A 72,089-nucleotide genomic window follows, 5' to 3' on the forward strand; every position below is an offset into this window, starting at 1 on the left:
AACATGTTCCCAGGGTTTTGCTTACCTCTTCTAGCCTTTGAAAGTACCTGCAAACATTTGGCATACACTCACACAGACAAACACACTTACACATACAATCCTTTTGTTAACAAAGGTCCCCAAAGAAGCAAAAAGAAAGAAAAATAACATCCATTGTGCAGCTTTCATACTTGAGAGTGTGTGAAGATTCCTTTAAAGACTGAATAAAAGAATGAAGGCTCCCACTCACACGGTATCATTCATTCATTGGTCTTTTGGTCCTACTGAGGATGCACTACAGGGGGTTGAAGAGACACAGCCACAGTTTCTGACATAGTAGATGTCACATAAATGAAAATGGAGGAAAGCCAGTAAAGAAGAAACAAGAAAATATAAGAAAGTAATATTGTGGGGAAACAAAGAGCACATTTTGTTCTTGATTGGAGTGAATTTAGGTCTTTAAATGTACACATCAGGGGAATCATGTGAGCATGGGTGGATGTGGGGTTGTTGTTGCTCCGATGCTGTGCATCTCTTCTTAGAAAATGCCTCCTATTTGCCCTGGATCTTACTGATTAAGCTGGTTAGCCCCAGAACACCACGTGTTTCCATCTCCCAAGGACCTGGATTACAATCTTATACTACAAGGCCTAGCTTTAAAATGTGGTTTTTAGCCGGGCAGTGGTGGCACACACCTTTAATCCCAGCACGTGGGAGGCAGAGGTAGGTGGATCTCTGTGAGTTCGAGGCCAGCCTGGGCTACAGAGTGAGTTCCAGGACAGGCTCCAAAGCTACACAGAGAAAGCCTGTCTCAAAAAACCAATAAATAAATAAATAAACAAATAGACAAAATAAAAATAAATAAATAAATAAAATGTGGTTTCTGAGGATGAAATTCAGATCCTCGTGAAGCCAATAGATCATTTTCTTCTTTTAGCCTTGGTTCCACCTGTTTCTTTTATTCTCTTATTACCCCACCTTGATGCTAATATTATCATATAGTGATTCACAATTGTGCCAACAGTTTCATATCATGCCTACATATCTCTAAAAATGCTCTGCTTCCAAAGATAAATCTATATTCTTGGACATGGTCAGATCTGGGTACAAACAAGCAATTTTTGAAGGGCATGAGAAATGGAGAAAAACACCTTAGTGTTATACATAAGGAAACATTAAAGGAAACAGAATTAATATCATGATTTCTCCTCTTTTATCTCCACATTCATAGAGATCCAAGCACTAGTTAGGGACATCTTCCAAACATTCCCAAATCACCTTCTTTTCAAGCAAAGCTAACAGAAAAAATTAAATAAATAAATAAATAAGACATGGCACTCTAAATGCTGTCCCTTCCCATGCTGATAAGCAGCTTATTTAGCTCAGTGTGTGGCCACCTTAAGAGCCTGGAGGAGAGAGCCTGCTGCTGGGAATTATCTCCAGGGATGAAGAGGGTTCACCTGGATGAGTGAATCACTGAGATGATGGGAAGAGAAAAGCAAACAGAAATAGGAAGCCTTTGAAAGGACAAGAATCCCTGTTGGGTAGGGTGAGGAGGCTGTGGCCTGGAGATGCAAGGGGTGTATGTAGGCTTTCAGTAGCATGGAAATTAGAGACATGGAACTTGAAAAGTGTAAGAAGAGAATTGATTTAATTCAACCCCCATTACTTCATAGATGAGAAAAACATGCTAGAAGAGGAGGGAATGGAGAAGATTGGAAAACTGAAAGTCTCTCTACAGTGACTGTTTTAACATCTGAATCACAGATCAAAGCCCCCATGGCTATAGATTATAGGTGCTCTTTCTTTTCTTTGGAATGAGAAAACTGGGTTTCTGAAAAAGAAGCATCTTGCTAAAGTTTATGGAAGAAATTAGTTTGAAAGTAAAACCTAGGGCCAGGAGTTAGGATTCTTTATTTTGTCTCTTTTAACGACAGGAAGCCACAGGACAGATTAGCCTCTACTTGACTCTCATAAGAGTCCTCTCCTCTGTGAGAACAAGAATGAGTAAATTATCCAAAGTTAGAGCACACATGTCTTTGAGAATAAGAAAAATAGGGGTGAAAAAGTGTGAAATGATATTAGAAAAAATGAAATTTTAAGTTGAAAAATATGTGATTATGTTGAAGGAGTCAGTGCCCTAAAGGGTAAAGTAACTACTAAGCTTTTGAAAGTTTAATTCACCTAAAGAAAAGAGCAAGAGCACATTGCTCTGCAAGAATAGAGTCTCACTTTTTAGCCAAGGCTAGTCCAGATCACCAGCATCCAAATATCCCATAGAGTTTATTAACAACAACAACAACAACAACAAAATAATAGGAACCAAAAAAACCATTGGTCATTGATATCTCTCAATAACAATGGTCTCAATTTCCAATAAAAAATCACACTAACAGAATGGAATGCAAAAACAGGATCTATCCTTCTGCTGCATGCAAAAAGTATACCTCAACATCAAAAGTAGACATTACCTCGGGGTACAAGCTTAGAAAAGATATTCCAAGCAAATGGACCTAAGACAAAAGCTTGTGTAGCTGTTTTAATATTTAACAAAATAGACTTCAAACCTAAACTAATAAAAAGAGATGGGGAAGGACACTACACATTCATGAAAAGAAAAATCCACCAAGATGACATTTCAATTATTAATATCTATGCCCCAAACACAATAATACCCATTTTTGTACAGCTTAAATCATATACCAACCCTCACATATTGATAGTGAGAGACAGAGACTTCGATACTCAACTCATATCAATTGACAGGTCATCCAGAGATAAACTAAACAGAGAAATACTGGACCTAACAGATGTCATAAAACAAATGGAATTAACGGATATTTACAGAAAATTTCACCCAAACACAAAAGAATATACCCTCTTCTCAATGCCTATGGAGATTTCTCCAAAACTGACCACATACTTAGACACAAAGAAAATCTTAATATATATAAGAAAAGTGAAATAAACCCCAGCATCCTATGAGACCATCATATAGTAAAGGTGGATTTAAACAACAGAAGCAAAAGTAAGCTTATGAACTCATGGAAACTGAACAACTCTCAGGTGAATGACTACTGAGTCAAGACAGAAATAAAGGAATTAAAGGCTATTTAGAATTTAATGAAAATGAATGCACAGCATACCCAAACTTGTGGGGCAAAGAGCAAAGTTCATAGCAGTAAGTGCCTACATAAAACTAAAGGAGATCAAGCGGATAAAATTAGAAAGAAAGAAGTCAAAGTATTTTTATTTGCAGATAATATGAGAGTATACATAAGCAACCCCAAAAATTGCACCCGGGAACTACAAGAGCTGATATACACTTTCAGCAAAGTGGCTAGATACAAGATTAACTAAAAAAAATAATTAGCCTTCCTATTTTACAAAGGAAAAACAGACAAAGAAATCAGGGAAACAACATCTTTCACCATAGCCTCAAATAATATAAATTATCTTGAGGTAACTTTAACCAAGCAACTGAAAGAGTTATATGATAAAAATTTGAAATCTTTGAGAATTAGTTCAAGATGTCAGAAGGTGGAAAGATCTCCACCATGCTCATGGATCAGTAGGATTACCATAGTAAAAATGGTCATCCTACCAACACCAGATTAAATGCAATTCCTATCAAAATTCCAACAATTTTTTTACAGACCTTGAAAGGATATTTCTCAACCTCATATGAAAAACAAAAAACAAAAACAAAAAACAAAAACCCAGAATAGCTAAAACAATCCTGAACAATAAATTCTGGAGTATCACCATCCCTGATTTCAAGTTCTACTATGGAGTTATAGTAACAAAAAACATACGGTATTGGTATAAAAATGGACAAATATATCAATGAATTCTAAATGAAGACCCAGACATAAATCTACACACCTATGGATATCTGATTTTTGATAAGACACCAGAAATACAGTCTAGAAAAAAGACAGTGTCTTCAACAAATAGTGCAAGTCAAACTGGATATCTGCATGTTGAAAAATGCAGAGAGATCCATATTTATCATCCTGCACAAAACTCAAGTTCACGTAGATCAAAAACCTCAATATAAAACCAAATGCAGTGAATCTGATAGAAGAGAAAGTGGAGAATGGCCTTGATCACATTGACTGAGGAGACTATTTTCTACAGAACACAGATAGCACAGACACTAAGATTAACAATTAATAAATGGGATCTGGTAAAACTGAAAAGCTTTTATAAAGCATAAGACACAGTCAATAGGGCAAATGGCAGCCTACAGAAGGGGCAACAATTTTAACCAACTCCACATCCAATAGAAGACTAATAGCCAAAATATATAAAGAACTTCAGAAACTAGATCTCCAAAAACCAAATTATGCAATTAAAAAATGGGGTATAGATATAAACAGAGAATTCTCAATAGAGGTCTTAAATGCTTGAGAAACACTTAAAGAAATGCACAACATCCTTAGCCATCAGGGAAATGCAAATCAAAACTACTTTGAGATTCCATCTTATACCTGTCACAATGGCTAAATCAATAACACAAGTGATTGCTCATGCTGGAGAAGTTGTTGATCAAGGGGTACATTCCTCCCTTGTTGGTGGGAATGTAAATTTATATAACCACTATGGAAATCAATATGACAGTTACTCAGAAAATTAAGAATTGATCTCCCTCAAGACCCAGCTATACCACTCTTGGGCATATACCCAAGGACACAAGAACACACGTCCTACTATGTTCATTGTAGCTTTATTCATAATAGCCAACAAGCTACATCAAGAACACATGCCCTACTATGTTCATTGTAGCTTTATTTATAATAGCCAAAACTAAATACAGCCTAGTTGTACCTCAACTGAAGAATGGATAAAGAAAATGTGGTATATTTGCACAATGGAGTATTAATCAGTTGTTTAATAAATTACATCATGAAACTTGCAGGCAAATGGATGGAACTAGAAAAAAATCATCCTGAATGAGGTAACCCAGACCAAGAAAGAGAAATAATGATATGTATTAACTTACAAGTAGATATTAGCTGTTAGATAAATGATGATCAAGCTATGATCCATAAACTCAGAGAGGTTAGGTAAAGAAGAACGTTCTGGGGGCTGGGGATATTTGACTCTCCCTGGGAAGGGGAAATGGGTTTTGCAGATGAACTGAGGGTGGATGAAGAAAGAGCAGAAGGTAAGGTGGTGGGGATGAGATGGAAGGACGCAGTACAGGTAGAGACAGCTGGAATTGGGAGCCATTTGGGAGGGTGCTGTGGAAACCTAGTGCAGTGGAAACTTCTTAGTCTATGAGGGTGATCATAGTGAGGACTTCCAGTAATGGGGATAAGAAGTCTCAACTGGCCATCTCTTGTCACCAGGCAAGGCTTCCAGTGGTGGGACTAAGTTGCATTTGGTAGAGTTGTTGGTCAAAGATATTTCATAGGCTGATGCTAGGACAGAGGATTTCCCTCCACAAATTGACAGCAGGGCCCCATTCCCAATGACAACATCAGTACATCTAATTGAACATGGAGAAGTTAAGCTGCTGCCTGCATGGTTCATTCACTCCAGAGTTCTAGTATGTTTGGTATGGGAAGATACTCTGCAAGCTACCAAAAGAGAAACCTGGGCACCAACCCAGCCACAAAACCTTTGACTAATATTTTGTCCTGCCTACAAGATGTATTAGGGCAATGGTGTTACAGAACTTGTGGGAGTGGCCAAAGTCTGATTTAACTTGAGGCACACTCCAGGAGAGAGTGCCCATGCCTGATACTGCTTGGATGGTCAGAAACCAGAAAACAGAACCAAACCTAGGGCAGAACCAAACATGACTGGTCTAAAAAACAACAACAAAAAAAAAAAAATGATTCTTAATGGTATTTTGCTATGCTCATAGATCAGTACCTTGCCCAGTTGTCATCAGAGAGGCTTCCTCAGGCATCAGGTGGGAGCAGATGTAGAGAACCAGAGGCAGACATTATGCAGAGAAAGTGTCTAAATTGCAGGTCACCACCAGGTGCCTCCCCTCCAGGAATCCCCTAGAAGAGGGGGCAGAAAGATTATAGGAGTCAGACAGGATAGAGGACACCAAGAGAACATGGCCTACTGAATCAACTAAGCAGGGTGCATAGGGACTCACAGAGAGTGAGGGACATGTGCAGGGTATGCATGGGTCTGAACCAGGTCTTCTACATGTATGTTGTGCCTGTTAGCTTGGTGTTTTTTGTCGTACTCTTAACTGTGGGAGTGGGTTGTCTCTGACTCTTTTGCCTGCTCTTGGAACTCTTTTCCTCTTATTGGGTTAACTTGTCCAGCTTTGGTGTGAGGGTTTTTGGCTTGTCTTACTAATTTTGTTTTGTTGTGTTTGGTTATTGTCTCTTGGAAGCCTGCTCTTTTCTGGTGGAAAATGGAGGGGGAATGGATACAGGAAGGAGAGGTAAGACAGCAACTAGGAAGAGTTAAAGGAAGCAAACGGTGATTAGGATGTATTGTGAAAGAAGAGTCTATTTTCAGTTTTGTTTTGTTATTTTTAAATGGAAACATGTTTATTTTGATTCATTGCTTGAGGATATAGTCAGTGCAGTTGAACATGGTGACAAGAGCATGAGGATGCTTGCTACCCTGTGTCTGTAGTCAGGAAGCATAGATGAATGAATACTGGTATTCACCTAACTTTCTGTTTTTCATTCAGGCTGGGACTGTGGCTTGTGGAATGCTCCTGTTCTGATTTAGTAATGGTCTTCCTCTCTTCAGACTGTTATAGACACATCAAGAGATATGTTTCCATAAATCCTAAATCTATACATGTTAACAATATTAACCATCAAAACATTATATAATATTCTTCATCATGGCATAGGGCAATCATATATCATCCTTTAAATGTATTAAAGTTTTGGATATTTTGTCAGAAACTGGAATTTCTTAATTAAAATATCCAGTCTTTTACAAAGAGCCTTGCAATAAAAGAGCTTGTCTCATTTCTACAACATCCAGGCCAATAAAATCTACAAAAACATTCAACTTCTTAGATTCTGAAACACGTTTGCCTCTTGGGTTAACCACTTCTATGTTTAGGCATAAGGTCATCCAGGCTGAGTGCCATAGCACTCTGAAAACAGTCACTTAGACCAAGTGTAGTAGGTCTGGACATTCAATTCATTTGAGCAGTTTTATCAGCATGATAGCCCCATAACCTGGAATACATACAGTAATGATGTGAAAATGCAAAATATAGGACCCCTAGCCCTAGAAAGCCAGCTTCTTTGAAATGTCCTACTGTACAAGTAGACATTATGCTATTGGAGGTTGTATCCTGGCATTTCTCACACCTGGTACTCTCCACTTCAGCTTTGGTTTCCTTCTCAAACCTTCATGGATGTCATGTCAGCAGCTACTTGCAACACCGCCAACTCTGGCACATAGTGCAGCGCCTTCCAGGCTTTCTTTTGAAATCTTGGTGGAAAACCTGTTTATTCCACAACTCTTGTATTCCTTGTGCCTGCAAAATAAACGTCGTATGACTGATGTTAAAGTTATGCTTTTGGCTAGAGCAGCATCTCAGCCTTTTGAAACCACAGCTATTGCAGCTGCTAAGTACTTTAATGGCTGAACAGAGAACAACATATAACACATGGGTTTATAGCAGCCTATGACTGTGTCTGGCTCATGAAACAGGTTATCAGTTCCTACTCTTGAAGACAGGCTGCATTATATAGGACATCACAGGGCTTGCTAAGGAGGCTGGTATTCTTAAGACAGGAGAAAGGCAATAAGTGTAGATAGAAATTCAAGACCAGATTTACATTTGACAAAGCAACATAAGAAATGGATTGGGGTTGAAGAGGAAGGAGAAAGTTTGAGCTGACAGCCAATTAGAAATTTTCTATCATTGCAATGGATGTGATATTTGCACAGGGGCGATATTGATGAGGATGCTTGGAGATATTTAAGGGCAAAATTAACATAACTGATGTCTAGATTGAGGCTTTAAGAGGGAAAGTTCAGCAGAACACTCAATGTATCTACTTATCTAATGACAGATTGACATCTTATCATGGTACAAGTGAGTACCCTGTCCCCAGCAACAGTCAAACATAGTACAGATTTCTGATTGACATGTAGTCCATAGACAGCAACAACTGGAGATGGGAGCAGATAAAGTCTCCCAGCCCTGAAGGTCCATGATCCTTATGTTTCTGTGATTGTCTTTATCACTAGAAAGAGCAAATGATTTGTTTAGTCAATAAAGAATATAGACAAACTTCACCCCTCAATACAAATTACCTTCATTTTGCAGGCAGCTATCTACTTTTTACAGGGCAGGCATCCATTACCTCTCTGAGGGGCTTAAGGAAGGTTGAAACTTAAAACAAATGGGAGACTGTGTCTTTTTCCAACACGTTTTTGGCAATTGTCTGACAGTTTCACACATTTTTTTTTGTGTTGAATTTCAGTTATTTTCACCCTTATCACTCTCTCTCACCCCTGCTCCCACTTCTCCTTAACAAACCCCTTTTCTACTTTAACGTCTTCTTTTTGTGAATGGTTCACTGAGTTTATCCAGCTGCTTTTCCAAAGCATAGGAGAGAAGTTATGCAGTGGAACAAGGAAAGCCTATTTGCGGCCGCAACACCAAAGGAAATGATCCCCTCCCCAACGAAAGTTAATTGTCAGTAGTTAATCTGGGAGGCATAGGGCCTCATGGACACCTCTCTCATCCATGATAAAATGTCTGTGGGCCCAATCTTGTGTAGATAACCATAGCTATAGTAATAACCTAAGTGCAATGGTCCCATCATGTCTGGAGGACATCTTTATGCTGCAAATCTCCGCATCCTTTGGTTCTTAACTTGCTTCCTTTGAAAATAAGATTCCTCTACCTTATTTCAAATATATTTTCATTCTGACTTTGACTTAGTGACTGATTACTTCTATACTCTTTTTGTCTCTTCGATACTCCTGTGCACATTGTACATCTACCTTAGAAAACATTTCCCCTTTTGTAGCACTTCCCCGACTACACTCAGCTCATTGCAGTAATAATAAACCCACTAGTAATAACAGAACCATTCCCTTAGTGTGACTTGTGTGGCAGGTACTGGGCATGGCTCTTTGGGAGCCATGCTCCATTATGCCTCTATAAGAGTCCAATAGATGCCAAGGCTACACCTATGGAACTGGGTGGAGATGGGCACTAACTATGATTTTCAGTCTCTTGTGTCTCCAAACAAAGAACGGGACCCAGGGCACGTATATGTAATAGAAACAAAGACCATTTATTTAAAAAAGAAGAGAAACTTGCTTATTTTAGGCCATGCATATTGAAATTGGGCTTTCAAAACACAGTTTTCAAATTCTCCATCTCATACTGAAAGGGAGTTTTGTATATATATTTCGAGGAGGGAGCTGGTTAGTATCCCAGAACTTGTAACGAGGGCTTTTTTTTTTTTTATCAATACCTCCCTGGCTCAGAGTGGCCTAAAAGATTTTCAGGGTCCCTAGACTCCAGCCGCCAATGCGTCTCCCGGCCAGCAGAGGGCAGCTGCAGGAAGCTGTCCAAGGACAACCTCCACCCCCATTAGAGCTAATTAAGCCGCGCGAGACAAGTGGCAAGTGCTTTTCTGCAGCGTGAAAGCAAACAGAAATACTTCTGAGCTAAGAGAGGCGGGGGATCCATTGGGAGAGACAATTATCAGCTTCCAAGAAACCAGCTGGATGGCTGGATGGAGCCTCGGTGGCTGCAAGCAGAGCCCAGTCCCAGGGGAACCAGTCCTAGGGGCTTCTCAAGAGCCCCTGCTCTTGCAGCAGGCCCAGGAAGCAGAGAAAGTCTGGGCCAGAGATCAAGATGCTGTGGAGCCAGTTGAGAGCCTAGAGCCAAAAGGGCAGACTGTTTGGAGCAAAAAACCCAACACGGGCCCACCAAGAAATGCATAGGACCTCAACAAAGCTTGTGCACTCTAAACGCTGAAAACTTAATATTTTGAACTAACATTTTGTGTGGAAACCCAGACAATTCCAAGCAAATCATATGCCTGGCTATTTGTTCACTGCCACTGAATGTACACAAAGGGAACATTCACATGCTAACACACACACACACACACACACACACCACCACCACCACCACCAACAACAACAACAACAACAACAACAAAACAAATGAAAACATACACACACACACACACACACACACACACACACACACACACACACACACACCAAACAAACGAACAAGAAATAAAAGGCTCATCCACCAATTCACATGCATCCTGAGGTTGCAGACCCTGCTGGTTTTAGTTCAGAAGACACGAATTCCTGTCACATTTGCAGCATAACTCTGTGCAACCCTGATCAAGCTAAGAAAACATTTCGAGTCTCAGTTTCTTTGTGTGTAAGATGGAAGAGCCAGCCCAGTATGGTTTCTTACAGTCTTACAATTTGGAAATGTAAGTCCCCAGTTGGAAATTGGGTAACCTAGGTGAACACATCAAGTTTCAAGGGACCCGCAGAGAGTTCCCCATTTCTGTACCAAGCTTCAAACCTTAGGGGGCACAGCCCAGGCCACATTCTTGTGCCCAGATCACATTAGCATCACTAAGGGTCTCCAGACCTATCTGACAGGCTGAAACCCATAACAATACACCTGCTACTTTCTCCCTGTGAACACAATCATAATGAATATGAGGACTCTTTATTCTGTCCTCCTTTTTACACTTAACTAGTACAGAACATAAAAACTTCACAGACATATTTTTAAATGGCTGTAGACTGTTTTCTGTCATGTGCATCTGCACACTTTTAGTTTTCTATTTGGAAGTCCCCCACAAACATTCTATCTACTATAAATAATTCTCAGGGGGAAAAAATCTTAGTGTCGTATTTTCTCTATTTTTTTGATTCTTATTTTATCAAAAATTCTAAAATTAAATTACTAAAATTAAATCATATTTTAAGATCCCTTGCGTACAATGCCAAAATGTTTTCCAAAGCAATTCCCCTGGTCCATATGTCTGCCAGGAACACATGAGTTTTGACATCATTGCATGTTCACAGCTTTGGTTTAAACTTGGGGTTTGCCAACTCAGTAGGCAAAAACGTTATCTAGTGGCTTTAATAAGCCTTTCTTTGATTATTAGAGAGTGAACCATTTTTTCTTGTGCTTGTTAACTAGTTATATGTATTTCATCTTTGGGGAATTGTCTGCTTATACCCTCTGTTCATTTGTCTGCTGGGGTCTTAGTGAATTTAATTGATTTTCATGGGCTCATTACATAATAAGATAGTAATCCTTTGTTATGTTCGCTATAGTTTTCTGGTTTGCTTTATGCTTTTTCCTTTGTGACTTCTATCAGTTCTAAGCAGCCACCCATCCCCCAGAGACCTGATAAATATTCATTTCTAATTTCTCATTTTTTTTTTCATCTCTGGGTTAGAAAAAAAAATCTTGTAAGCTCAAGAGTCCACAAGATTATTGCATACGCGTGGTTCTGGATTTAAAGATGAGCACTCCCAATACTGCGTTATGTTCCATGATACAGACCCCTGATGTGCTTTAGGTTTCTTTTGTACTTTCCCTCATCCTTTAGACTGTAACTTCCATGAAGGTAAAGTCAAGATCTGTCTCATTCCACCTGTACACCAGGACCTAAGCACAATGCCAGTCATATAGGATGGGTAAGTGCTAAATATCTACTCTCCAAATATCTCCCTGATGAAACCCCAGGAAAAATACTCAAATTTTAGGCCCGCATTCAAGAATGCAGAATGAATGGTCAGATGTATGAGGCCACTTGGGACATCAGAGAGGGTATGGCCAGAAGATGCGATAGCCATTGCACAGCTGAACCCATGGATGATCCTGATATGTAGAAAACGATGCTAAGAGCACAGGGTGGTGTACCCATGATAGGTATGTGCTGGATATGGAAATTAGACTTGACTGCTGAAGCTCTCTAAAATCATTCTGACATTTCAGCCACAAAATTTCTATTCTCCACTGTGTAGCCAAGGTGATCTTTTCCAAAGGTAAAATCTGAGCATATCATTCTGCCCTACACTCTGAATATGTTTCCCTAGCAAGTAGGATATCATTGAGATTCATGATAGTCTCCAGGGCCTTTCATTGCTCATCTCCCAATCTTCCTGCCAGTCTCCTCTTGCTTATATACTAACTCTTCTTGTTGGGCAATAATACCCAGTTGGGTTAATTCAGTCCCCTTGCAGAACTGTGACTGGCAGGCACGGTAGATGATGGTTAAATTTGCCTGTTCATATTAAGTAAGTAAACTCATGAGCAGCTGGAATCATGGAGATAATATATGAGCAGGATCAAGCATGTGTTTCAGAAAAATAATTCAACAGGCTCACTACAGGATCCATCTAGCCAGAGAAAAGGAACAATGTGGGCATAGAAATGAATGAGATATGAAGCTCTTCTGAGAGGAGGATTTGATCCAGAGAATCCAAAGCTGGAAGAGTGATTTATTTGCACTTTGGTACTGGAAGGGGAAGAAAATAAAAGTTCAGGCATCTAAACAAAAAATAGCAAGAAGGGAATGTAGCTCTCACTCTACATCAAGCATGCTTCTTCTGGCAGCAGACAGAGACTATTATAGATATTCACAACTGATCAAGATGAAGAGGACAACTTACTGTGAGGTGCCTGCCCCCAGTTGATACATCCATAACACAAACTCTATCCTAAAGCTTAGAAACATCACAGATGAGGAAGTGGAGAGATTGTAAGAACCAGAGGCCCAAGACATCCCCTGCATAATTGTGTCTTCCACATTGACAAGAAAACTGTACCCATGAAATCTCAAAAATATGGTTGCTTAAATAAGGCCCACACAATGACAACCCTGTCCAAGTAAAGGATAGGGAAATCTCATAAGGACCCAACTCTACATAAAGAACTATAGAAAATTAATGGCTCCTGAGAGAGAAGAATCAATCATCTATAAGGACAAGCCTTCTAATAGCTTACCCAATCCCAAGCAGTCATCCCTAAACACACACATGCTAGCAACACTCAGTGGACACAGCAGATTTGGTGTGTGTGTGTGTGTGTGTGTGTGTGTGTGTGTGTGTTTGTATGTGTAATAGTAATTCTTAAAGAAGAAAAGGTCATGGATTTGAGTGGATGTGAGAGGGATATGGGAAGAGTTTGGGAAAGAGGAAGGGATAGAAATTTTGTAAATATAATACTGATGTAAAAATAATAACAAGCATTATATTTATGTAGTGCTATGGCTTCCAAAGACTTAGACAGGATCCCACAATAATCTCACCACAATCATTCCAAGAAAGACGGGAGAAATAATTTCCATTTTCCAGATGAGAAAACTAAGGCTCTGGAGTTAGCCTAGCATCTCACAGCTTGTGAGCAGAGAATGCAACTGGGAACTGTGGTTTCCACCTAACATCTGCAGATAAATGTTCTGTGTCCCCATTTCCAACTGCAGATGCCCTGCAGACTATTGCAGTGGGTGAAATCATGCCTTATGGTTAATGATCCAGATGAATAATTTTATATGACCTTTGGTCTGGAAAAGAGAATTACAGTATCTTGTTCTTCCTTAAGAGAGTTAAAATATCCAGGCCAGAGAAGAGGTAGTTTGCCGCCACATTAACTGTAAATGCCATTTGCTTGCAATTATATCTCCACATCTGAGTTTTTCTTCCTTCCCTCATGGCTGAAATTACAAGAAACTGAAGCAAAAGAAGGAAGAGATAAACAATTGTCAGAAAGAGACAAGGAATGACACATCTTTTCAAGTGGGCAGACAGCCTGGAAGACCTAGATGTCCTTATTCCCTCCTTCAGAGAAGAACATCTTCATTGAGGTAGCAATTAAAGGCATATGGCTCTGCAGGAGGCAGGGCAGGACTAGGGGAATAGTTTCTGGATCCATGAGTTCCAGAAGTGGAGGGAAGGGCCTGGAATCCGTTACAACTCTCGATAATGGAATAGCTCCCAACCTTCTCACTTGGTACATCCTAAGCTTACCCATTGTTTAAATGTCAGCTGCTTCTTATAATTTAAAAAAGATATATGTATCTGGCATGTTTCTTTGATTTAGAGAAAGAAGCAGAAAACAATGGGGCACCTAGACCTGCAGCTGTCATTGAGCCTGAGAACAAAGTACAATGAAGTCATTGCACAGAAAATGATCCCATCTGGAAGATTCCAAAAGGTACATTATCAGCCATTCACAATGTCAGCTCAATATAGCTGAAAAGGAAAGGTCCATTTTAAAAGCCATCTCTAGTCACAGCATATGTCTATAATGTATATTTGCACTAAAGCTAAGTGTTGTCCAAGAAAATATTAGCTATATCAATAGAATTTTTACCCAAATATAAGTCCCATATCACACCATTCCTGACAATCTACCAAAAAATGGACATGTTTTAGAGTCATCAGTCAACCTATTTTTCTTTCTTCTTTCTCTCACTTCTTTCTTCTTCCCTTCAATTATTTATTTCACTTTTTAATTTCTGTTCTTTTTCCAATCCTCACCCTTACTATCAACTGAAATCCATATTTTATATAGTTTCCCATGTTAATGAAAACTGAGTTCTTCTTCTGACACTCAGTCCAAGACATACTGTCTAAAATTATTATAATAATATTTAAAAGTTTACTTGGATTGTTCAGTCTACATTTGCACTTATGTATAGACATCAATTTGAAGTAAGAGAGAGTCCATATGTATGAATGCCACAGGTGTGTGTGTGTGTGTGTACATGCATGTAATTAAAGACTCATGGAAGGAAAAGGAAGAGAGGTGGACAGAGAGCACAAATCATATTCATTTATTTATTGATTAAACTAATGAAAAAATATAGAAATGTTTATTGCAAGCTCACTGTAAGCTACGTCCTATGGTGGCCCTACTCCCCAAAGTACCCAATGTTTCAAGTAGGGAAAGGCAATCAGGAAAACCCATAACAAAGGTCATATGAGGACTTCAATGGTAACACATAGGATAATCATTGACTTTAGGATCATCTCTCATGGCATTGAAACTACCCTAGGTAAAGACTACAAATAATGGTAAATCTACAAATAAAAGGAAGGGTATATATAGTTCAGGAAGCCAAAATGGCTAGGATCTACAAAATGGACATATGGTACCGAAGTTGAAAACAGCCGTGGTAAATGGTAAAAGATAGGAAAGGATACATTTGTTTATTTGTGTGTACTTATATCTTTAAATGGAAAACAAAAGTATAGACTACTGAAAAACTACAAGGAGACATTGTCTTCTGGTTCTGCTAGAAGTGAAAACCCTTGGATGTAGCTCGGGGTTCTTAGACTACAATGGTTGTTGTGTCTGCAAAAAGAGGGAAGCTAAAGTCAGAGAAAGAGTTTTTAAAATATAGTTTTCTTGAAATGATTGCATGAGGATGGACTACAGGACAGTTGCCCATGAAGAGATACTTTGTCACTTGCATACATTTGAAGGAGAGAAGGCACTGAAGGAAACACAAGTACAATCTTGTGTTGAGGTTTCAGAGGGAGGGATTGGTGCCAACAAGACAGGCAGGTTTAGAATTAGCTAGCTTAATCAGTTCCTTGTGCTGCAAGGCACATGAACTGCCCCTGTGATCTACTGTAGAACCTAAAATACTGGACTCGGGCTGGGGTACATAGCTCAATGTAGTTTATCATGGAGGAGGTTCAGTGCTTAAGTTGCAGCAACAACAAAAATAAGAATAATGAAAAAGCTGATCTGACAAAAAGGAGTAGAATTGTGCTAATAAAAAGGAAGGAAAGTTGGAAGAAGGAATCAGAACAAGAAATACAAAATAATAATTAAACTACTCTAAGTTAAAGAGATATAATGCTTAGCATAGTAACAATAGACCTGAAAATTGCTGATAAAACAGATAGCTGGCCTCACTGAGTGATAATTGTGTGATATAATGCTTGTGAGCTATATATCATCATTTGCAAAGGAACATCATGTTGTGCCTGATAAATATAATTTCACTCAACTGTCAACTCAAAAATATAAATAGCTAATAGACACATATCAATAAAATTCCTGGGAATTTGGGGCCTCAGTTTCCTACTCCATTAGATACAATAAATATCATGCACATTAAAGCATGATAATTGGGATTGAACCAGAAAATTCAAAGTTTAATTGGTAGTAAGGATTAAGTAAATGAAAATATGATCATTGTTTTAATGATGCCAAAGGAAATAAGCATATCTTATTGATCTGACATCAGTCAGATATCTCTGTCTCCAAACTGTAGGAAAAAAGAAAGGGTTTTCTAGTGGTGATGAGTTACCTGTTTGAGGGAGTCTTTGAGGAGATTGAGTCCAGTGAACAGAGATATTAACAATCAGCCTAATTAATTAAATGAGGGACTGGGCTACAGTATTTCCCAAGATGTTCTGGCTTTGAGGATCCAAGTATTGTGGGTCCCACAATAGTAAACCTAGTTGATCATAAGACTTTTTGAAGTTAAGATTTCATCATTACCCAGTTTTGATACATTGGAGCCATTAAACAAGCTTAGATGCATATAGATTTCCTGCAAGGAAGCTAGAGATAGAAAAAGGACACGGCTGAATGTAGAGTTAATCTGGGGCCCAGGTTTTCCCTTTACAAGGCTGCCAGATCTCTAATAACTCAGGTTGAGGAACTTTGCTAAAATATTAACAGTTCACAAGCAACTGCTGTTTCTCAACTTAATTAGAACCTGACTTGCAGAAGTGCACTTTTCCAAAGAGGTTTGTTAGCCAAATGCCACCCCATCCCCAATTCTGCAATTCAGGAAAGATGAATGGATCCAATATGTAGATATTTGGTTGATGCCCTGGGAGTAAAGATAGATAGATTGAGCTAGATGGGAACACAAATCACTTTCCAGCTTGGGAACAGTCATCAGCAACTCTGATCATCTCTGGGTATACACTCACATGAGGGCCTTAGGGAAGTATTCAGAATGCCATATCCTACCAATCATGCTACCTGACATTCAGCAAGTCCTTAGATTTCTTTATTCTGAGGAACTCCTCAGCTTAGAAGGGCATTATTCCCACAAAGACCTTGACCATTAGCACAGAGAGACATAAAGTACTCTTATGGTTTCATCATAGGAAGTGATTACTAGGTCACACTTTCCTGACCTCTGTGTTCACCATCAAGCAAAGTATGACAGGGAGACTCAAAAGATTAAACACACACACACACACACACACACACACATACACACACACACACACACACACACACACACACATATATATATATATATATATATAATTTATCTTTCAGCTGGTTTTGATTACTTATTTACACTTTTGGCTTCCCAAGAGCAAACAATCTTAGTTCAGTTCCATATGTTTGACAATCATTCAAAGTTCATCATATTCCTGGTTCTATGAACTAGCCCTCATCTTCTCTTGACTTATTTTTGTTTATTTTTTTTGAATTGGCATACAATAATTTCACATATTTAGAGTCCAATGTGATACTTAAATAATGGATTCAGTGTATAAGTATCATATCAGGGTCATTAGCATTTTATGTCCTAATGCTGCTTTATCATTTCTTTATGTTTGTCTTCACACTGCTCTTCCATTTCTTTATAAACTTCCACAAATTATTGTTGACTACAGTCACCCTCCTGTGCTTGCTTTAGGACATTCAAACTTATTTCTCCTCTTTGGTTTTGCTTTAGTACCCATCGTGTAGCAACTTTCCTTATCTGTACTTTCCCATCCATTCTTGCTCTATGAATTGTTATTATACACTCTTCTGTGCATTGCTCACTTGTGAACATGATTCATTTTGTCTACTCATCTCTCAACATTTTGTGCTCCAATCCAGAAGACAATTCCTCAGATCCATTTGGCTATTGTAAAGTGCATTGTGCCTAGTTATACCATTCTGGACATTATATGGTAACAGCATCACTATGTGTCAAGGCTATAGTAAATAGTTTAGATGTTAATACCAGCTTATGGTGGAAGCTTGCATGTTACAATAAGAAAACCAAGAAAGCCTATGGCTCTATGTTTAAAGTCAATATTTGAGTGTATGACTGTTTTCCAACTAATATCCAAATTTACTTCTTTCAGACATCAAATGTGTTATTGTTGTAAGTTTGAAACACTGTAGAGTTTACTCAGACAGCTTTCATCTTAGACTCATCTTGTGCTCAGGGAGATGCTATACATCTAGTTTTTTTCTTTCTTTCTGATTTTATCAGCTTGGTGCTTTTCATCATGTTCCTCCTCTGTCTGCTCCATTCTTTTTTTTTTTTTTGTCTTGTTTTTATTAAGAGATTTCCTATTCATTTTACATACCAACCACAGATTTCCTTGTCCTCCCTCCTCCTGCCTCCTAGGCTTCCCATCCAACTCATCCCCCCATTCCCACCTCCTCCAAGGCAAGGTCTCTTAAGGGGAGTCAGCAGAGCCTGGTACATTCAGTTGAGGCAGGTCCAAGTATCTCCTCCCTGTATCAAGGATGCACAAAGTGTCCCATCATAGGCACTAGGCTCCAAAAAGCTGGCCCATGCACTGGGGACAGGTCCCAACTTCACTGCCTGGGCCCCCCTTATACAGTTCAAGCTAAACAACTAGCCAAACTTGCCCTAGCTAGCAGGGTCTCAATGGGGGAGACCCACCTGCGGGAGAGAATGAAAGGGAAGGGGAGACACGAAAGAAGACAGCAAGACAGTGTTCTGATCAAGCTGCAAATTTTATTCTCCTCAGCAAGGCTTAGCTTATATAGCATGGGAGGGGGCAGGAAGGATGCTGCGGGCCGCAGGAATATCATAAGAACTCAGCTAGTTATGGCAAAGTCACTACCTGGAGGAATCAGGGAATTCCTCCAGAGGAAGCCAAATCCCAAGGAGTTTTTGGTGTTACTTGGCTTGTTATATATCAGCTGTCTTCTGTTATGAAAATCATGTGTGCCTTCATAGTTTTCCCAATTGATTTTTCCCTAAGAAGGGCTAACAATGTGGACTGATCACTCTCTAGACATACACATTCCAGGCATTTGGAGAACAGCCTCAGGAAAGGCTTTCTCTGGAATCAGATATCTCCCCTAGCCACTTTCAAGGACTAAAGGAGACATCACCCAGGTGGTCACCCAATTTCCGAGGATTAACAGTGATAACAACCCACAGGCGAGTCTCCTGACTTAAGGTAAATTCCACAAGGGGACACCGCCTAGGTCAGGTAGACATTAAGTAATAGCTTTACACAATTTAGCTCAGATCCCTCCTTTCTTACAGCCTTACTAACTTTATAGACCTCTAACTACTTACCTAACCACTTCTAGGAATATTTAGATAACCTTCTGTGCTAACAGCTATGCTCAGCCAGAACTCCCAGTTCAAGCCTCCCTGTAATTATCATTATTGGTAGCATCCAGCCAGGTCCATCACCGGATGGAGGAAAGTACCTTATCAGAGATACCTCTGTACTCTCTAAGAACAGGCTACCTGTTTGAGAAGGCCTGGTGGATGTGCTAATTAAACTTAACTTCCTCCTTTCCCAAATCTTACCTCCAATTCCAGATCTCCCTTTAACTATCACCAGGGGCATCTAGCTGTACACAGGTTGCCTAGAGACTGAGCACACTTTCCCCCACCCTGCAGAAAAACGGCAGACAGCTTGGACAGATAGGAGCCACAGGAAAAAAGAAGACAGTTTTATTTTTTCCCATTGACCTAGCAACTTATAGATTTTTAACATCCTTTACCAAACACATTTAAGATTATAGTTGTGCACATAAGATCCCTCTTCTTAGATATTACCCATATTTAGCCTTTAGTTAATTCATTAGTCACTTCCCCTTTGGGTCACAAATGGTAATTAACAACTAGTGCCCCTCTTTGTAATTCTTATCAACCCTCCATTTGATCCTGATAGCGGACAATCACTGCCTGAGGAAGTTCAGGCTGAGTGTCCTGGGTGGAGGGGAGGATTGTGATTTTGGGGAGATATATAACTGTAAAGCAGAGGACAGAGAAGAGAGAAGAGAATGGAAGAACTAGATGGGTAAGAACTTGAGAGGAACGAACTGAGATGGGGAAGAACTAGATTGAAGAGCTAAAAGAGAGGACTAGAGGAACGAGATGGAAGATGAGGAAGAGCCAGATGAGAGAGAAGGAGACGGGAGAGGAGCTGATAGGGGAAAGAACTAGATAGATGAGAACCTAGAAGGGACAGAACTAGATGAAGGAATTAAGATAGAACATAGAGGGCACAGTAGATAAATATAGAGAGAAATCAGGCAAGAAAGGAGCTAGACATGAGAACAGAACTGAAGCTGTGTATAAAGGACGTTATGCCAGAGGAATTAAAGCAAGTGGACTATAGAACTCGGTGTGCTGAGATTATATTTCCTGATAATAGTCCTCGCCGTTAGTAGTTCTCTCTCCTGAGCCCCTGGGATGTATAATATTAAGGCTGGTCCTTCTAATATTATACAAGAGAAGGAGGGAAGGGGTACACGACGTGCTGTACATGCAGGTGAAGGGGCGGGGGGGGCGTGCAAGTCCTGAGGCTGCTAGGTGATAAAGTCACTGGTCAGGGCCCATTGTTCTGTTGCTATGCTACCTGACCTACCTGACCTGTTCTTTATGTTTTGGGGCATCTGGTTTAGGGCCTGTGGCTTTTTCTCTGGCCTAGCTAGTACTTTTCCATGGTTCATGTTTGGTCCCTGACAAAACTAGTAGAAACACATGAACTGTGGGCCAATAGCTGAGGAGCCCCCATGGTACTGGACTAGGTAGGCCCTCTGGATAATACATCTACATCTTTTTTTTTTAAGTTTAGTAAATTTATTAAATTGTACAAAACAGTTACAAGCAATACTGTATTATATTTTACAATACGTTAATTCCTTAAGAATTTCATATAATGTATTTTGATCATACTTACCCACTATTCTTTCCACAGTACCTCTCAGATTATCTTTTTTTAATTTTTTTTTATTTTACAATACCATTCAGTTCTACATAACAGCCACAGATTCCCTTGTTCTCCCCCCTTCCTACCCCCTCCCCTTCCCCCCAGCCCACCCTCCATTCCCACCTCCTCCAGAGCAAGGCCTCCCCTGAGGACTCAGATCGACCTGATAGACTCAGTCCAGGCAGGTCCAGTCCCCTCCTACATCTAGATCTTATAACCATAATATCTGGACTATATGATGTATATCATGTTCACAATACATGATAATATGCTTTTAAGTTAGATTTTTAATTAAAGTATAGGAGTTTAGACATTTTGTAAAATTTCATTTGTATATTTCCTACTTATTGTTATGCAGATTTAGATTTTTTTTTTTCATTTTCTCATCTGGAGTTTAAGAAACATCTATATACCTGGTCGAGACATCTCTCTTTTTGACCAATTCACACATGCACTTACCAAGCACTAATTCAAGGCTAGAGACCTATATGATATCCAAGTGGATTTCTCTGTTCATTTGACTACTAATAAAATCAACAATGATTATAGCCCAAAGAATTCCAAACTAAGATCACCTTCAGATTCAGCCGGCCTATCTAGGACCACTTGAATCAGAACTCAGGAGAAGGATGCATGTAGAGACAACCTTGTGTGGCTCTGTACTCTCCCAGGTTGTTTTAGTTTGCTTTTGCTTCAATGTCCAAAAGGGACATAAGGAGAAAGTCAACCAAATCATGTCCTAAAATTGAGCCATATCATACCTGGGGTCTCCTATCTAATAACCCCATAATGGGGGAAAATTAGATTACTTCAATACACAACTTACAAATACATAGATTAGTAAGGGCTGAGAATAATTTCGTAATAATTGGTGAAGCTCAGGATTAATATTTCAAAATGTACCACTCAGAATTTAGTGTTTAAAATTGAAATTATTAAGTTCTTAATACTGGCTACTACTTCTGTATTACCAAGGAAAACACAGAAACCTAAAAATGTCCATGACTTCCCAAGTTCATTCAGAGTAAGGAGCAGCGTCCAAATTACATACATATCTTATTCTTTTGTATGTATCCTTATGCTTCTTAAATTTAGATTTGTCTTTGAAAATAAATGTGACTTGTTCAATTACCATATATCAGATGGCCTTTCTTATACAATTTTACTTTTGTTGACATAAAAATGGATTTTTAATCATGGAGCACATTCCTGCTAATAATAGGATGGAGAGAAGCACTTCTACCACATTCCAAAGGATGAAACATTGGAATCAAATTCAAATATTTTATAAGAAAACCCACAGAAGCAATGAAAAGTTTAAAAAAACCTCAGAGACTAGCAAAAAATTAGTTTGGATAGATTTCTATGAAATAAATTGCTTTTCTGTTCAGCTAGAGATCAGTTGTATACATGCATGTATATAAAAATATTAATTATATTTCATACCTTTTAAAAGAATATCTGTAGCAGAAGTTACAATGAAAGTCATGGTGTTGAAATTCAGACCCTTTACATGATGAAGAGAAATGAAATTAGCAAACTCTTAGTTAAAAATACTCTATTATAACAATGATAGTCATAATATCTATTGAATCTTTACTGTACATGAGAAAATCAGCTAAGATGTTTTCACATGACCCCTTGTTCAATCACCATGCAACACACAGGAAGCAAGCCTGCATGCCATTTAACTGAAGCGGGGAAAGTTTTCATATTGAAAGTTGTATGAGATAGCAGTTTGGGACTATGTGTATTTTGACTTGAGATTCAAATTACCATACATATTCAAGGAATAATTAAGTGTAATAACCAAGAAATAATAGAGGCTTAATAAGCATCCCTATTCTTGTGGTGCCTATTTAAGACTATAATATGCAATGGTCTATATTTGTGCCTTGCTTCTCTCATCATCAAAATTATGAAAAAAGATTATTGATAGAAAAATTATTTTTACAAGGCACAGTCTAAGTATACTAAGTCACAAATTAAGGCCACATTTTCATATATGATATTCCAATTGCATTGAATGAGTCTATCTCAAAGAGATATACTCTCATTTTGAATCTTGGCATTCTGTATACACAATTATAAAGTTATCTCCAGAATATTCATTGTATCAGCATATCTTGGCATGAAATTGCACTTAGTTTTCTTTTTCCAGCTTAAAAACATAATTGTAATCTACTCTGGTTGGGACACATTATTTTTTGTTGCTGAAGTCCATTAACCATTAGAGGGAAAGCTCAGGTAATACATATTAAACACTTAGTAAGTTTCAAACACTTGAAAGACATTAACCACTTTTCATCCCATTACAACACTGCAAGAAAGGTAATAATCTTCTGTGTTTGTCAGTAAAGGGGTGGTAATACAATTCTAAAAGGCTAAATAACTTGTCCAAGATCATATACCTGGAGAGTACCAGTATAATGCTCAAAATACCAAAGTCCATCCTTGCTGTGGAACAATCTTTGTACATTATAAGTATATATTACTCTTATTGTCTAATAAAGAGCTGATTGGCCTATAGCTGTGCAGGAAGAGATTGGGTGGGACAGCCAGACAGAGAGGATGTTGGGAAGAAGAAGAGAGGAATCTAAGTGTCACAAGAGATGCAGCAGAAGCAGGAGATGAACATGCTGTGCTGAAAGAAGTTACTGCCACATGGCAGAGGGTAAATAAGTAATATGGGTTCATTTAAGTTATAAGAACCAGGTAAAAAACAAGCCTAAGCTATCAATTGAAGTTTCCTAATTAATAAGGAACTCCTGCGTGGTCAATTGGGAGTCAGCAAGAGGAACAGAAAAATCTGCCTACAAATGTTGCTCAATGTCTAGCCACATATATTCACATAAGGACTGAGTAAACTTAAAAAAAGATTCTAAACACACAAAAACAGAGCCAAACACAGCTTCCTAGTCTCATATGTCTTCCCTGCAGGCTGCAGTACAGAGACTCGTATGGGGAGCCGCTTTCATGCTTGAATCGCCAGTGTGCCATGAAATAGGCCATGTGGTGGGTTCAAGGTTTTGCTCATGCAGACCAAAAAGATTACAGATACTTAGTAAAGCAGGTTCAGAGGGGGAAAAAAACTCTAGATAAGTTACAGTGTGTTTAACAATGTATTTAGGCTTAAGAAAAATCTTGGTTATAGACAACCATAAAAAATAGTTGAAAAATAATAAAGTCTTTAAAGACAAAGTAAAGTAATAAAAAATAAGCTACCTAAGGATGAAAAATACACAGGAAGTCTGGATCCTATATTTTTATCTTGTTAACTTTGAATTTTTAAATGTTAATGTGAAAAAACAGTAGGTACTGAGAGACATTGGGTTATTGAAACTGCTAAAATAAACCAACCTGTATATATTAAAATATATTAACTTCAAAAATGGAAGTTGGACAATATTTTGCATTGGGAGAGAGGTTATGCTTTTGTTTCCACAGGAAATGAAAGGCTGTGGATTTCTTCCAGATTAATAGAGACCAGATTTGGCCTGGGGAGACCTCCTGAGTATCTTGTCTCAGACAAGGGGGAGGAAGTAAAAAATAACTACAGAACAGATGACATGTAAGTTGATCCCTTGACATGAGTACAGCTCTGAGATGAGATGAGACATGATCATTCTTTCTGGCAACAGAGTCTTCATGATATTATTACATGCCACCCTTTCATATGGCATGGATAGAGATTTATATTACAGTTTTATTATACAGTCCAAACAGTCATAAAGTTGACAGATGCCTTTTACTTGCTCAAACATACAAAAAAAAAATCTTTAACTGACGTGTACCCATCACACATTACATACCTGTATCAGTGCAGATAATGTATGTTATGTTTGAAAGTTTATGTTTTTCAGGGCAAGAGAATCATACACAAATGAAAATGGATGGCACAGGTAATCTATCCTCTCAGAATGCCTTTGTTGCAATTTTCTCATAGTTCTGCATGCATAGTTCTTCAAGACTGCTGCTGGCTGAGATCCTCCAGCCTCACAGACTACTCCAGCCAGGACTTTAGATAAGCCTTGCTTTTTCCCACTGGACAGAGACTGAACAATAAAAAATACAGCCAACTCTACCGGAACTTGACCATTATCTGAATTTTCATAGGATCCCCCAAAGATGCCAGTACCTACACACAGAGAGACAACAGAAGTATTCTAGAAAAGAGGACAGCCACATTCCTAAGAGATGGGGTGGGTGACTTTTGGTCATTTGATAGGTTATAGATATTTGTCATAATTTAGAGGAGTTGTTTACAAATTCTTACTGGTCATGGTCAAGAAAAAAGGTAAACACAGGATCTCTCTCTGAAGGAAAAAAAGGGGTGTATATAGTGTAGAAATATTGAGATAAACAACCACTGGTCTGCTGTGGGATGTTAAATATGCTTTGAATGTGTTGCTCTGGTTGGTTAATAAATAAAGTGTTGATTGGCCTGTAGTCAGGCAGGAAGTATAGGTGGGAAAGCTGAGTGAGAGACTCTGCCAGCCACTGCCATGAAAAGCAGGACGTAAAGTACCAGTAAGCCATGAGCCACATAGCAAAGTATAGATTTATAGAAATGGGTCAATTTAAGATAAAAAAAAAAAAAACTAGATAGGAAGAAGCCTGAGCCACACGGCCATACAGTTTAAAAGTAATATAAGTCTCTGTGTGTTCGCTTGGGTCCGAGTGGCTGTGGGACTGGCAGGTGAGAGAGATTTGTCCTGACCATGGGTCAGGCAGGACCAGGAACACTTCAGCTACACTAGTCTGAAATATTTTACATTAGTATGGATTTTTATATATCAATACAAATTTAAGGTTACTTTTTTATACTGTATATGTGTTTCTATTCTTTTTTAAGGTATTGTACCTGTGTAGCTCATTTAAAAAAAACAACATTATGTAAAGCTTTAGTCTTTAAAGGCTATTTATGATAATAGACCCAGGTTAATAGTCATCTACAATTTTCAACTTGTCATGTTAGGTATATTTTCAAAGTCATACAGAGATATATTTTAGCTAGATAGGTGATTTTCAAACACTGCAAAGACCTATAGAATATGGCATTTATAATTAATAATAAGTCTCTATGTCATGATTTGGGAACTGGTTGGTGGGAAAGAAAAGTCTGCCTGCACACCCTCATTCATAATGCTGCCATCTTCCTCCCAAAGGTGAGCCCAAAGCACAGTGAAACCCTGTAGTGTATTCAAGACCATACCATGAGTCCATGTTGAGTTTTGGTTGAAAGCTAAATTTGAGTCCTCATGGATTGGGGACTCTGCACTATTGATATTTGTTTTCATAAGTGTCTTTGATGAGTTTTAATTAAATGAAGGTATCCTAAACACATTTCTTTTTGAAATAAAAATACCACAGGAGAGTGTCAATAACACATTTTTCTCAACATCATTTCTGAAATATGATTTGTTGACCCACCTCTGGGAACATATGATTCAGGGAACAATGTGTATGATATTAAGTATGGATCTCTTAGGAACTAATTTATGTAGGCATTGGGAAATGCCTAGAAGGTCTGCAAATAAATCAGGGCACATTCGTGTAGTTACCATCCTAGTTATTGAAGCTAACATGCCCTCCCTCTGTGTTTCTTTCTTTTCTGCTCTTTCACAAAAAGATATGATAAGCTGATCAGTTCCTGAATAGCCAAGAAGTAAAGAAGAATGAGAGGAATGAGTTCCCCTTCCAGCCAGCACAATTTTGTGTTTGCATTGGCTATGTTCCTTCCAAAAGTAACTTCTTCCCTCTTTCTCATCTCACACTTGTCTAAGTTCCATTAATTTCCTTCCATAGACACGCCTAATAATTCTTGAAACTTATTTTCTGCACCAGACCAATAGCCAGAATAACACTGGAAATACCAAGTTAGATTTTTTTTTAGTCTCTTGGTTAAAAACATCTCCATTCCTCTTTGTGCTCAGCATAAACTATTCTTTCATTTGGTCCTTTGTGCTCTGAATATTTCAATCTTACACTTCTACTGTACACTTCTTTCCAAAAGTTGTCCTTGTTTTATCACGCCTGAGACTAGAATGAGATCAGAGAGGCACTTGTCTTGGGAGCACAATGGAAGGGAATGCCAAAACATTCAGTAATCAAGACAAATAGCATACTAATTTAATACTTTAAAAGAACACAATCAATTCAAGTAAGCCCATGATGAGTAAAACATCAAAAGTTTATATAAAATTTTCTGTGCCAAGTCATATTGGAGCCTGAGGCAAAAGAAAAAATCAGTAATACTGATTCTGTTTTTATTTAAACTTCTAATATTTTATTCATCATGGATTTTTGGCATTGATTTTGATTTTTTAAATATTAGCATTAAATATCAGCCCCAGTCCTGACTGTTATATCTATGATATGAAAGTATCAGATTACTAACAACATAGAGGCATGTAGAAAAAGGAAACATTTAAAAATCTAAAATTCTTCTTGTTCACGAGAAAGAAAGACTTACAATTTGGAAGATGATATATTTGGCATTGTGGTGCACGCCAGAAAGCCCTGGAGATGAGAGGATGATACAAGATGATCATGAGTCTGAGATGAGTCTAGAGGACATAGAGAGTTTGAGGTAACATTAAGCAACATAGTAAAGTTTTGTATCAAAAAAGTTATTTAATAAGTAGCAAAGAGATAGATGATAGCTTCATAATAGATAAATAATAATATAAAGTCAGATGATAGATAGAGATATATGATGAAGAACAGATGGTAGATATAAAGAGATATATAAGTGGTAGATAGGTGGTAGGTAGATAGATAGTACATAGATAACATTATATATATATATACATATATACATATAAATAGTAGATAGGAATAGATTATAGATAAAGAAAGGAGGAACGAAAGAGGAGAGAGAGAGAGAGGGAGAGAGACAAGAGAAAAGGAAGGAAGGAATGAAGGAAGGAAGGAAGGCAGGTTGATTTGGATGATGTTGATGGGGGAATTTAGGCTATTACACAGTTCTAGAAATATACCTGGCCTATGCTTTCTATCATTTCATGTCAAAATTACAAGAGCACACACACACACACACACACACACACACACACACACACACACACACACATATATATATGATATTTATGATGATGATTAATTATTAAATGTAAAACAGGAACCAGTGGGGAATTGGGACCAAGTTCTTCTGAATCTATGTGTAAACAATTTATTTATCCATCCATTTAGTCATTAAATCATTAAGTAATGAGCATCCAAATAAAGAATTTCTTGGAAAAATAAATGATATTCTGTTCATTTTTATTTTAGGTAAGTAGGGGATGCAAAAGTGGATGGGAAAAGTTTTACTAGATCACACCCCTAGGTGACACACAGGATGTACTTATCCTACAAACTTGATGTTATTCTTGATTAGAAAACTAGTTTACCAGGCATCCTGTGCCTATATTTCTTGAATATAACCCCAGCTCTAACTATGAGAATTTCATACATGAGTATTGTATTTACATTATTTCACTCATCCCTTTCTCCCTTCAATTTATCTCATGTTCACTGTACTCCCTCTCAAATTAATGACATTTTCTTTTATTATTTTACACACACACACACACACACACACACACACACACACACACACACACACTCACACACACACCACCTACTGATTCCATAGTTTTGCTCATATGTACGTATGTTTAGGGTTGGCTAACTTGAACTAGATAATCTATCATGGGGCTTGTTCCTGAAGAAAGCTGACTCTATATCTCTTAGGAGACATTGATTGCCTGTAGTTCTTTGTCCAGGCTTGAAAAGCTTTCCACATCCACTTTCACATGTCAATTATTATTGTCATCATGCAGATTCTGCTAAGGTAGCCATATTGTGGAGATTTCATGGCTTCTCTGCCATGTCTAGAAGACACCATCTTGAAGCAGGAATCCTTGTCCCCTTTCTCTTGATTGTTTTTCCACAGTGTTCCTTGAGCCTCAGATTTATGTGTCACATTGTATATTGTAGCTGTATCATCTCTGGTTGAGCCCCCTCAATGTCCCCCACATCACTAAGTCATGAGGATACAGTGAATGTGCACTACATCCAAACATTCTCCTGGAACAGTGTGAGTGAGAAAGGTATTGACTGAATACATCACATGAGAGGTTCTAAATAGGATATTGTGATAATTTCTTTCTCTTAAATTTATTTTACTTTCATGATTATGTGTTTTTCTGAAGGTCAGAAGAAATATTGGATCCTCTGGAACTGGAGTTACAGAATGTTGTAAACCACCATGTATGTTCTGGGAAATAAACCCAGGTCTTCTGCTAGAGAAGTAAGTGATCTTAACCACAAAGCTACTTCTCCAGCCACAAGTACATTGTGATGATATCTTATGTAGGAAAGTTCAGAGACTAGTATTGGGACACAATGTGATCCTAGATTTCTTGGGAGAGAAAATTTTAAATGAGATGTTAGGTAGGGTTTTATTAGATAAGTAAAAAGAAGCTACTTCATAAAAATGATAAGTATGTGCCAACCAACTGTCAGGAAGAATTGGGTCTGTAGAAGGAGAGAGGAGAATGGTGACCACTGGACTTTATTGAGGGTGATATCTAAAGGATGTAAATGGGAAAGAAGCAGAGGAGGTGGGAAGGTGCCAGGATATAGAGACTTGAAGTTCAGTCTTAGAATAACAGGCTTCATTCTGAACAGAGAAACAATGTCATTTGAATGTCATAAACTAGGAGGAGCTGGGATGACCAGATACAAGTTCTTTAAAGCTCCCCTGGTTCTTAGCATAGAGTAAAAGAATCAGAAGTAACCAATATATCTTTTAGGTGCCTCTGCAGGTGAGATCAGTAGTAGCCTAGGGCAGAGTGCAGTATTAGGACATCTGTAACCAGTGTTGTCCCCATTGCCTCAGACTGTCAGGACAGAGATGAAATTAGCGATCATGAAAATAGAAAGGAAAGGCTAGATGTAGTAGATACAATGAAAGTAAAATTGACAAGGCTGGTTCAATAAGTGTCTCTTGATTGATTGAGTAGAAATTAATGTTTGATTCCTTCTGTAGCAAGTAAATAAAGCATACACATTATGCAACTGTTTAAAGATTGCTCCTTTATGTTCTCTTAGCTCTTTTAATGTCAAACGTCTCCTTTTCTGATTGTGTACATGTAATATGACATGCAATTAATCCTGCAGGTAGCGAGATGTGTAATTAAGCATATATGCATGGTGACTCATAATTAAGCACACATTTATTGTGATTGTGCATTCATGAATGCTTCCTGGTGTGTGCAATTATGCATGTGTCAGGTGACATGAAATCACAGTTTGTCTGTGAACAGGTTAAGGTCTCAACTCCTAGCTGGACTTGTTAATTGGTATTAACCTACTTCTTTCAAAAAAGCATCTTTTGTACTTGAACTTACTCTACTATGAGAGATGGGTTTAGGAAAATTCACAGACACTAAAAAAGACTCTAATTTCATACAGGATTCTTATAATTGTTTTATGTTCACCAGCCAGAAGAGGATACTGGAGCGATTTCCACACAACACACTATGTTTAATGAAATGTTCTTATATAGATCAACATTGTGTCATAGATTCTCTAGTAGTTCTTCCTGAGAAGGAAGGCAATGTGGTATGAACATGAAGGAGGATATACCATCATTGGTAATGTTGAGACATATCTTAAACGAATCTATAGACCAATGAACTTCAACTTGTCTATGTAAATTAGATTTAGAGTTTAGACTGCACTAAGGTCAAGTCCTACAACACCATTTGTTAACTTCACTGCACAAATTACTTACTGTCTTTAAACCACTGTTTTCTAACTTGGAAAATAAGAAAGAAAGAAAAAAAACAGTGTCTTTTCAGAGATCCAATGAGATAGCATCAAAAGGCTTGGCATAAAATAAAAAATCATTTGTTAATTATGTTCACTTCTGTAAATTATCTCTTTTAATCTTTACTACAACTACCCACCACAGACACCATTATTTCATATTGCATATATGGATTCCAAGTATCAGAAAAGTGAAAAGTATCATAATTTGTGGGCATAAAACAAGGAGTTCTAATGCAGTTCTAGTTTTTAAAATATTTTCAGATTAATAAAATTATATCCCCTTCCTTTTCCTTCCTCAAGCCTCTCCATGTATCTCTCTATTGCTCACTTTCAAGTTTATGGCCTCTTTTTCTTTAGTTGTTAAGAATAATCCATATACATAAATATAATTTGCTTAATTCATGTAGTGCTATTTATATTTATATGTTTTCAGAGATAACCATTTGGTATTGAATAACTAATTGTTGTGGCTTTCCCTAGAGAAGACCTTTGCCCTGTTCTTACCAGAGGCAGAAGAAAATCTATGTATTAGTGACAGTGATTCCTTGGGCAGACAGTTTGACAGTGGGAAGGAATAATATCCTATTACTGTTTATGACTTAGAGAGTCGTGTCAGGATACTGTCTAGAGAGGGAACTGACTGTTTAAAACAAACTTTTAGTGCAGGAACATAAAAAGGAGAGAGTGTTCTAGGATTTTAGATTTGAGAACTGTAAGTGACTAGGGCTGGAACTAAGGGTTGTACTTTCGGTGCCTTTTCACCAGGGTTATTTGTCTTCCCTTTAGAATTAGGCTTCTGCTTCTCATCCATCACCAGGGATCTGGATTAAGGAAATGCAAATTAAATTATGTTGAGTTTCCATCTAACCCTAGTCAGAATGATTATCATTAAATAAACAACACTAGAAATCGGAAAGAATATGTACAAAAAGTAACTCTTATATACCTAGTGGTAATGTGAACTGGTAAAATTACTATGCAAATTAGTGAGAATTTTCCATCAAAAACCACAAGTAAAACTATCATGTGACGCAGTTACACCACTGCATTCATACTTCAAGGACTAGAAGCAAAAATGGCTCACATACGCTTTGCACATTCATGTTTGTTGATGGACTATTCACAACAGATGAGAAACGGAACAAGTCTAGATATCTGATAGAAAAATCCATGAAGAAAATGTGGCCCACATATGTAATAGAATTTTATTCAACAATAAAAAAACAAAATCATAACATATTAAAGTGTGGTGAATAATGGATATGAGTGCTCATCCCTAAATCCCTAAATGGAACCTGTGTATTACAATACCTTCTCTCCAGAACTCAGAGGACAACGTGGAAATTAGGGGTAGGGGGAAGACTGTAAGAGCCAAGGTCAAGGAAGATTGCTGTGAAGTAATATCATCTGAATATGGCAGAGCCATATTACTCATGAACTTATAGTCACTGTGGTTATCTGAAAAAGAATTTTAGAAGACCATCCAGTCACATTCCAAAATGTAGAGGACATTGCTTCTCTTAGCTGAGGAGCCACTAGCAGATAATGGCCAACATTGGGGAGAGTTTATTTTCTTCAGTCATGTGGGCTATGGTTCATTGCTATGCTCCAGTAGCTATTTCTATATTGCCAGGACTAATTGGACTCACTGTGCTACAGATTGTAAAAGGAAGAGAAGAGATTGTGAAGGGCAGTTCCGGAGCATCTGAGGATATATTATAAATTCATTGTATTTATGTATGAAAGTACCAAAGAATACGTACTTTAAGAAATATACAGGAAAAAGATAGAACTGGAAAAAAGATCATTATGTGAAGCAAAATGAGCCAAACCCAAATACTTTTTTTCATACATACACAGTATATATATATATATATATATATATATATATATATATATATATATCATCTGATATCAAAGTTCAAAGAGAGCTATGGGAGGGGAAAAGGGTTCTAAAAGAATCAGGAGTGGGTGATAATAGGGTAATTGAATACCCATGGTATGAAAAGAGGAAGAGCTAATATGGGGGAAGAGAGCCAGCCACAGAAGTATGCAGTAGGTTCAGAGAAGCAGGGGACTGGGAGCAATGAAAAAGAGCAAAGTACAATGACAGCAACAACAATGATAATAAAAAAAGAACATTTGTATGAAGACATCACTACATTCTAGTGTCTTTGGTGTATGAAGTGGCTCTACAGCTACCAAAAGAATTGTAAGCAACAACCCACCCACGAAACTTTTTACTTACACTCTGTCCTGTCTGCAAGATATTCCTGGGCAATGTGGCACAGAACTTGTAGGAGTAACCAACCATTGTCTGATTCATCTTAAAGTACACTCCACGAAATGGAACCCATACACCACACTGCTTGGGTGACCAAGAACGAGAGACTAGATAGCCCAGAGACCTATGGTAAAACCAAACACTACTCATCTTAAAAAAAAAAAAATCAATAAGATGACTCCTTATGATATTCTGCCATACTGATAGATGAGTGCTTTATTTAGCAGAGAAGCTTCCTTCTGCAGCATGTGGGAACAGATGAAGAGGCTCATATTACACCTATAGAGCTAGAATCCTTGAGCATACAGCTCTAAATAGATGTCTCCAAATCCCTCTAAGAGTTCAAGAAACCCCTTGGAAAAAGAGGCAGAAAGTGTAAGAACCAGAGGGCCTCTTACACCAGCAGAACAGGGCCCTATAATCAGCTGAGTAAGGCTCATAGGAACTCACAGAGACTGAAGTAGAAAGCACGGGGCTTACTGGGGACTTCACCAGGTTCTCTACATACATATTACACCTTTCAGTTTAGAATTTTTGTGAGACTCCTGAGTGTGTGAGTGAGTGTGTCTCTGATTCTTGTGCTTGCTCTTGGGGTCTTTTCCTTCTTTTGAGTTGCCTTGTCCGGCCTCAATATGATTTTTTTCTTTTATTTTATTTGTCGTGTTTGGTTGTTATCTCTTAGAATCGTGTTCTTTCTAATGAGAAATAGGAAGGAAGTGAATCTAAAGGGAAGGAGAGATGGGGACAAACTGGAAGGAGTAGAGAGAGGAAACTGTAATCAGGATGTATTGTATGAAAAAAAAGAATCTATTTTCAATAAAAGGAAAAAATAAAACTAAATAATAAAATACTAACTAAAAGTATCTTTTAAATGATATAAATGTTCAATAAATACAAAAATAAAACAAAGAGTTTATCTTAGTGGTAGGGACTTACCTTAGTACTAGTGTTTGCAAAGCATTAATGAGACCCTGTATCCCATCCCAAGCCCTGCTATAGACTCAAGAGCCTTTGTAGCTCAGGGGATACTACACATCTATCTATCTGCAGATACATTTTATATATATATATATATATATATATATATATATATATATATATATATATACATATATATATCATTGCATCTTACACATATATCTACATCTATCTATCTATCTATCTATCTCTCTATCTATCTATCTATCATCACCATCTACTGAAGGGAACAGTAGAAGCATGAGACCAAAAGAGTCATAAGTAAGAATTAAAAACCTTTATGCTGTAAGCTTGGCATCTTATTTCATCTCTCTGAGATACGTTTATTCAACTAGGGACTTATTAACAGGGGCCTGTTAATATCTTGCTCATTGCATTACTGAGATGATTAAATGCAAATTTACAGTAATAACCACAGGAACCCAGCATATGATGAAGGTCTTCCTCCTTTTCTTCCTTCTCTTCCTCCTCCCCTGCCCAACCTTCCCCTGCTTGCTCCTCTTCATTCACTTTTCCTTCTCTCTTTCCTCTTCTTCCTACTCTTTCTCTTCTCCATTATAATATTAAGGATCTTAGCATGTAATACTTTTGCATGGTACCAAGATGGATCATCTCAGTAAATGTATGTTGAATTGAAACAACTGAGATATTTTACTGAAAACTGTCAGGTCCATGGATATTTTTTTAAGCTGGAGACTCTTCAAGCAATGAAATGCATTTCTCAGACCAGGAAGGCTCTGGGGCAAAGTATGGAAAAAAGAGGAATCCTCTTCCCAGGATTACAGCTTCCTGGTTCCCTAGCCATAGCCTGTCTCCTTTATCATTGGCTGTGATTCTACTACAAAACCTCCAACACAAGACAAATGCTGTCTGTCTCATATCCTCAGTTATCATGTCAGCATGGAGACACAGGCCGACAGAGTGACAGGAGGCTGACATAGGGCTGAAATGTTTTCTGTCTGCATGGAGAAAGGTTTTGCTGGAGATAGGGAGGGGAGGAATGCAGGCACCTCCTGGGGCTTCCCAGTGGATTTCATTTTTTTGTAATAAATGATTTTTTACTCTTATGCTAAAGAAAGAAGAGCTTAGAGATGAAGATGGGATTGTAGCTTAAATGTGGCATCCCCAGATACACTGAGGTGGCTATTAGGAGCCATTATAATGAATAAAAGCAGCTCCAACCAAGCTTTCCTTACCCAACAACTCAAAAGATCAAGAATTTCCTGGAGGATACCACTCTGTGAAGCTTGTCTGTGAACCTGACTCGATAGTCAGAATGTTCCCCAAGTAAGTTCTGTTTCTGACTCTGTCCACCAACTAGAATCTGTCTCTCTTTGTTAAACATATTTGACTGTTTCAAGTCCACATGTCTCCAGAACTTGTCTTTGACATCCTAGTTTCTTCCTATAACACTTGATACAGTCTACTTGAGAACTTTCTTCAGATAAATTGCTTTAGAATTTTGCTTACACATATAATCAAATGTATTAAGGAGAATAAACTTAATGCCGCCTCTCCAGGAAGCCTGGAAGTTTCTAGCCTGTATGGTAAAGTGAGACATTCTCTGGGCTTCAGTTTTCTGGAAGGAGCCTACATGGATATACTATGACATGTGTGTTAACCCAAATTCCCCTTCCACTATGGATTCTTATGTACCGGCATCTTGGCCGAGAATGCTGCTAGGTCCAGGGACTTGTCTGTATGATCAGACTCACAATCTTCCCCATAGAGCCTATCACTTATATCCAAGGGAACAGGAAATATCTAACATTTGTGACCATAAACTTTGTATACCGATGCCTCTTCCCAAAGATCTCCTAAGCGCCAAGGAGCCATGTGGGTCCAGATTATTTTGACTTGAAACCTAGATTTTGTTCCCCTATTTCACTCTATTCCTTATGAACACAGTTTGATCTCCAAACACTTCCAAAGAGATTATCAATGAAACACTAAAGTATTACTGTAAGATATTTTAGAGGTACCAACTTGGCTTCGAATATCTAGGACTCACTCACACTCAGTTTCTGAGAATTCACATGACAATGAATCACTTTTGCCCTAATCACTTATACAGTTTAGTAAAATGGCACTTTAGTTTGTGGTCTATGCTATGACCCTGCTATTAAAGATAGAGACTTTCATACACAATTTGTGGAGAAACCATAGAAAAATAAAATTTTGAGATTTGATATATGCCAACTAATATGCAAATGGACATGGACTTCACACAATGACATGAACATCAGTATCCAACACTCAGAGGAACAGGCATAAGCACTGCCCCCAGAAGCACCACTACCCTCAGGTGTAATTGACAAAATGGCAAGCAAGCAGACCTTGATATACCCAGCTAAGGGCCAACTTAGAATGAGCATAGATGAGGGTATTGTGGAATGGGTTCCAACTGAGGAAGACAAGTGAAGCTAAGTTGTCAAAGCAAAATGTCATTATAGGGAGAAGGATTTGGTGGCATGTTTTAGGCAAGTAGTTGACCTTAAATGCGATGTGGATAAGAACAGCTGAACACAGATCAGTTATTTTCTAATGAAGTTATAGAGCCAGAAATATACAAGGAGCGGAGAGTGGCACTAATGTGCTCAGACTCCAGAATGAGGACAACAGCATTTGAAGCTGAGCTCTGCTCCATACAGGTTGAGGACTTTATGTGGTACATTTTTCTAGTTTTAGAGCTTTGATGCCTTTATTCGTACAAGGGAGGGGGTTCATATTAGTCTGTATTTTACAGGATGATGTAAGGAGAAACTAAAGTATTACAAACACAGTGGTAAGAATCTTGTCTCCCCCCAGAGTAAGTGATGAGGAAAATGGCTGAACTCAATGAATAGAAAAGAGGAGGTGATAATAAGCCCTGAGAGATGAGGTTGGTATGGCTCAGATCCTAAAGGATCTTAGCTGTGACAGGGACTAAGACTTCAGCTCTTCCCAACAAGAGCTTGACATGGAAAGGCAGTTGCATGAGTGTGATAAATGCTGTGCGGTGGGGAACAGTGTGGATGGCAATGGAGGAGCTCAGAGAAAGGTCCCACACACAGCCTGGGGAAACTGAGATACTCCCAGAGAAGGTGAGTGAGGTGCAGTCCTACATGACTTCGTCCACTATTGGGTCAGGAGAAGAAGAACTGCATCTTAAAACCTGGAAGTCCCAGACATCCAGGAGTTTGGTAGGGAAAAGACTCTCGATTCTTTAGTTTTAAGAATCATGCTTTGCTTAGCATCTCTGTGCTGTGCAGGCAGTTCAGTAGGCACTTTCATATGTCTCTTCTTGGATCTTCATCACACTGGAAGCCCCGTCTGTAGAGGTGACTCTGTGAAGGTGATTTGTTCAATGTCATAAAGTAAGTGGAGGAAAATCTGCCTGAATTCAATGCCTGGTCACTTGACCATTAATTTCAGCTATTCAAACTTAAGGTAATATGCTTTCCTGAGAATGTTTTTCCCACAAGACAAGGGAGGGAATTGTGCAGGTGTAAACCCAAGGGCAGATTGTAAAATCAAAAAGTCTTTTAAAAGCTTGAGTCCAGTCAAGCAAGGTTAAGAGATGTATCAATTCTCAATGTACTAGTTAGTATGCAGATGAAAATATGTGTACATATCCAGATATGTGTACATGCCTTACCAAGGCTATGAAACAATTTTATTTGGAAAGTATACATAGATTTGAGATAAGTAGGTAGACAGACAAAAAAAGATTCACAGATATGCAGATGGACTAGTAAAAGGGAAAATAAGCATTCCCAGCTACCCTGAGGGTTGACTCTAATAAAACAGCTCTGTTGGAATAATGCAGTGTTTGAGAGATGGGGTGTAATATGGTTAAATGCTTTTACAGTTCCCCATTAAAGTAAGTGGATGGAAATTCATAAAATATTGATAGTATTTGAAAATGTGTTCATTCACAGCTCTGCCCCAAATCAGGAGTGGTAGCAGAATGGTTGGCTCAGACAGGGACAGCATGCACAGACTGAGGCAGTTCAAGTATCAGGATGGCATGTGGCCAAGTGACCCTATAATGAAAACATTGGATAATGCCAGTAGTAAGGTAGAGAAAAGAAGACATCCTTTCATTGTCTCTGTGTTCAGCAAGGAAAGTTCAGTCAAAGTAGATATATGCATCATGGCAAATGAAAAATAATCTGTATAATAAAGTACACATTTAGCCCTGCAAATGTCTCCAGACGTTTTATTTTTCTTATACTCTGAGTATGAGGTAAGAAAGAGCACTTGACCTCACTATCCAGTCTCTGGCACAAACTGATTATCCCAAAAGTGACCATCTGGCCACAGGGGGTCAATCAGAATCTTTTCCTGGAAAAACCTTAAGTGCTGCTCCAGGGAACAGCAAATGGCTGGACCCAGGCTACTTGTAACTTGGGGACAAAGGCTTCCAAGACCCAAAACTTCACACACAAAAAGGGCAGAAACAAAGTAGAAGGTAGGTGTCATAACATCCAAACCATTAGTTCTGTCATCTCATAAAAACAATTCAAGATTGTAATTTCAATAATAAATTAATTATTTTTAATGATTAATAAATACATGTAACATTTATTGGTCATTTTGAATGTGCTAATGACATTTCTATACTATTTCACCAGCCTTCTAGGAACAATCCTATGACTGCTATTGTTGCCTTTCCCATGTTATAGATGAAAAATCTGAGACTAAGAGCAGACACAATTTCCTAGTTTCACACATTTAAAGCCAAGAGTCAAATTAGGGGTTTTTATGCCAACCTGAGTTCTAAACCAATATCCTTTACTTCCTTCCTAAAACAAATATGAATATTGTAGACTGACTGTCTCAGACTAGAGTTCTTCTTTCCAGGAAAAGCACTCCATTGACCATGCACTATCACCATGAAACATCTATGCACACTGTCTCCTATATAATCTACTCAGGGATCTCAGCATCTCTCACCAGAGCTAGAGTTTCCTAGTTCATCTGTTAGACCTCAGAGTTTATCACAACAGACATGTCCCTCCATACTGAAAGTGTTCTTTGTTTCTTTTTGTTTTTGCTTTGATCATGCTGCCACTTTGTTGCCACATCTTTAGTGAGAACACATTTTGTAGAAGACCAAGGTTGAACTCCTCATAAGACACTGTATACTTCTGCCTGACCCCATCTCATCTCTCAAGACACTCCCTGGACACCTCTATATGAAAAGGTATTCCCCATATAGCATCACTTCTTGCCTCTCTTTCCTTACTTTCTTCCCTGTCTCTGACAGACCTGATCCTTTCACAGGATGAAAGTGTTAATCTGTGGAGAAAGCTACAGCTGAAGCCTAGGTTTCTTGACACCCCCCCCATATAAGTTTACTATGATTATTCACTTAATGTGATAAAGCCATTGGGTTGTTTGAGTCATAAAATTCAGAGCTTTCTGTTTTGGAGAATGAAGGCATCCAAGATCCCTCTTCTCATACAATCCCTGGAGGACGAATATCATCCATTCTGCTTTAAGATCATACTTTGGCATATATCAGGACCTTTAAAGATTTTAAAGTGATACAGACATGAAATGTACTCATTTTAAATCATGAATGGGAAGCTGAAGTCTTCAGCAATTTCTCAAACTTCAAGCACTTAGGAAATGTCCTAGCAAGAACTCAGAGAATGCTATGTGAAGGTCAGGGTGGTTTTATTTAGAGGGGTAAAAAGAGAGATGGGGATATTTTAATACCTTAATCTTTTGACCAGTTATTCCACTGACAACGCAACGATCAGGTTTTCATGAAAGGAACCCTGTTCTCACTTTCCTTCCAGCATAAAACTTCTCTGCACAATGAATTTAACAGTTGAGAGTCTATACTTTCCCACAACTGCTCCAACCTAGAGCTTACTATACATGCACATCTGCTGCTGCAACAACGCAGAGAAGCACTGAGCATTCTCTCGATCCAAGGATAATCTGAGCCAAAGCCAACTTCCAATACCCACAAGTACAGCTCTCATTCCATTATGCTTCAGAGACCCAAAGCAGAAGCAACATTTATTGTCTACAATTCTGGAATTATTTGTAAAGAAATTTTGCCACAGCTCCTGAATGTTTCCTTTGGAATCATCGGCTTTACTTTCTCATGCATATTCTCATTATCAATTTCTATCACCTAGAAACTCACTCATCATTAGGGACACCTTTCTGTGGATTAATGGCCATTATACTGAAATAATAAATATGCTGATATATAAGAATGTGAAGCTGGGCACTTTCTGGGAAGCTGTGTCCTCCTCAAGGTCAGTACAAGAATATTTTGGCTTCTGGAGATTAATTTGGGTTTTGCCAATAGTTCATGATTCTGACAGAGACAGCAAAAACTAATGCAAGAAAAGGGAATTTCAATATAAAGACTTGATAGACACACTCATCAGATTTTGTCCCAGAAGGTGTGTTGTCCCCAGGTGTCCTACTCCTGATACTATAATCAGCTCCAACTGAGTTAGCCAGGAGGTATCTTTTAATGTAATGCAAATGCAATTAAATCCTATTTAATCTTAAAGAGGGTTATTTGCATAGATGACTCATAAAACAAAAATATCTGGATTTTCCCTTAAACTCTGTTACTTTACCAATATGACCTTGAGTAGTAGCTTTGGGCCTCAAGTTTCCCAAGGGTCTCAATTTCCTCATTTGTCAACTATAATCAACTTGTCCTGGTAGCCTTGTAGAGTTCCTCCAGGTCAGATCCTCCCAGCCCTTCATCAGCCTCTTCTTGCTCATACCTCAATCATGTCTAAGATGCACTTCCTTCCTAGACTTCCTTCTATTTTGAACTGGAGTAAGCTCCCATCATGATGCCCCAAGGATTATTTCCTTCAAGATTGTAAAGTTCATAGAACCATACCCAACTTTTATTCACCCTTAACCAGAGCCTTTCCCAATGTCTAGTACTCTGTGAATGATGCACAAATACGTCCTGAAAGAATGACTAAGTCTTAAGCCTTATAAAAGCACAAAAATAAAACTATAAGGAGCATGATATTAATCTATAAATGCATATGGGAGTATAATGGAAACCTTTAGTCAGACATTTACAATAAGAAAGATTATCACGGCATCTTGTCAAAAGAAAATAACATACAGTCTCAGGTCTCCTATCACTCAAGTCAAGTCAAACTAAAAAAGCCAGAAGTTCCAAAAGCCACATTTTAGGCCACATCTAATTTTAAAGGTGGCAAAACTTCTGAGGGTCCCTCTAATTCTAAAGGTGGCAAAACCTTAGAGATAGGTGAACTTAGCTGTAGTGGTATTTGCTGCACCCACAACCTTGGGCTATAGGACCTAAAGGAGGCAGTGCTCCCTTCTATTGTATGTGACTTCTTCTATGGGAAGGAAAAAGAGTCACATGTCCCTTCTCCCTGCTCCTCTCTGGAAGGTGGATTTGCTCCTGGTCAGATCAGAGGACGACTTCAGATGTCTACTCCGTTCTTTATTTGTGAGTTTATTTCCTTAATTTATATTTTAATAAATACTGGCACAAGCGCCGCAAGACTGGGGGTAAGAGAAAGCCCTACCACAAGAAACGGAAATATGAGGTGGGATGGCCTGCTGCCAACACGAAGATTGGCCCTCGCATATACACACAGTCTGAGTCCAAGGACGCAATAAGAAGTACTGTGCCCTAAGATTGGATGTGGAGAACTTTTCCTGGGGCTCTGAGTGTTGTACTTGGAAAACAAGGATCATTGAGGTTGTCTACAGTGCATCTCATAACGAGCTGGTCCACATCAAGGCCCTGGTGAAGAACTGCATTGTGCTTATTGACAGCACACCATACCGACAGTGGTATGAGTCTCACTGTGCGCTGCCCCTGGGCTGCAAGAAGGGGGCCAAGTTGACTCCTGAAGAGGAAGAAATATTAAACAAAAAAATGATCAAAGAAAACCCAAAAGAAATATGATGAAAGGAAAAAGAACACCAAAATCAGCATTCTTCTGGAGGAGCAGTTCCAGCAGCTTCTTGCCTGTATCACCTCAAGACCAGGCCAGTGTGGCAGAGCAGATGGCTATGTGCTAGAAGGCGAGGAGCTGGAGTTCTATCTGAGGAAGATCAAAGCCCAGGAAGGCAAATAAAGCATCATTCATAGCTCATGTATAAAGGTGTTTATTGTTCTATAAATAAATAAATAAATAAATAAATAAATAAATAAATAAATAAATAAATAAATAAATTCTGTTACCCATTTAATAGAATCATGTGGATTGATTGTAATACTTAGCTGTTCAGACAGAGCTGATTTTAGTCAAGACACACTGAATGACAGAGCAGGAAAGAAGTAATATGCTACTGGGTTGAATACCTGCTCAAATACTACTTGACCATGTAAACATTTTTATTATATTCTGCTGTGGGGATGTTCTGTATGTGCTGTGGGAGCCCGTTCTCGGTTTCCTCGTGGCTTTATCCAGCAGGTTCGCATAGAGGATGGTTAGGACCACGGGCCTAAATGCAGGTGTCTGAGATGGTCTGCACTTGGCTGTGGTGTGGGATGGTCTGTATGTCAAATTTCTCTGATTGGTCAAAAAATAAAACACTGACTCGCCAGGGCTAGGCGGGAAGTATAGACAGGACTAACAGAGGAGAAATAAAAGAACAGGAAGGCAGAAGTAGTCACTGCCAGCAGCCACCCTGACAAGCAGCATGAAACGATGCCGGTAAGCCACGAGCTGCATGGCAAGGTATAGATTTATGGCAATAGATTAATTTAAGCTATAATAACAGTTAGCAAGAAGCCTGCCACAGCCATACAGTTTGTAAGCAATATAAGTTTCTGTGTTTACTTGGTTGGGTCTGAGCGGCTGTGGGACTGGTGGGTGACAAAGATTTGTCCTGACTGTGGGCAAGGCAGGAAAATTCAAGCTACAAAATTCCTTAAGAGTCAACCATGAGATTTGAGCAGACTTCCACCAGCTGGGTTTACCTGAAGTGGCATGACATCTGTGACATCTACTAATCACCTCTTGTCTGTGGACCTTTGTCACTTGATGGAACACCTGAGAGAACCAAAGGACACAGTTAGCACTGAAGGAACAAGTGCTCCTGCTATTCACTTGAGACAGTGAGCTTGAAGTTCCCTTCATGAATTTGAAAGAATACCTGTTGAGGTCAAGCATCAACTCAACTTCAGTAGTCAACTCAACAACACACCTCCTTCACTAGTCTATCCCACCTCTATGAAAGCTGTCACATTGAGCTTGCATTTCAAGGGCATCTTCAATACAAGGGCTTAATTGATTTACCTCAGTCAACAGTGAATACCACTCTGTGACTATACTGGACATCCCTAAGAAATACCACTTATAAAAATGACCACTCAACTATTTTTATCTTCCTGTCTTCTACCTAGCCCTTGTCCTGTTTGCTGTGGTCTTCTCAGTGGTTTATATAATGGAGTTATAACAATACAGGGAATATTAATAACCTCAGTGGAAGACAATAACCATAGAGTTAGGTTTTTATAGAGAAATAAATTTACTACTCTACAAGTATCAGAGTAATATGGTGGGTTTTAAAACTGGAAAAGAAGAGTCATATTGCCCTTCATCACAGAGAGAAAAGCATTGAGAAATCTCAGAACACCAAAAAGGAAATGAGGGAGAAAGAAGGAAAAAGGAGCCTTGGAAAAGCTTGAAGGTTAGGACCAGGTAATGGGACTCTTCTCAATTTATTTTATGTTTGTGTGTGTTGGTCTGCTTCTATGTTTGTGCACCATGTGTGTGTAATGACCACAAAGGCTAGAAGAGGGCATCTGATCTCCTGCAGTTATAGTGTTTCAGCCCATTGTGTGGGTACTAGGAATCAAACCTGGCTCTGCATGAAGAGTAGCCAATGCCATTAATCATTAAGGAATCTCTCCAGATCCTTTTTCCAGTTTTGGCTGCAGTAATGTTTCTGTTAAACATAGGCTCATATATCAAAAAAAACTGATTAATCTTATTGTCATCGTGGTTGTCTCCACCAAGAAAGGAGTTAAATTTTACCTCTTGTATAAAATGCTGCAAGATAGAAGCAAAATTCAAGGTATTTCTAAGAGGCAGAAAAGCAAAAGTATGTACATCATTGATATACCACATTCAGAGTCTGAATTAGCAGGTATTGGAGGATGATGCCACCATTTTTCAAGGGTTATTAATACCCTTTGACTTTAAAAGTCATTGTATCTTCACAAAGGATATGATATTACAGAAATAAAATCAAAACATACAGTATGATGATCACATTGCTATGTGGATGTTAAGAAATCATTTCTAAACACTAAATTCCTGGAGTCAGTCTGCTCTTTCAGTCCATGATTGCTAAGCAATCAACAAACTATGCTCAAATATAAGTTTCTATGAACTGAGCAGGATTAAGGACATTTTGCAGGTGTGTCTATGTGATATGAGATTTCCCTTCATTGGGAACATCACAACTTGATTTGGAATCAAAAGTTAATATTCAGAAAGGAAGGGAGGAAATGCCAGAAAGATGGACAGAAAGAATCATATGTAAGAAAAATTATGGAAGAAGAAAAGAGAGAAAGAAGGTGAGGATCATAGACTAAAGAGAGAAAAAGAGAGAGGGTGGGAAGAAAATTAGAATGTGAAATTAGGGAAAATTTGAAGAAAATGGAAAATTAATCTAGACAGAAGTGAATGGGACCTGGAATTGAAAAATAACTGAATTCAAAGGCCAGATTTTCTGAACATCAACCATACATGTTCTTGAATGATTTATTTTAATGATCAAAGCCTTAGTTTCCTTATAAGTGAAATGGGAATTATGCATACATTTTTTACCCAGAATTCTCACTAAAGTGATTATAGAAGCTAAACAAATGTAAGTATAGACCTTAAGGAAAAAGCTTCGTATAGCCGTAACACAGGCTGATGATATTCTTTATCAATAGGCATTTGATAAGCTTAAAGAAATGCCATCTGTTATGGTGAATCATTTTAATGAAGTGTTTAATATTTAAACATCTTTTCCCTTTTGGAGTAAGCTCCACTTGATAGATTCATAACTTTTTAGCATGCTGTTAATATTTTGGCTTGAACATCCCTATCAACATAGATCAGTATTTTTATTTCTTGGTGAAATCTTTGGTAAATTTTAGAACCATTATTATGGTTCTTATAAAACTCACCTACATCTAAGAATATGACATGAAGCACCCTAATCCTTCCTGTTAATAGACATCAGACAATCATAAGCATAACCTTATTTTTGTAGTCCTCCCCCTTTTAAAAACAGACACACCATTCCTACAGTTTTATGGCATGTGGCTTTCAGAGCCTGTATTTCCCTTACTAGCCATCATTTCTACTTAGCTGTACAGACAGATATATATTTAATGCTTACCAGCAGGTCTTCTGTCAATGTCTCTGCAGTCACTTTAATTCTGTGGTGGTTTGCTCAGGAAAGGCTCCTGGGAACAGTATTTTCTGGGTTTGTGCTTGTTGGTAGCAGTTTCTCCACAGTTTTTCTACTTGAAAGTAAGTTTGTCTGGGTTCATAACATATGGCTCTTATTTTCTTTTCTGAGTATCTTAAATATGTCACTCTATTGTCTTCTGACATAAAGCATAGCTGTCAAAAGTCTGATAACAATCAGATTGTCTTCCTATTGTGAGGGACTTGGGCATTTTGGCTCAGTGCACAAAATGTAACTTTCAAATATTTCAGTATTTGTTATTCTGCGTCTTTTTTCCAAGCATATGGTCTCCTTTTAATATGTGATTTCAGATTTTTTTGTTATTGTTCTTTAAGGTTAATTTTTAAACCATTCTCCTGTAAATACTGTACTTTTGCTTTGGCTTACTTTGTGTATAAATTCATAAAACAATACAATAAATATAATATAAATAAAACTAATGTAATTAGATGTTGTTGCTTTTCCTATCCTTTGACTCTCTCACTCTCTTTCAAATCTAGTTTATCTTTCCTCATTTATTTTGAGTTTTAAAAGTTTGTTGAGGGAGGTTGATTCAAAATTTTCTAAGAAAGCACCATAATAATTTCCAAAGTGGCTATACGAGTTTGCATTCCCACCAATAGTGGAGAAGTGTTCCCCTTGGTCCACATCCTCTCCAACATAAACTGTCTTCAATGTTTTTGACCTTAGTCATTCTGATGGGTGTAAGATGGTGTCTCAGAATCATTTTGATTTGCATTTCCCTGATGATTAAGGATGTTGACCAATTCCTTAAATGTCTTTCAGCCATTTGAGCTTCTTCTGTTGAGAATTCTCTGTCTAGCTCTATAGCCCATTTTTAAATTAGAGTGTTGGATACTTTGATGTCTAATTTCTTGAGTTCTTTATATATTCTGAATATCAGCCCTCTGTCAGATGTGGGGTTGGTGATGATTTTTCCCATTTTGTAGGCTGTTGTTTTGTCTTATTGACCATGTCCTTTGCCCTACAAAAGCTTCTCAGTTTCAAGAGGCCCCATTTATTAATTGTTTCTCCCAGTGTCTGTGCTACTGGTGTTATATTTAGGAAGTGGTCTCTAGTGCCAATGCATTCAAGACTACTTCCTACTTTCACTTCAATCAGGTTTAGTGTAACTGGATTTATATTGAACCAATAGCTGAGGAGCCCCCATGGAACTGGACCAGGCCCTCTGGATAAGTGAGACAGTTGATGAGCTTGACCTGTTTAGGAGGCCCCCAGGTATTGGAACTGGGACCTCTCCTTGGTGCATGAGATGGCTTTTCGGAACCTAGGGCCTATGCTGAGACACTTTGCTCAGTCTTGGTGCAGGGAGGAGGGGACTGGACCTGCCTCAATTGAATCTACCAGGCTGGGCTAAGTCCCCAGGGGAGACCTTGCCTTAGAGGAGATGGGAATGGTGGGTGGATTGTAGGGGAAGGCTGGGGCGATGGGAGGAGGGAGAACAGGGGAATCTATGGCTGATATGTAAAATTAAATTAATTATAAAATAAAAATATTTATTAAAAAAAGAAAAAGTTAAGTTTAAAAAAAAGTTTAATGTTAGGTCTGGAGACGTGACTCATTCGGCAGCTAAGAACACTTGCTATTCTTCCCAAGGATCCAAGTTGAAATTAAAAGTACCTATGTGGGGACGCTCACAAACAGAGGAAACTCACGCTCAAGAGTAGCCACCACTGCTTGTTGCCACTGCATGTGCATGACATATACAGAGAAATAAACATAAATAAAGATAATTGGAATATATCTTTTTTTTTTTTTGAGCTGAGGATCAAACCCAGGGCCTTGGGCTTGCTAGGCAAGCGCTCTACCACTGAGCTAAATCCCCAACCCAAGGAATATATCTTTTAAATATGTACTTCTCTTCACTTATTTCTTAAAAGACACCACCTACCATATTCACTTGTACATGTGCTTTTCTAGCTTATTTTTTTCTCAAAGGACCTTTTAATTTTAATTTATAATTGGATTGCAAGTCATATCTTTATTTCTTTCCTTTTTCTGATTTGGTGGTTTATCTTGTTTTCTTATCATATCTTAATTTCTTCTAGTTCATGTTGTACACGTTTTTCAATGAGTGTTTTCATTTACATTGATAGATTGCCAACAGATGAACCAATATACTTATTCTCACCTTCATTTATTAATAAATGTGCATGGGGCTCAAACTTGATTATTTTTTGTCAATTCTTATGGAAATTAATTTTCTGAGCTCTTGGATGAAGTACTAAGTCCAGACATACTCTGCCTTCACAGCACTAGAACTCTGTCTTATTTTGCATGATATCAACTTGGACTTTTTGAGATATCTTTTCTCTTACACTCTTTTAACTTGACTCTGTACACTATAGTTTTTCACCCAGATGGGTTCTTGTTATGAGAGGCAGTTTATCTAGATCTTTCTCCAAGCTACTTTGTGCACATGGGCGCAGGGGAACGCCAACAGAGTAAGATGCTTTCTTGTGTGCTTCTGCCTGCCAACCATTGAATGTTGGATGGAGATTAGACCCTATTCTTTTGGTTCATCAGAGGATATGTTACACCCTTCTGTGGACTCCTTTGAAGAATCTGTGCTGTCCTGATCCTAGGCAATCATACTTTATCCTCCTCTGTTCATAATTTAAAGTTATGAAAATATCTTAATAACTTAGTGGGTTTTCTTTTTCTGCTTAGACAGATGATGTTGTTGGAGAGTTTTGAGTTTTTCCTCCTTGTTCTTTTTGTTAATGAGAGATTTAGGGAAATGCAAAAATCATCTCATCAATGTCATCTTTTCAGTATTTGCTGTAGTGCCTTTTGGAGTGATCTTTAAAGACTCTTTACAATGACATCTAGCATGTACATCTGCCATGTAGCCAAGAATAATCATTGGATCTTGGTTAAAGGTCTGTCCTCATTTGTTACAAATACTGCCACATGACACCTAGAAACTTTGGTAAACATGCACAATGTGTCTTGAGGTTATTTTAGAGCACTGTAATTTATTCAGACACTGTATTATTACTTAAACAATTGAGAATCTGTGTAATGACAAAGATATAAACGCAGTACTTTACCTTTCTTAGGCACACAAATGAGATGAATGGATGTGCAATGGTCACATGTGTGTAATGTGGTCCTGAAAAAGAAGATGTTTAACATAGAGGGTCACAAAAGAATATCAGCCTAAGTGGGACTCAAGTGAAGTGACTGCACTGACAAAATTAAAAGCAAATATATTTGGCAATTACCCCACCCCATGTGTTCGTGTTTGTGTGTTTGTGCTTGTGTGTGTGTGTGAGAGAGAGAGAGTGTGTGTGTGAGTGTGTGTGTGTGTGTGTGTGTGTGTGTGTGTGTGTGTGTGTGCATGCTCATGTGGAACATGTGTGCATACACATGAATGTGTGAGTGTAGTTAATGGAGTTAGTTTCATGGTTGTTAGATGGTCCCTCAAACCACAGTTCTCCTAGTTCATTTTCAGCACAGCTAATGAGAAAAGTCTTGGGTAGAGCTCCAAAATCCAAGGTTACATTTCTAACTTTCCCTGCATTCCTGTACTAGATATATTTTGAAGGAAATATACTATGTTATAGCAGAGACAGGGTTTTTGGTGAGCTGTGGGCAGAGAACTATGTTGCCCTGTTGCCTGAAATGAGATTGTTCTAAGAATATTTTCCAGTAAATATTCCATGAATATTGGGTGTCAATGCTGAGTCCCTGTGAGTCCAGCATTGTTGTCCATATAAGTTATCAAGTGCTAGGACTTGGTTGCAATTTGAACTTATTAGGTTCAGTATGTATTTTACACACACACACACACACACACACACACACACACACACACACACACCCTATATAATGAAGGACTTATGAGAAATGTGGACTTCATTGGCTGTGGAGAAAAGGCAATTATACCACACACTGCACAGCAGACCTTCATAATCCACCCTTTGATTGTCTGTTTTTCCCCAGTTATGTAGCAGTTATCATATCACACCTTCCCACACACACCACCAGAATCTCAGTACTTGTTTTTAGTCTCTTATTTCTTGATGACTTTCTGCCCCCTCCCCAGGCATATTTTCTTTCAAGGTTTCACCATCCTTCCTGAGAAGAGTGTGTGTAACCACCCCTCAGCTGACTTCTCTATATTCTTTCTATATCTATGATGACCAATTTTATGCACCAACTTGAATAGGGCTAGAGATTCCCAGATAGTTACTAAATATCATTTCTCTATCATAAGAGCATGTCCAGAAAAACAGATTACATTTGAGCTAGTGAGCTGAGTAAAGCAAATGATTCTTCTCAGTACAGCTGGCCATTATTCACTATTGAGGGGCCTGAGAATAACAGGAGTAATTCACTCCACCTTGCCACATTAGATGGAAAATGGATATCCTGTCCTTGGTTTCCCTTATTTGGGCCTTCTGACTCAAAATCAAATTTCCATCATAAACTTTCTGGTTCCTGGGACTTTGAATTACATCATCAGCTTTCCTGGTTCTCTAATTTTGTATAACACACATGGTGAGACTTCCTACCTCTCTAACTGTGACCTTAGAATCATTCTCTTTCTATGTAGAGAGGTATATCCTATTCCATTTTATCAAAGAACCCTACTCATTCTCCAATCAACCAATAAAGGTAACTGGCTCAATTTTACTCTCTTCATATAAAAGAAAGATGAGACTTAATAGTGTTTGTCTCAACTCTTTTACAGATCACTTTTAGAGCTTTTCTAGAAGGAAGAGTTTACTTCAAGATGCTTGCTGTCCTTTCTTCATTATATAGTCAGGACAAGTGACAAAATACATCCTGTGATTGCTGTCAGTGTGATTGGCTTTTAGCTGAACTTCAAACAAGAGATAAAGTATGCTCTTAATTTCTGTCATTGGAACTTTAACATTGCACCAAGATAGGCATAAAAAAGTGAGGTGCCAAAGAACACAGTAAAAATCACAGACTCCTTATGTGCAATCATAATCCTGCTATCTAGATCCACTTTAATTATATAAAAATAGGGTATAAATGTCACAATGAGTATTTAAAAAAATAATACTATTTTCATATATGTTTGTGTACACATATATGTTGGAGGGAGGGAAAGGAGAGAAAGGGAGAGAGAGGAAGGGAGAGAGAATAAGCACACAAGAAAGTAAGAACACACATTTGCTAATGGAGTCTGTGATAGTGGAGTAGAAGAAATTATGCTGGACATTGTATAATGCACCAATGTAAGTCAGAACGTGTCAGACAGAATGGCCTCATCCGGCAAAGAAAATGAGCATTTAGTGAGACACATTCAACTGTGTCTGTAATTACTTCCTCCCAACAATTCATTCTTATATCCCTTTGTGCAGATGACTAAAGAGAAATGAGAGGATCTGCCCAAGATCATACAACTAATAAAACTTCCCTGACTTTTGAACTCATGGTCTATCCACTTTCTGGTGCTGCTTCTCAAGTCCTCTCTGCCCAATATTCTCTTTGACTTACAATAAAAAAACGCAGGCCGGTTACCAAATGCACAGATGTCGATACTGCCTCTCCTGCACATCTCTCTTAGCCAGTGGTCCACCATGCAGCTCTTCTCAGAGTCTACAGATCCGCAGCGAGCCACAGTGTCTACGCTCATTCAGATGGAAGAAGCAAGAGAGAGGCTGCACACACTCTCTCTAGGCAAGCTCTGCAGTCTAATCCTCACTGTCCTTCTAATGCTGGGATCGAAGCCCCCCCCCCCCTCTCCCCCACCAGCCTCGCCACTGAGGATAGCAGCACAGCTGGAAAAACAGATAGGTCTTTCTAACCCTCTCATGCATGTGCTGTGGGGCCAGGTAGCTCTATAAATATGGTAATGGCTTCTCAAGCATGCCCAGACTGGAAATGAGACTGAGAGGCTGAAGAGAAGCTGTTCCCACCGATAACCAGTGTGGCAGCCTTGCCAGAGGAGACAGTGCCTCTGAGGTTCAGGTCAAATTAACTATCCCCACCCTTGAGTAGATCCCTTCTCCCCCTCCTTTCTCCCCTATTAATCGCCCATGCCCACCTGTTCTGTGATTACATTGATGACAGCCACGAAAGGAAGGAGGCAAGCAGCAGCTCATGTTTAGTCTATTACCAGGAGGCCCAGAGTTGTGATAAAAAGCATACACCAGCAACAACACGGCTACATTGATGTGTACAATAGAGAACCAGGTTGACACTTTCCTGCTATGGTCATACTGAGAAAACGACAGCTACAATAAAAAGCCAAATGCCTTCTCAGCCTAAACAAGCACACGCTCAAAGATGCTCTGTTTGTTAGCAGCCCTTCTCCAGCGTCTATTCACCTAAAAGCATGCACAGTCTCTACATTGCATTTATACACACACACACACACACACATGCATACACACACATACACACACACATGCATACACACACATATACATGCATACACACACACACACACACACACACACACACACACACACACACACACACACTCCAATACCACTGTCCTGGGAATGTAGTCTGGAAAAATAGTGACAAGGCTTCTAGTGACTTGAAACAGAAACAAAGTTCATCTAATCCTCAGTTTACCCTTTTTCTGTCAAGCAATAAAATAATAATGCCTAAGGGTACGTGGCCTGGTTAGATTGTATTGGCAGCTTGACACACCTACAGTCACTTGGGAAGAGGGAATTACAGTTGAAGGATTTTCTCAGTCAAATTGGCTTGTCAACATGTTTGTGAGAGACTGCCTTGATTGACAATTGATAGGTGAGGGCCTGGCCTACTGTGGGGCGGGGGGGGGGGGGGGGGGGGGGGAAGGATATGGGCTGTAAAGATACATGAGCATAAGCTGGTGAGTGGACCTGTAGGCAACCATCCCGCAAGTTGACTGTCTTCTGATTCCTGCCTTGAGTTCATGCTCTAATTACCCTGGTTGTTTGGCTTGGACTGTTTAGGAGACCTCCAGACAGTGGTCCCAGGACGTGTCCCTAGTGCATGAGCCAGGTTTTTGGAGCCCAGTGCCTATGGTGGGACACTTTGCCCAGCCTTGGTGCAGGGAGGAGGGGTTTAGACCTGACTCAACTGAATGTACCAGGCTCTGCTGACTCCCCATGGGAGACCTTGCCTTGGAGAGGGTGGGAGTGGGGCGTGGGTTGGCGGGGAGGGCTAGGGGGTGGGAGGAGGGAGGATGGGGCAATCTGTGGTTGATATGTAATATGAATGGAAAACCTCTTTAATTAAAAACAGGAAAAAAAGACATAGAAAACCCACTTATAAGTAGGGAAGTCACTAGGTGAAAAGGGTGGGGGAATCAGTTTCACCTCAAATGAACACATTTCACCTCTGTGGGTAAGATTTATAGGCACTGCTCCCACATTTCCTCAGCACTTAGAACTGTGCAATAGCTCAAAGGCAGTGGAAGGTGAACCTCACTGTAGGGACCAGAAAACTAGAGAATGCCCTCGAGGTTATCTAAGTTTTTTTGTTTTCTGGCACCCAATAAATTTTAGTTTTTGTGTTCTTAACCATTTCATATTTTTGTGGTTTTCTTAGTCTTTCCTCATAACACACACACACACACACAGAGAGAGAGAGAGAGAGAGAGAGAGAGAGAGAGAGAGAGAGAGAGAGAGAGAGAGAGAAATATAAAGAGGACAAAAGAGGGCTAGGAAGAGGGCTAAGTGTTAACTGTTTTCTTGCCATTCCCCATTAAAAATATAGTATAATGTCTATTTATATACATTTATACTACATCAGGCATTATAAGTAATCTGGAAATGATTTGAAAATCATGGTTAGATATGTATAGCTTATATAAAAATTTTACCTCACTATATACAGGACTAGAGTGCTATGGGTCCTGGAACTAACTCCCCATGGAAACCAAGGGACTTTCCCCTGATTTGTAGTGTAATGGGAAAAAGTAGCAGGATCCAAACGGAGATAAAAATAGAATGAAGAGAAAGAGAAATTTCATTTATTTGGTACTGAACATGCAGTAGATGTTCATTCTTTAGAATGACAACATGCTGAGGCTCAAAGCTATTCAACATTAGGACTATGATTCTGAAGTCTCATGCTCTTGGTGATCATATAGCAATACCACCTCTTAGCAGCATTTCCCCCCCCACAGAATCCATCCACTCACCTATTTTCCTGCTTAGGACTTAGAACAAGGAGAAGGGACTTTTATTGTATACCCTTAGAATACAATACCACAGCCTAGTGGTGGTAGTGCATGCCTTTAATCCCAGCACTCGGGAGAAAGAGGCAGGCAGATCTCTGTGAGTTCGAGGCCAGCCTGGTCTACAGATCGAGTTCCCGAACAGGTTCTGAAGCTGCACAGAGAAACTCTTTCTTTAACCCCCCTCAAAAAAAATACAAAAAAAGAATATGCTACCACATGTAAAACTTCATAGAACATTACAACAATCAAATCCCTAGGCACCTAGGAACTACTGCTAGGGTATCAAATATGTGAAGCAGTTCAGACATGTCCAGTCCATTCCAAAAATGCACAGTATTGGGGGGAAAGGCTCCAAAGGTGGACATAGCAATAAGAATATAGTTAAAGATTATTATAAGAGTTTTAAGTAACAAGAAAGAGGTTAAAAAAAGAAAGAGATAAAAAAATTTAGATTGCCCTAAATTAGATGCAGGATAAAAAGCTTTGAGCTGTGAAGCATGATAAAGAGCTAGTGACCACAAGGTGAATTCAGAAATTTTGTTTCAGACACAGAGAACAGGATGTGTGAAATCTCTAGACCAAGAGAGTATTTGATAGAATAGGAAAATAGGAAAGCTAGTGTACCTGGAGTCATGAGGGAAAAGTTATAAACAGGCAATGCAAGAATAGTATAGACTCACTCTAATAGTATTTCTGAAATGGCCCCCTACTGCTTGAACTTACTATTACCCAAGCCAAAGCTAGCTGCACTGACTTAGAATCTAGTGGGAAGGTAGACATTCAGCCCATAATCCCAAATACATAGTTAGAACATGAATTTAATATGGTCTGGAAATAATGAAGGAAAAAAGAAAAGAGTTGTCAGTTAAATTGTATCCCCTTCCCCCCAAAAAAGTTATGTTGATATCTATGAATGTAACCAAATTTGGAAGCAGACATTATGCAGATGTAATCAAGTTAAGATGAGGCCATTAAACTGTGTCTTTCTTGTGATTTGAATGTGAAATGTCCCCCATAAGCTCTTGTATTTGAACACTTGCTTCCCAGTTGGTAGTACTGTTTTGGGAGGGTGTGGAAGCATTAGGAGACAGTGTCTCATTGGAGATCACTGGTCACTGAGGACAGGCTTTGAGGTTTAATAGCTTAACACAACTTCCTGTCCACTCCGTTTCTGAACATGGGTACAAATTGACCAGAGGCCTCACATTGCTGCTGCTCTGCCTTCCCTGCCATCATAGACCACATGTCTTAAACTCTAAGCCAGAATAAGCCTTGGCTTGTTTTAGTTACTTATTGTCAAGTACTTGGTTATAAGAAAGAGAAAAGTAACTAATACAGTCTACATCTGATATGGCTCATATCATTATAAAAAGAGAAGACACAAAGCTATAGACGAAAGGGGAAAGTTCCATACAATGAAAGTAGACATTAAAGTACCATATCTGCAAAACAAAGGTGCCAAAGTCTGCTAGAAAACCACTGAAATCCAGGACTAGGCAAACAATAGCATTTCTTTAGTAATAATTTCATCTGGGACTTCTAGCCTTCTGTGAGAAAATCCATTACCGCTCTTTCCAAGTCACCCAGTTAAGGGTAGTTCATTAGAGCAGCCCAAGAAAGTTTACGTGTAGAAGGCTTCCTGGAAGAAGTGGCATTAACATACACTCAGATTTCCAACAAGAAATATCAGAACTTTATTTGAACAACAATATTGGGATGTCTTGACCAGAAAGGATATAAAATATTTGCTTTTCTCACTAGTTCAGAGTATTCAGATTCTGAAAAGGTATCTTGAATTTCAATTTTCTTGCTAGATGAAAAGAGCCATCTGTAGCTATAAGCTCAAGTGAAGAGGAGGTGGTATCTTCAGATGGAGAACGTGCTCACAGGGAGTTCTGCTTCCACATTCTATAATATCTGCCCCTCATCATGCCTTATATTTCTTGTCTGACATCTGTGGTATAATAAATGTATGAATAGAGTCTGAGATTTTAGCCAGAAGAGAATTCAGATAGAATGTCATTGAAAATCTCCCCTGAAGCCTCTGTGAATGGCACTGATTGTCACCTATCCTCCCAAGCCAGGCCACTTGCCTGTGTCTGTAGCAGTGGGGTGGAGTGTGGAGGGAAGTGAATCCTAGCTTGCTATCTTTAATTAAATCGCTGCTTTACAGACATTCCCCTTGGTCTGGAACTTATTACCATAGCCTAGATCACTTGCCCTTGCCGCTGAATTTCATCATGACGAATCTCCTGTCCCTTATGTGTTTTGCAACTTTCTCTTTAAGTGGAAACATTTATATTTTGATTTCCTTATACATTTATATCATTTCCTGTCTAGTAGAGTGTCAGAACCTTTTTAGTACATGCAATGGAAGCTAGTCTAGCCTGCAGCTCTTGAATCAAAAAGACAAAGCTTAGCTCAACTCAATATGTCTAAACCCTCCAGGGCAGTGTAATGTGAATGCCCCTGCTCACTAGGGAAACAAAGTCAGAAAGACTGGATATCAATTTCAGGTTCTCTATTTAGTAGATGTTTGACCACAGACAAATTACTTGTCTTTTTTGAGTTTTGTTTGTGGTAAGCACATAAAACCATCTATTGTATAGGATTCCTGGGATGATTAAATGAGATAATCATATATAGAGAACTTATTGCACTATCTGACATATAACAAGCACATTTTAAAGTTGGCTATTGCTATTACTGTAATTGTTATTATAATCAGTTCCTTTACTGTTTTATTGTTATTATTATTATAGTGATATTATATTATAGCTCTCCAAATGGTATCTAAATACTCTGCTGCATTAAATGTAGGACAATATTACTATAAGGATTCAAGAAAAAGCAGAACAAGACCACTAGGGGAAGGAAGAAATTCTCTATCATATTAAACCTAACTTCATTTCATCATTGTTGGATTTCCAACAAGTTTTCTCAGTAGTGCCTTTATTTTGCACAGAAACTAGACCTGTTTGGCACTGGCTGGAGTCACAAGGAAGATCAAATATCATAAAAGAGCTATCCCTGGTCAGAGAACATTTGCAGAAGCCGAGAGCTGTATAAGAAGTTATGGTCCATGACATGAAACAGAGATGATAAAAGATGATGCTAGATGGAGTATACAATGCAATGTGACAGACAGTTTACATTTGAGATGCCACATTAGGCTAATGGCAATATAAAGATAGGGACCTGAGAATAATAATGATCAAGTTGACAGAGACTCTTCTCCCGGAACTTTGGGTGGCCCAGGCTATTTAGTTGGAAACCAAACAAAACAAAATTCTTTAAATATCTTTTAGAGTTGTAATTTTCCACTGGAAGACTACAATTCATCCACATAGAAGATTAGGTCATGTTAGTCCAAATAAGTACTCTTAAACATGAACAGACCAAAATGACACAGCTGGAGTCATCTCTCTGCTTCATTATGAGCCATGTAATCTCCCAGAGGAACAACTTGTTTCATGTCACTCCTGTGATCAAGCTTCAAGACTTTCTGTCACCGAAAGGGCAATGTCTAAATTCCTATGATGTCTACATGCTGCCAGATATGGGGAAGATGAATGTACAAGGGAAAAAATGGGAGGTAGTTGATAGGGCCTGGCTTTTATGTTTATCTCAGAGAAAATCACCACCAGCTGAGTAATTCTGGCCAATAACTGGGCACCATCCCTGATTCATCTCCTTTCTTTGTCAATTGTATCAACTCTACCAAGCAATCATCAGTCATTGAGGTCTTATTACTGTAATTCCAAATCAGTATTTAAACTTAGTAAACTCATACATGCCCTTGCTTTAGCCATTGACAAACTCTGAATTACAAAAGCACTTTAAACTTGTCTCTACCATTTTGCCTCCCATATTCATCTTTGTAAATGGGGAAAACTATGACTTGTGTGTATCAGAGGAGGGAGTAGTAAGTGGGAAGTAGGCCATGAGAAAGGTTTATCTAGAAATGAAGCAACTAAAAATAGCAATTAAAATTTAGTGATTGATAATTATTGGGCAGGCTGCTAAATGTTTTCTGTTCATTATATCAATCATCTAAAAATTCTATGGAGTAGAAATTAAGGCTCAAACAGAATGCTAAGATAATAAGAGTATTAATTCTTTGTTGCATCTCCCATAGAAATGGGCTTCAATTCCCACCTCCTTGAATCTAGGTCATGTTAATGACTTGCTCAGTGTCAGAAGGCAGCAGCAGTGATATTCTGAGGCTTTGGAGCCCAGGTTAGGATGACTTTCATAGAACAGTTTTCCTCATGAAACATTGAGGAACTATAAAAATCACAATAATTCTTCATTGTATAAAGAGACCAAACCATAGGAAGAGGTGCTGAATCATGAGATACCCTGTGTAGATGGAAACATACTAAAAGTGCTAAGAACCCCAGCAAGTAAATGAAGATGCCATCCAAGAATAAGCCAGGCAAGGAAATGAGCCCTCCACCCAACCTGACAAGACAAGTGCCCAAGATAAGTGCCCATCTGATCTCTGAATTCTTGAATGACATGATAGTATTGAAAACCATAAGAATTTAAAACAAACAAAGCCACATAATGTATATGGCAACTGATCCCCAAATCCAGACAGTGCTATTCCATAATCTGTGCTCTTCAACATGAAGCTACACTGTGTCATTAAGTCTGTTTTTTTTAAAAGATGTGCAATAGCATATGCTTAAGAGAAATTGATGTGAAAGACACAGAAGGGATGTAGGGAAAAGGCCAACAATCATGCAGAAGTTTGTGTATATAATTGGGTAGAGATACGTTCTCTTTAATTTATGATTCTTAACAAATTCATACATTTATTTATTTACTGAGTTTGGGGGGCATTTTGTTCATCCAATACCACCAAAGATATTTCTTCTAATAAAATTATTGAAGAATAAAAATTAAACCTCAAAATCAGACATTGTGGTCTCTATTTGATTTTCAGAACTAACTGTCCTTCAGAGAAAACTTGGCAGACTCCAAATCCCGGAGTTATCAAAATTCGGCTATTTAAAACTTTTTAAAATTACACCTATTTATTTGTTTGTTTATTAAGTGTGTGTGTGTGTGTGTGTGTGTGTGTGTATTCCTGCATGTGCATTACACGTGTAATGGAAGGGCCACACATTGAGTGAATTCATGTGCATGTGGAGGTCAGAGGATAACTTGAAGGAGTCAGCGGTCTCCTTCCACACAGGTCCTCAGAATCGAACTCAGTCTGTCAGTCTTGGTGGCAGGCACCTTTACTTGGTGCATCATCTTTCCAGCCCCAGAGTTAGTTATGAAGCTGGATTCAAGGTACAAAGCTATTGTGACCTGTGCTAACTGGTGTATACATTTCGGGAGCAGGTCTCAGCTCTGCCTTCCTACACAAGGAAGGCATCTGAGTGACTATGTAGTCTAAAGCTCGAGGTAGGGCCCCAGCAGGCTAAGGTCAGGAGTGATTTATTCCAATTCTACATCAGAAGACAAAAACTTTTAATTAAAAGATGGAAGAAAAAACTGCCAGAGACTGAGCAGGGAGTCCACACCATCTGACAGTTTCAATTTTCACTTACAGCTTCCTTTCCCGGATTGATATCTTTCCCAGTGCCTGCTGAAGTGAACCATTGGCTCCTATAAATCACCTTCTAAACTCACAGGAGACTGCTGTTTTAACCCTCGCTTTGACAGAAAGGTAGACAAGGTTAATAATAACAATTACTCATCATTGATTCCACCCTGTGTGTCAGAATCTATACAAAGTGTTTGCACCGTTACTTCTCCTTAGCATCTCTAAACCTCTATAAGGAAGAGAATAGTACTTCCTTTATTTTAAGAGGCCAGAGTGAGTTTTCAAAAATTAGCCCGATATAGTAAAAATCATACGGTAAAGAAGTGTCTGAGTTAAAATTGGAATTTCTCAGTGACAGCTGAACTTAAACTTCCCAATTACAAATTAGCTGTTCTTGTTGGGTCAAACATTATGCTCCATACTTTTCACTTGAAATGTCAAAATACACAACAGTGCTATATGTTACTAGCAAACAGTATTAAGCCTCATTTTAGGAAAATGGAAAAAAGTTTAACCCAGAACCAACCAGACAAATAACCCCAACAACAATTAACTTTTATAATGTGCTTTCCATGAACTTCCCATTCTTCATACTCTTTTGACCATGTGATAATTAACATTATTATTATCACCTCCCATTTCAGAGATGATAGAAGTAACAAACAAATGGAACAAATGTCTCTGAAATTATTAAGCTATTAAAAAGCAGTGCAGAAATATGACCCATTTTTTCTGTCTTCTAATTGACAGCTTTTTCTTTTCTTTTCTTTCTTCCTTTCTTTCTTTCTTTCTTTCTTTCTTTCTTTCTTTCTTTCTTTCTTTCTTTCTTTTTCTTTCTCTCTCTTTCTTTCTTTCCTTCTTCCTTTCTTTCTTTTTCTCCTTCTTTCTTCTATTATTTTTTTCTGTTTTGTAATTACACCCAACAAACCTTGTAACATATATGTCATCTCCATAGGGAAATTAAATAACACTACCAGTGAGTCAGTTGTTATAATGAAGGGTTGAAGATTTGGTATTTAAGTATTCTGGAACACTGAGTAGCTTAATTGAAAACAAAGCACATTAGGGTTCTCTTCAGGAAGCACTTATTCTCAAGAATAGTACTCATACTGCTCTGATCATGACAATGAACAACTCCTTAAATTTTGGATGTCTCCCACACACAGGAAGTCTTACTATTTACTTAGTTCTGTTCTTGGCTTTGTAGCAAATTAGTATGACTCTCATGAGAATCCTGAAAGATGACTTGTTTGAGTTATGATAGGAAATGTTGAAAAATACACTAAATTTGTATCATTCTTATCATCTAATATAGAACACTGTGGGAAAATCAACAGAGGGCTTTTTTTCCATTTGATCATTCAAAACTAAATAATTGTGTGTCCCTCTGTACCCATGAATCTGGGAGACATTAGAGAATAGAGAAATAAGCTGGTTGTGGATATAGGGAAAAACAAATCAAGAGCAGATTCCATATAAAATTGCCTAAGGGAGATATTAGCTCTAATCATTTGTACACAGTTGCCACCCTATTCTTAACATCTAAACTTCCAGTGGTGATATCTGAATTGCCTAGCAGGTCAGTGGTCCACTCTTAGGTTAAAAAAAAGTTCAATGTCACAAGAGGCAGTTTGATACTATCATCCCTAGGTTCGATATGCTAATAAAAAATGATGTCTTCCAGGCATGATTTAGCTATTGCACTCATAAAATCACTACAACAATAGTTATCTGCACAAGACTCATACAAGATTGGGCCTTTGAATATTTTATTATGAATAAGGGAGAGGAGCACGAGACCCCAATCTTTCCTGACCATCTATTCATTTACTAGTTGTAAGAAGAGGAGGTGCCATTTTCTTCCTTGGCTTAGCTACTGATGAATAACCTCCCACTTATACTTGGGCAAGGAACTCTAATTTAACTCAATGGACCACACACAAAAAGAAGATACAAAAAAAGATGAGACTTGTTAAAAAGAAATATTCTAGTGGGAAGGAGGAGGAAATGAGAGAGGGGAATAAGAGGATCTGAAAAATTTGTTAGTTAGATATGTGAAATTATCAAGCAATATAAAAAACAATAGCTGTTCACTGAACTAAGACAGAAAAGCAACTTCATTAACTTCCAAGGATTGTTAATATAAAGTGTTGTAATATAAAGTGCTTAAACCAAAAAACGGTTTACCCTGTCATAATTCTAAAGGGTAAATATTTGAACCAGAGGTGTTGCTTAGGCCACATATCCATCAAAATATCTAGAAAACATCTTTTTATGTCTTTCCTGTTGCTCTATTGCTTCTGGAATCTACTGGCCATTAGTGATGTCCTGGACAGTATATATGTGTGATATTCACCCCTATAGATATGTTTTCTTTAACATAATAAAGGAACCAACTATTATATTGGAGTCTACTCAGATCCAGTATGACTTTATTTTTCATACCTATATCAACAAGGACCCAGTGTTTCAGTAAGGTCACATTAACGTAAACTGGAAGTTAGAACAGCAACAATTCATTTTAAGGGACATTTTCAGCACACAACAATAACCAAGCAGAAAAAGAAAGACTATTAGTCAAGAGAAGGATCTTCAGAGCATTGAAAGATGAAAAATTGTTCAGGAAAATCAAATACACTATTTGTTCTGAGGAAAGTGTCACAGGATAAAAGCAAGGATCTGATGCAATGAGATGTCAAATAGCAGAGCATTTTTGGAGCTCAACTAAAGGAATTCAGATTTTTCTGTTGCTTATGGTATGGAGCCTTTCTATTGTTTGTTTGTTTGCTTTGCTTTGCTTTGCTTTGCCTTGTTTTTTAGGATCATCCATCAGGCTTCTTGATAAAGATGGAGGTAATTCAGCAGAGGAAGGATATTTCACAGGCAGCTCCAATTCCAAGAAGACTGGAAGTGGACCTCCTTCTTTCTGGACTTAAGGGACCTGCATCTAATACCCCTAGATCATCCATTCTGCCTCATCTTGTCAAAAGTTCTTGACAACTCCCCACTACATTCTATTAACATGCAACTTTCCTCTAGCTCCTCACTGCTAACCTAATTTCACAGATTCACCCTCTTTTTTCTATTCACATTAAGCTAGTAAGTAACATAGATTGTTCTTTAATTTAATCTCTCTGGCCATTTACTTATTGCCGAAAAGTTGCAGAATGGATAACGGTCAAATACACCGCTCATCTGAAAAATGGATAAAGAAAATGTGGTACATTTACATAGTGGAGTACTACTTAGTGGTAAAAAAAATGGCATCAGGAATTTGTAGGCAGATGGATAGAACTAAAAAAAATCATCCCGAGTGAGGTAACCCACACACAGAAGGACAAACACAGTATGTACTCATTCATAAGTATATATTAGATGCAAAGCAAAGAATAACCAGGCTACAATCCGCATCCCCAGAGAAGTTAAGTAAAAAGGAGGACCCTAAGAGGGACACACATGGAAGATCCCAGGAAAGGGAAATAGTTAAGGTCTCCTGGATAAACTGTGGGGGATGATATAAAGGAGGCGATTGAGGATGGGAACATGGGGGATCAAGATGGCTAGGCTGGAGGAGGGGAGGAGAGGAGAGGAAGAACATTGAAAGAGATATCTTGATAAAGGGACCCATTATGGGGTTAGGGAGAAACCAAGTGCTAGGGAAATTCCCAGCAATCCACAAGGATGATGAGAGCTAAAACTGCTAGCAATAATGGAGATGGTCCCTGAACTGGACTTTCCCTATAATCAGATTAGTGACTACTCTAACTGGCATTGTAGAACCTACATCCAGTAACTGATGGAAGTAGATGCAGTGGTCCACAGCCAAGCACTAGGCTGAGCTCCTGGTGATCAGTTGAAGAGAGGGAGGAGGCTTCATATAAGCAAGGGAGGTCAAAATCATGGTGGGGAAAGCCACAGAGACAACTGACCCAAGGTAGTGAGAGCTCAGGGACTCTGGACTGGCAGCTGGGGAACCTGTATGGGACTGAAGTAGGCCCTCTGAATGTGAGTGACAGTTGTGTGGCTTGATCTGTCTGTTAAGCCCCTGGTAGTGGAACCAGGACTTATCCTAGGTGCATGAATTGGCTTTTCAGAGCCCATTCCCTATGAAGGAATACCTTGTTCAGCCTCAATGCAGGGGGGAGGGGCTTGGCCTGCCTCACCTTGGTATGCCAGATATGTTGATTCTCCAAGGGAGGACTTACTCCCTCTGAGGAGTAGATGGGGCATGGGATGAGGGGGAGAGGTGGAGGGAGCTGGAGAAGGGGAGGGAGGCCCAACTGGGGTTGGTACGTAAAATGAAAAAAACAATTAAGTAAATAATAAAGAAGAAAGTGAAGTTTTCTATTTCATAAGATCAAATCTCAAAACCCCAAAATACCTCTATGTCCCAAGAAGCTCCAAGAAGTTCTTATTTTTATTAGTGGAAAGAATATAAATAGTATCATCAGCTCTCCCTATTTATAGAGTTTAAAATTCCCTGATGTTTATTATACAATGTTTGTTTTAATGATCAACTCATTTAACAACCTTAGCAACCTGAATTACTGTTTGAATTGTGTACAGGGTGCTACTAAGGCGCAGAGAAGTAAAGAAATATGCTTGAGATCACATAGCTGGTAAGCAAGAGAAATGAGAATCAGATGCTGCCAGCATGGGTCTTAAGCCCATGCTCTTGTTTACTAGGTTAAGCTGAAACATCTCAAAGGCTTGGTGTTGTGAAGAGCAAATATAGCAGGGCAATGTTTTGTTGTTGTTTGTTTGTTTGTTTAACTTGAAGTCCCATGGGATTTCGCTCTGGACCATTTCATCTACTGGCTTGGGAAGTGAGTCCTAGTTGAAACATTGGCAGCTATGTGTCTACTAATCCACTCCCTTCACTCACACATTGCCAACCTACCTGTGTAGCCACCTATCCCACATATCAGACCAGTCTTTGAAACGTCAAAGTTAAAGAACAACACACAACAGTGGTGGTCTAGCCACGACATTAACCTCTTCTTCTCCTGAAAAGTTGATTCACCCACATTATATACCATATCTACTGCATGGTTCCCCATCCCTAGTCTCTTGAGGTCAAACCTTATCAGCTCCCTAACCATTTCCCCTAGGTTAGGAAACACAGAGATGCTGACAAAATAGGATGTCCTGGGAAAGGAAAAGTATGTGTCTATTCTCTGGATATGATGTTTCAGTGCTCACTTGTGAGAGCAGAAGACAGAGATCAGGAGCCCCAGTAGGATGGCAAGTATATCAGGAACATTTGCTAACACATGAGGCTCCTCTGAGCTTGACTCTCTGCACCTTCAGCAGCTGTCTTCTGAATCTAAGCCGTGAGGGTTGTGGCACTGACTTTAAGACAAGGGGGTGAGTCATTTCCTCTACTAAAGTTTTTCAAGTCATATAACTATTGGTGATTTTTTTACACTGTTCCCTTGCACAGTGTGGCTGAGGCCTATAGAAGGGAAATAATGTTTCCAAGTTCATGTTGAGAGTGCCTGCACAGTTAGCATCACAGTTGGACCATGTTGATTTCCAGCTTCCAACAGAATTTCAGTTTCTTCCCTTTCTGAAGAAGGGAGCTTTCTTTCAGGACAATGAATAGGATTGTCTCATTTGATTGATAAGGATCTGAGGTTCAGACAGTGGAACACTCTTGCCCTGAACCACAAATGTTTTGCCTTTCTTTGGAGTTCTTTGTATTCATGTAATATTTACTCCTGTGCCTATGAGTTCTCACTTAAACATTGAGTCCCCACTGCATTCACCTTTGTAAGTGGAAATTTCCCAGCATGAGGCAACTCCACCATAAACAGTGGTTTGCTGGATGATAGCTACAAGGACAAATGGATAAATGCTTAAATAACTGAATGGATTAACATATACATTGATCAAGCCTAAGGCTGAGCCCTACTGGGAAGAACAAATAAGGAAGTAATTACTGACATCATCACTCACGGATACCAGAGTCTAAGTGAGTTTGGTATGTTTTCCTAAGCATGTGACTAGAGAGAGCAAGCCACTTCCATCAGCATGGAGTTGCTGGCTGTAAGATAAAGGTTATTATATCAAGTAGAGTTGTACTACTAAACATGCACGTTTAAATTTCTCTCCAGGTTATACAGTCCTCTTCAGTCTCATTATCCAATTACTCCTGAATATAGTTCATTACAGCAGGCAGGTTGTAGCTGCCCTCCAAATGAAGAGAACAAAGGTTACAGATAAAAGAGTCCCAGGCCATCAAGACTCAGACCCTCTATACAGAGTCAGGTTTGGAATCCCATACTTCTTAGTTTTGCTTTCTGTCTCTATTGGCAGCTGTGATGAGGATAGGATGGGTTTTATGGGTACCTCTTTGCACTATTAAGGCAAAAGCAACGTGTCCTTTTCCAGAAAGGAATCTGAAAACAGCTGGTGTTACTGTACTTAAACCCTGTGGACTTGGAAGGAAGTACAGCTCCATGGACAGAGCTCATTTCTTACAGTGTCTCATTAGGTGCAACCATCAGTGCCTGAAGCAGGGAGCTAATCTATCATCTACTCACACTTCCTGCTCATAGGTAACAGCCCTGCTATCTGTTCTATCCCACATTAGATGTCATGTTCTTGTAAATAAATGGTAGTGCTTTGTCCAAGAATGTATGTTTTTTTTACATGAGTTGTCTCTCTACTCCTTTTTTTATTTCCTTCATTCCAATATAATAAACTTTATTTTTTTTAAATTTATTTATTAAATTTAATTTTACATATCAGCCACGGATTCCCTTGTTCTGCCCCCTCCCGTCCACTCCCCCCTCCCCCCGCCTTCCCCCCAGCCCAACCCCCATTCTCTTCTCCTCCAGGGCAAAGACTTCCCTGAGGATTGAGTTCAACCTGGTAGATTTAGTCCAGGCAGGTCCAGTCCCCTCTTCCCAGGCTGAGCCAAGTGTCCCTGTATAAGCCCCAGGTTCCAAACTGCCAGTTCATGCACTGAGGATAGGACCTGGTCCCACTGTCTGGATTCCTCCCAAACAGATCAAGCTAAATCAACTGTCTTATTTATCTGGAGGGCCTGATCCAGTTGGGGGCTCCTCGGCTATTGGTTCATAGTTCATGTGTTTCCTTTCCTTTGTATATTTGTCCCTGTGCTTTTTCCAACCTTGGTCTCAACAATTCTCACTCATACAAATCCTCCTTTTTCTCACCAATTGGACTCCTGGAGCTCCACCTGGGGCCTGACCGTGGATCTCTGCATCCAGTTCCCTCAGTCATTGGATGGGGTTTCTAGCATGACAATTAGGATGTTTGGCCAGGTGGCCTTCACATACTTCAGAGATCTACTCAGAGGGCCTGATCCAGTTCGGGGCCCCTCAGCCTTTGGTTCATAGTTCATGTGTTTCCATTCTTTTTTTTTTTTTAATCAACCAATATTTACTGAGAACACTAGTGCACATATTTCTGTGTGCTGGGTGCTTTGGAGAAGAGTATTGATGGTCGTTTATGTAAATCCATTTCAGTTATTATTGTTCTTTCTGATTTCATTATTATGATTAAATGTTACCTTTAATCAATGATAATTGCTATCCCATAATTTATCAGGAATATAATATTTCATCTTAAACAGTAGTGATAATATTATACAAAGTTGAAAATATCCCTTGAAATTTCATACCCATTCAGAATTTCAGAAAGTGATCTTGTAGATGTGATAAAGGTGAGTTCTTGGTACAGGAGTAGCAAGAGTTTTCAGTAAATGATGTAACTTAGGGAGAAACAAATAAAGTATATTCCTTAGAGTCCCTTGAAGGTAGTATGGTCATACTATAATCTTGACTTTTTAACCCTAACTTTCAGGACTGTAAGTGAATGTATTTAATATATTTATGTTGTTTTTAGCCATCTACTTTGTGGTAATACTTTATGGCATCCCTAGGACCTTAATACAATTATGAGTTGCCTGTTATTCCTACAGAGAGTACTACATGAGAATTTAACATGATTTTATTTTTGGATCAAACCTAGAAAGTAGTTAGTCTAACTACTTTCTTGTGAATGTGGAAAGAAGTGCTCAAAGGAAGGACATGACCTGTGCAAGGCTCCAGATGACTATATTGTCTTCTCCAAGCCATCAAATAGTGTTTACAGTAAGCAAACTCAAATTGAAGAGTTGATGGTGATCATCTACTCTTTTCTTTCCTACATACCCACCACGTCTACCACAACAGTTCTTCATGAGGTGACATTAAAACACTTGTCTTAGGTACAAGTCAAATCTTCCTCGGAATCTCAAGATTGTAACTGCAAGTGTAAACACTAAGGAAGTTGTTTAATCTCTCTGAACCTCTATAGTATCGATCTTATAATGTTGTAACAATAAATGAAATAACTTATTGAAGTATATTACATGGCACAATATATGGTAGCTATTATTGCCCATATTATTGTTTAACTTAAAATAATTTCATGCTGCCATTGTAGTTTTTTTGACAGCCCAAATTTTTCTCATTGTCCTCACTGTCTCACGTTCTAAATATCCTTTGTTCCTCATTTCTCAAAGGTCGCTTTTTCTGTGTATTCCTCTTTAGGTCTCTCAGTAGATCTAAATGAAGGTTCTCTCTCTTCTTTGAGGAGTCAGGGTACTTATTCTTAACCCCCTCAAATGACATATGCACTTCCAATGTGATGCTAGTATCTTAGTTTGAATGACAAGGTAGATTATTAATGATCATGCTTTCAGGGTAAAATATCCCCAAATCTTTCAATGTTTCTACATGGAGAACTTCTTATATTATCAGAGTCTAGAGAATCCCTATAACACAGCCTCTACAATCATGTTCATTCTTCCTCCAATCCTTCCCTCTTTCCTGAGACTTTTCATTGATTTGTATCCAGCCTTTGTTACTGTGGGACATGAGGGTTTATATCATTACTGCAAAGTATTCCAGCCTCTCCCTCCATCTTCCATCCTCTGCAGTTCTTCCTACCAATTCTGAATGTTCCATGATATATTTTGAATGGTTCCTCTGAGGTGCTTTTGTGAAATTTAATTCTCTCTGTATAAGGCATTAATACTGGCACTCTGAATGGTTAGTGGCTCATAGGAACCCCATACTTATGAATGAATTTGGTTATTACTACCTCAGATGATAGTTACAAAAAGAGAGGGTTTGACTCCTTTTTCTTGGTCTCACATGCTTTGTGATGCTTTCTACCATGTTATGACCATGAAAAGTTCTTCACCAGGTGCCAGCACTGTGTGGTTGGACTCCCAACATCTAGAATCCAAAATTGAAAATGTTTATATTACTCACAATCTACCCAATCTATGATATTCTATTATAGTGTCAGATAATAGACTAATATACCCAGTCTTGACTTTGAGCAGACTTATCAAATGATCCCATATATAAATTTGATTAACACTGATAGGAAATATTTCTATTGTTTAGTTAGAACAATTTGCAAATTTATTGCTGTTCACTGTTTCAAATGCCAGTCTGGATCTTTTACATGGATTAACTAGCTCAACCTTCAATGCAACCAAGCATCTGTTCCTGCTCATTTCCTATAGAAGATAATTCCTAATCAATGATATTATAGAGCTAAGGAAAGGTAGAACCAGAATTTTATCCCAAACTTAACCACAATACCATGATTCTGTAATCAATGCAGGCAACTCCTTTTGGTAAATTGAGATACATAGAATACTATCCAACCTTCTCAAGATTTGAACAATGAGGAACCCTCACAACACCTGACATATCCAGGTGGACTTCCACATCAGCAGACTGCAAAAAACTAAATAATTTTTCTTTAAATTGTGAATAACTGATTCTGCTATATTTAAGACACATAAGATGACAATGAGATAATATGAATAAAGTATAAAATATGTGAATTTTCAGCTCAATGTGGCCATTGATAAAACTAAGTATAACACAGGTCTATTCTCATAGAACATATCACCTTTTCAAGGTAAAAAGGTGTTTAGATAAAGAAAGAGTAAAATGAAACTATGCTACAAGAAAGCATATAAACCTGCCTTTAAAATAGATGAAAAGTTAGTTAGAGTGATGCTTGCAAAACTGTAAATTTGCAGGGCATTGTTGAATTGTACATTTCAATGTAAAAAATTGTAAAATCATTGAGGTTTATAGCATGTAAATTAAACCTCAGTGTAGCTGTTAAAAACAATAGGTTAGAGAAAGCAAAGTGAGACAGTGATACTTCAATTGTTAGAAGCCTGAATATTTTATCCACAAGTATGTATAAGCACAAACTACAAGCCTGTAAAATTTACAAGGATCAATGAGCTTGAGTACAAATCACACACAAATGCAACCTATAAAGTTGAAGATACAAAATTCATAGTTTCCAGCTAGTAAAGAGCTATGCATGTAAGGTGCTTGTTGCCAATTCTGATGACTTGAGTTCATTTGCTGGCACCCTCATGGTGAGAAGAGAGAGCAGACTCTAATAAACTCTCCTCTGACTTATACTAGCACACTGTGGCACAGGTGTGCCCACATATTAATATATGCTTGTACACACACTCATGCATACATAGCAATTTATTTTAAAAATAAAAAATATAAATGAAAAATTTCAATAAGCAGTTTAAATATCTCAAAATGTAACAGTGTATCAACTCTATAATCCATTGTTCTATATTATCTGTTTTGCGGAAACACAACTAATGTGGAAATGAAGTTTCTTTCTTCTGTAAGGCTTTTCTAAGTAAGGAATCTAACATGCAATCTTAAAATGATATTACTTACAAGCACAAGTCTTGCACAACATGAATTCTTTGGGCCCCAAGGACAGGAGCAACTTCCTACAATGTGCAGTTTAGAAACTTGAAGGTTTGCGATTTTCTGGTGTTTCTTGAAGCTAGTCAACTGGGCCTTTGTGGCCTTAAGATAGCCATAACTAGTATGTCGATACACAGGTATGGTTGCGATGCAACAAACTACATTTCTCAATCCCTAAACCCCAATGGAGCCATCATCAGTGGTATGGTATTATCTTTATCCTGATGATAGCTCACTGATCATTATTCATCCAAGGTTTTATATTGCTTAGTTCTAACTTCTGCCATCTGGATTGGTGAAAGGAAAAGTGAAAGATGCTATTATTTAAATGTGAAGTACCTCCCATGGGTTCAAATATTGAATTCTTGTGATGGTTAATGGTTTTTGTCACCTTGGCATAAAATTAAATTATCTGATAAGAGTGTGTGTCAATTGAGAAAATGTTTCTATCAGATTGGCCTGTGGGGCATTTTCATGATTAATGATTTAGGATCAAGCCCACAGTGAGAAGTGCCACCTCTGGGCAAGTGATCTTTGAGTCTGTATGGAAGCAATCTGAGTGACCCATGAAGAGCAAGCCAGTAAGCAATATTCTTCCATGGTGTCTGCTCTAGTTCCTGCCTCTAGGTTCCTGTTTGAGTTCCTATCCTGACTTCACTCAGTAATGGACTGTGACCTGAGTGCTTATAAGATGGAATAAACACTTTCATCCCCAAGTTGCTTTTGGTCATGGTCTTTACCACAGAAAATCAAAACCAACTAAGACAATGCCTGGCCCTCAAATTGTCATGGTATTTTAAGAGGCTATAGAAACTTGAGAAAATAGTACCTGGCTGGAGAAAGTAGTTCATTACAGGGAAGGTCCCTATTCCTGTATTACTCTTGATGCTTCCTTTTCAATGTGAGATAAAGAAGTTCTTCTGCCATACTCTGATGCTGCCCTGATGAAATTCAACATGCAAGGTTTAGTGAAAGACATGGAGGCTGAGAAGATCAGTACTAAATTTATTAGAATTATATTTTCCTGTATTTCTAAAGGCTCAAGTTCTGGTTTTATCAAGATGAAGAAGATGCTGTTAATCTTGGTTGCACATTCTGTCAGCAACCTTAGGTGAGTCAGAAAAGCTCTGAGCTTTGGTTTCTTCATGTATTAAAAGGAAATTGTATTCCTTTCTTCAGGGATATATGCTGAAGGAGAGGTACAATTAAATCAACACTGGAAAGCCCAGTAGGCATTCAGCACATAGAAGTTACTCTAAGCTGTTATAGAGATGTTGGCACTTACCTCATCAATTTGAGTGATGTGGTTTTCAATTTAAAGCAATTTAGTTAAACATTTATTGTTGACTATGTGCATGAAATATCTCTGAGGAGTTTTCAACCCTAGACCGGTTTCTGTGCTCTGTTAGTCATTTTATTATTCTTATCCTCCTGCAGTTAGGGAACGGGCCCCAGAGCGCTGGGTTGATTCTTTGTAAGGCAAACTGACTTAAGAATTCTTGGCAAGCAAGATGCAGACAAGTTTTGCAGTGAAGGCAATGTGTCTCTACATAGATAGCCAGGAGACTTTTTTTCTATATTAAACTATTAATTTTTCATAAACTAAAAGCAAAAAGTCCAGTGAAAAACAATTGAATCCCAGATCAGGATTTTTTTAAAAAGTAGACAGTCCTTTGTCCCTTGTTGGCCACTTTCATGAAGCAACTTCCTTTTAGAAAAAAGATAAACCCCCTCATTTCTAGGAAACAAATGGAACAAAAGAAAGAAAGGGCAGGCAAAATAAGAGCAGAGGTAGAATACAGTGCATGAAGGACAATGTCAAGTGCCAAGCTGAAAGAGAAGATGGAAATGTAAGATCTAGCCTGACAGTCATTGCGAACATTGCTTTCTTTCCTTTTCCAGAGATGAGCAGATAAACACTGATGCTCTGTCTGCTTGGTGACTCTTTGACTTCCTTTTGTGGAAATGGAACAAGCAATGGCGAAACAACAGGTCAGGGATAGACAGAAGAAATCTGGTGACTTGGCAGACCAGTGATGATGGTTCAGATTGGATTCACATATTTTGCTTCATGTAGACTCTAGCTTTGATCCAGACAATAATCCC

At 38.5% G+C, this 72,089-nt stretch overlaps 1 pseudogene; it reads left to right on the forward strand.

The window, feature by feature from the left end:
- The first annotated feature begins 9,475 nt into the window (after positions 1-9,475).
- LOC102906203 (small ribosomal subunit protein eS8 pseudogene) lies at positions 9,476-42,111 on the forward strand (annotated as a pseudogene).
- The last annotated feature ends 29,978 nt before the right edge of the window (positions 42,112-72,089 follow it).

The sequence above is a fragment of the Peromyscus maniculatus genome, chromosome 2 (genome assembly GCF_049852395.1).
Source record: "Peromyscus maniculatus bairdii isolate BWxNUB_F1_BW_parent chromosome 2, HU_Pman_BW_mat_3.1, whole genome shotgun sequence".
Taxonomy (NCBI): domain Eukaryota; kingdom Metazoa; phylum Chordata; class Mammalia; order Rodentia; family Cricetidae; genus Peromyscus; species Peromyscus maniculatus.